Source organism: Dreissena polymorpha, chromosome 9, assembly GCF_020536995.1.
Source record: "Dreissena polymorpha isolate Duluth1 chromosome 9, UMN_Dpol_1.0, whole genome shotgun sequence".
NCBI lineage: Eukaryota > Metazoa > Mollusca > Bivalvia > Myida > Dreissenidae > Dreissena > Dreissena polymorpha.
This window is the reverse complement of record NC_068363.1, coordinates 56,961,839-57,033,927: the sequence shown is the minus strand read 5'-3', so window position 1 is coordinate 57,033,927 and position 72,089 is coordinate 56,961,839. Positions and strand designations below refer to the sequence as shown.

Genomic DNA, 72,089 nt, shown 5'->3' with positions numbered 1-72,089 from the left:
CGTGAAAGTCCCATTTTCAATAAACTCCAATTTTTTATAAACTCCCTGTCTAACTCCCATTTACAAACAACACCCATGGGAGTTTGACGGGGGAGGGGGGGGGGTAGCAGACTTCAATAAACAGTTAATACGGGCAAAAGCCCGTGAAGCAGGCGTTGACCGTTCATACATATGGAAATTTAGACCATAAAATTACATAAGAATACCATATAGGGATGCGTCTCAAAATAATTTGCCACGCGACATATATTTTCGCGATGCTATTTATGACCTTGAACAAATCAAAAACACTTTGACATGTGCTAAATCACATGTAAATACATACCTCAGGAAAAATTATATCAATGACATCATAGTTGTGTAGCGAATTGCACTAAATATTCTCGCATTATTTGTTTTTCTTCGCAACCGTTCCAGAATTAAGTCATTACTCAATTATTTCCCCTGAATGCTCTTCTTCTGTGGGTATAAGCCGAAGACGGGTTCACTACATATAGTGACATTCTTTACCAAACACAATTTAGGTGAACATAACCCGTCTTTAATATATTGCCGAATCTCAGATTTCTGTCGAATTTATTTGCTTTGATCTTTTCGATATCTTATTGTTATTATTATCCTGACAAATCACAAACGCTTGTTAAAAAATTATTTGTTTTAAACATTATAGTTGGCATCTCTATTCTTCCAGTATTCTCGAGGTATTTCAATAACGACACACTAATGTTTATTTGTCAGAATTTGTGACGCATTTTCCATTCGCTCTTAGAAAGAAGTTTAACGTGTGATCATGAGCAATATTCTGGTAAGTTTTCGTTGTTATTCACCAGAAACCCATTTATTCACAAAATTTAAAGATATTCCGATCTAACTTTTTAGTCTTTTAGCTTTAATTTTTAACGTATTTACACCTCGTCTGCTCGCACTTTACCGATATCCCGAAAGGTTACAAATCACTATAATTAGTTTAGGCCTAAAACCACAAAATCCAATACCGTTGGATTTTCGTACCACAATCTTACGTCGTAAAAAATCTTCCAGATTCGAAATAAACAAACGACAAGACATTTATAAATTGTCTGCATTATTGACCAAATTTTAAGATATTTGTTGGTTTTCCGTTTTTAGACGCTGTTCTGCCAAGGCAAGAGCTGGGCATCACACAAGCCATTCTATCCAGCAAAACTGACAGTTTTCGTTTACAGAAATAAACAAAGAAGGGATTCCTGAACTATCAGAATTTCGAAGCTATACACGCAGTTATTATCTGTGGTGATCTTTATTGGTTCTGTTGGTTTACTTGGATGGGACATGTGTGAACTTTTATAGTACTTTGAAAAGTCTATATCTGTCTATTTATAAACAAAATTCAGCTATGGCATAATAAGACCAGATGTGCAAACAATGTCAAAGTGTTGTAAAATTAACAATTTGAAGGCACTTCTGCTGAAAAAATATTAAAGTTCCCATCCATATTTAGTCTGTATATCGACAAGTGTCTGCTAAAAAAATGTCAAACTAGTAATACAAAACTTACCACAAGTATGTAAAAGCACTAAATACCTGCTGTGATCATTTTTAGTAAGATAGTGTAATTTTAAACAGTAGCGTAATTCTAAACAGTAGCAAATAGCTTGTTTAGTATATGCATAATGCATTTAATATGATTTCTATTCTATTGTGTAATTAATAAATTGGTTTGTTACTTGTTAATCCATGATAAATGTTTCATGGCTAGTACAAAACCAGCATTGTTAATTTTGTAAAAGGAAATAAAATAACACCACTTTGTAATTTTATATAGGTAAATATTCTTGTACTGTAGGTTGATGACAGTGTTTTAGTATTACTTATTTTGTAACTATTATTTTATTTGCAAATAAATGATGTGAAGTGGTTTGTATCTCCACACATTACCACATACCTTTTAATATATGTACTGTGTTATGTGTTATTTGAATGTTTAAATAAAACAATATGGATGATATAACATGATGCATTCTAATATTTGCATTCAAATTGTAACTATAGATCTAAGTGTATGCAGTTTAGACTGTGATTTAAGAATTGCTACCAAATGGCTAGTTTTTTAGTGGCGACAAAATTTAGACTATTCAACAATAGTTTGCGAAAGAAAATTTAGAAACCTGCAAGATACCTGTATTTATTAAATATTTTAATTGCGAAACAAGTTTGTTGTTATGCGGTTACACATAATTATACACTGATAATAAATAAGAAGACAATTAGCGGTGTTAACGTTTCCCAACAGTAGAAATCATTCTTCTGATGAAGTCAGTGGTATACAGACGAAAGCTCCAGTTATGGCTTTCAACACGTAGTGTGTGTTATTTGACAGTCTAAAAAATTAAAAAAATCCTGTCAAATTTGTCAATCAAAATTGATTTGACACATCACATGATTTCGATTATGTTTCATCAGTGTGAGTGTATGCTAAATGCAACTGCTTTAGCAAGCTGTCAAGTTGAATTGAGACATTTGGTGAAACAAACTGTTTCCTGGGTAGGATCAGTACTTAGTGTCTATATGACATACCATGACGTCGAAAGTCTACAAGACCTACTAGGTAGAACGAGAAATGTACTTCGACATACAATTTTCACCGACCCTTGAGTGTTAGCCAATCAGAAGACACCTTACATCTGTTGCTTAAAGAGATATTTGACATTGAACATTATTATTATTTATACCAAATTATGCGACTATCGACCGCTTACTCATAGATATTGTGCGTATTTATTAATCATTATCATTATTATAATGTATACCAAATTATGCGACTATCGACCGCTAACTCATAGATATTGTGCGTATTTATTGACCTGACGTACAAATATATACTTCGAAGTGTATTTTATATTTCTATGTCGACGTACAATTATTGAACTTTGACGTACATTTCTCTTTTTACCTTGTAGGTCTTCTTGATTTTCAACCCAAATGGTACGCCAAAGTATGTCTTTAGGGTTATCTAAAGAATGCCCCCACTTAAGGGATCAATACAGAGACCTCCCAGTGACTAAGCCAGTTAGTTGACACCCCATTCACTATACCACAGCCACCGAACCAGCTTAAAATTCCTGTGGCTAGAAAACAGAAAATTATAAGGTGCTAGATCTTTAAGCTAGGAACATGTAACTCGTTTTAAGATTGATTTTTTTGGATGCATTACTTAATTATTGCAACAATTATAATATTTTGAACACAATCATGTCCATATATTTATTAAAAGTACATGGTTATCAAAAACACTTAAAAAGCTTTTGCCCGTAAATTAGGTAGCACCTATAATCATATTACCCATTGCAATATATTCCATTGTATAATGACACCAAACTTTATTAAATAAGTGATGTTTTCTTCTTAAGGTGTCAAAATCAATTTATAATTATTGAATTTTCTTAAATGAGAACCACAATTTGCCTTGAATAAAATGTCTTTTTTGGTAAGAGATTAGAACCACATATTTTTATTTCTTTAAAGATGAATTTAAAACGTTCCATTATTTTGAAAGACTCACTGTATAAATTGACTTGTCTCGAAAATATATCCCAGTCTAACCAAAATTCGACGATGTAACGGTTTCATGAAGCAATATTTAGCAAATAATGAAAGAAATAATGAAATGTTTAATAGCACAAAATAATAATTTTAAACTCGGCTGTATTACTTTGAAATGATTCCAAGACAATAATCATCCATTTAATCAATACAAATAGAACATCGTCGAATTTAGGTGTCGTTGAATTTGGGTTGCGGTAGGATATAACATTTACCTTTTGATAATCCAAGCGTTGCTTTTATCCATTACTGTGATGATAAATACAATCCAGAAATACAATAACATTGGAAACATACTTATTGTAAATCGGAATTGTATTTCTTTTGTTGTTTATTCCCGTGTAACAGTTTTGGAGTTTTTTTCCTAGAAATTTTGCTTGGAACCATTTTCGGTGCAATGTCGTACCTTAGTGTACCGGTTACATTCCACAAGTTTTTACACAAAATGCCTGAATAGGGCAGTGTGTTAGGTTCATTGTTTTGTTACTTTAGTTGTTTGTTTTTCATCTTTAACAACACCGTGCAGTGATTACCTTTCTAAATGTAATTTTGTAATTTCAAGAAAACAGGAAACCAAGAAAAAAGGTGAAACCAATAAAGGCGTAGAATTTGTGAAATATGCAAGCCAGAGTTCTCGTCTTATGATTGTTTTTCGCTGCACTTCTATACACCACAACCACAACCTATTCATATGAATAGGTGTTATAGTTAAAGAGTTATACTCCGGACAAAGTACTGGAAGCTGCTCGACCCCAGGTATGAAATAGGTAATCCCTTAATATGCCCTGTATTTGACAGACATATAAAAAGACAAATGGAAAGGATGAAAAAAAAACACAGCAGTAATTAGTTTTATCAGAGACGTAGATAACAGAGATAGGCAGCTCGCAAAATATTGGCCAACTCTCGCACGCCCAGTGGTTTTGGCGAGATAAGTTTAAGCGCGCAACTGTTTGTCGGTTGCAACGGTAGTTAACACGCTTATCAACATTTCTAAAACACGCGTTCGCATTCCAGTTTTTTGTGATTTGAAACAAATAAACTGTTATGTATTATATAAATGAGAATGTATGCGGTATCATCACTCAATTGTAATGTGTCAATTAAAATAAATCACATGCCGCATTGTAACACTCAACCCTGATAGGCACAGTGATCTCAACTTGACAGTCTCCAACATTAGCTGAGTCTGGTACTGTTGTTGATTGTGACGAACCACACTGAATTGCTTTGTCTTCATACAATGCAGTGTTGAGAGAAGTATCATCCTCAGTTCTCAGTTATGGATTCATCCTCATCGAGCAGGAAACCATCTTCAAGCGCTGTTGGGGATAATCGTCATGTGGAGATGGCTTGTGCTTCTTCTGCACCTCATAACTCAGTCACTCCCTCCTGGGCATGGCCAGACTGATATACAGATGAGCATATCGGATGAACACCAAATCATATGATATGTGTTATATGCTATTCTAAATTAAGATAGAAATTATAAAGGCCTCATGGAATTTATAAAGAAAGCATATAAGCATGCAATTTATAATGTTTCATAGGTGAATTCTTTTTCTTTCTATCAGCATTTTAACCCAACAACATTCAGGCTGTTCTGTTGACTTGTTACTAAATATTGTTATAATGGCAATTTCTCCATATGATATAACAGACTACTGCAGTTGACATCCCCAAAAGCCAGTTACCTTTAAAATAGGATGTATGTGTGTTACATGAATGTTAAATTGTAACTTAAAAACACTTCCATAATACAAAATTCCTTTTCTTGAAATAGAATGAGCTTCATTTTTATAAATTCATTGTCATATTTCAGCAAATGAACACAGAAAGACAAGAAACAACCAATCAACCATTTACACCACACAATACCTGGTAATAAGACAAACTTTTGTCTTATTTCCAGATATTGTGTGGTATTTAATATTACCTGAGCTAAGACACCTAATTAAATTACCTTCCTATATTATAAATTGATCAACAGGCACCTGTTTTAAATTAAATTCTACGATTTAATATTCCTTGATCAATGGATTAAAATTATATTATCAATTAAATTCTTATATTAATTATTAAATGACTCTTGTATCAAAACTAAATTTATAAATTAAATTATCAATTTATTAAAACCTTCCTTAAGCACTTTTTTAATTAAGCACATTCTTCGATGGTTTTAACTAAACAAGTGTGTATATCAGAGTTTATTTACAGGTCCTACCGGCCTCTTCACGAGGTCTTTGAGGTCCGACCTGTTTAACTAAACAAAATAAACAAACCATTATTTATCCTAATTTACACAACGTAAGATTGACAATTAGAATAAAGTCAAATCATAAATGATTTATTTTGGTGGGGCTAATCTGGCACCATACTATGTCTGCTATAATAAATTTAAGATACATCAACTGATAAGGCACATTTCAACACCCAAATAGCCATTAACTAGATGACAAAATCGACAGTTCTGTATGAAATATTACACAACATTACATGTAGTAACTGGTATCAATTTGACATCTTTCTTGGGTGTTTTTTATGGATATGTAGGAAAGTTAAAAAAGGAGGAAATCAATCCTTCTATGTGTGCCCTTAAATTGAATATTGATACTGAGATATGCTCAGTTGTTCATTGTTTAAGAACTCAATACTTATGAACCATTATCATATTATACTTAAAATTACTTTACTGTAATTAACATGCACAGGTTGAGTTTGAGCTTTAATTTAATTGAAATACTAGCTAGCCATAACCCTTGTCAACTGTAATCTCCCATTATCTCCCTCCTTGTATCGCCAGCCTGGGTACATTTTTGTGTAACAAATTTATTTTTCATTCATTTTTGTATAATTTCAATCATCTTGAGATATAATTATTTATAAAAAAATTATCACATTCTTCAAGTTATGATTGCCATTTGCCCTTATTCATGCACCTGCGAATTAGGATAAACAAGCAAATTCGTTGAATTGATATCCCCCGCCAATATACCGTATACTTTCGCTTGAAAGATCGTATCAGTCATCTTAATTGTATTGTTTGACAGGTATTGACAACTAATAGGCAGATATTTTGAAAGCGTTTAGTTTTATTACCTAGATTATGCAAATTTTACGCCCATTGTCTATCAACAATAGGTAACGCCTACTTTCACAAAATTAGCCAATCGCGTGGTAGAGTGATAGACTCCGAAGCGCAGATCGAAATCACGTGTCAAGAAGAAAGCCATATGCGGATAATTGCATGCGGTCGCTCTTTGCCCCCGTCGTTGTTGGCCCCTAATAAATAAGGTGTCATCGGCATAAGGGGGTCGTCTGAATAAACGTGTTTATTTAACAATTGACAGTTGCAAACTGGTAACTTATTTCAGAGGATACCCTTATTGCCAATTATGTCTTAATTGACAATTACCCAGCCAGCAAACCTATATCGGGCCGCCGTAGTTTTATATCGAACCGATATCGTAAACGATGTTAGGCCGCAATCGGCTTGCCCATCGGCATTTGATCGGCCCGATATCGGCAAAATTGTTTATCGGCCCGTCGTCGGCCCGATATCGGCAAAATGGCTTATCGGCCTGCCGTCGGCCCGTCGTCGGTTTTATGTAACACCCTCAATAACACCACAAATACAGCACTTTGCCATGTATATAACAAACAACACTGATTTATCTTATAAACATTTACTTTGAAAAGGCATTATGTCATAATAACATTATATGGCCATGGTTTACCAGAACACATGTTACACAGAAATAAATGATCGGCTAATGTTGCGGCATGTTATGTAATATTATACATCTTGCATGTGACTGGCCATGAATACAACACAAATGTGAACGACATTTTCAGACAAAATGATTTTGACATGGGAAAACATTGGAAAAACAAATCCTACATTTTTTTATATTAAACCAGTTATAAAGCCCTTTTAGAGAAAAATTAGAATGCTAAATTCATAACATGAATTATGTCAGAAAACATGTAAATAAAATTCCTAACTAAAGTAGCACTAATTGTATGTAGAAGTCATATTTTCAGTTAAAAACTTAAATGAATACAAAAAAGAGCAAACGTTCAAAAATGTTAATTAAATCTTTCTTATTTAATCACAGTTTGTTTTTAGATTCTGAATACGTTCCATAGGAGACGACCAAAATAAACAAAATTAAAAAAAGACTTCAATTTTCCTTTGTTCAGCACATGTTTTGCAGTATTCATTACATTACCCCAAAAGGCATACAGGGTGCTGCTAAAAAGGAACAGGCTTAACATTTTGACAAGACATACATGATCTTTTAGATCTTTCCCTTTAAAATGAAATCTATAGATATTTGGTTTTTACATACATTAACAAAAAACAAAACAAAAATTAATCTAACAATTATAGTATTTACATATATTGCATTATTCATTAATTGTAATTTATCAACATTTGGTATTATATACACTAACAATTAACACAAATAGAATAAACACAACAAATATAGTAATCAATTTTCTTTTTTAGTACATATTTTGCATTATTCATTAAATGTTAGTATTGACATTTGGCATTTATATACATTTTCATTAATTTACATATTATTTAAATGCATATTAAACAGTTGTATCATTTTTGTGCAGTTTTTACGTTTGCATATGTGAAATTAAAAGTTTGCCCTCTTACCAATTAAACCTTTATTTACAAAATAATACATTTAGTTATTAATTGCATCCTTATCATGAATAAAGAGGAACTATGACAAAAAATAAATATGATTCAAATTTAAAATACGGAATATATATTGTTAATTATGTTTGCTTTGCAGATTACATCTACAATAGCTGATTTTGGGCCTTATACTTCCACTCGATTTTCTTTCACCTTATGTCTAGGAACATAAATTTGCTTATTGTGAAAATTTAATTTAATTGTATAGTCATAAGTACGGTTATACAGAATATTCACAATAATGATGTCAAAATGTCATTATTAAAATGGTCAAACAAACAAAAATAATTTATAAATTATGAATTGTATCTTAATATGCTTAAATAAATTTAAAAAGTACACTTAATTTACACCTTTATATGTTTATATTTAAGGGTGTATTGATACACCCCCATATCAAAGTTCCATACAGTTATTTCACAAATCTTCTGATTGAGAAAACACATTTTAATTTTCGTATTAGTTCTGCAGTAAAGGGTTAAGTGCTGTAGTTGCTTCAGGCAAATTCAATAACAGTCAATCTTGGTAGTCAGGAGCTGGAGCTGGTAATTTTACCCTTTTTTCTCGCCCGCCATCCCTATCACTGGCATTGCGCAGCCAATCTTTTATAAAGTACTCCGATTCATTATTTGTTGTGCGTGGAAAAAATTCTCACAGCTCCTAAAAAAGTGCAAACATTTGTATGCATATAGTTAATGTTTAAAAATATGTTTAACCTAAAATATTCAAACTTGAAACTTGTATACCGATTTATTTAATAAATTTATTAATTAAGCTATCATACATTACATGTTAAAATAATGCATGCTTACGGTCATAGATTCTTTACAAGCATCAGAATTACAAATTGATCAAACAATACGTTTGAAATCACTTCATGACAACAAATGTAAGACTTTGATCTTAATAGTTCTGAAATTTAAAGTTATTTATAGATGAAACCTTTAAGATTGGTATTATGGAAGTTTAAATTTTACACTTCCATGGTTGCAAATTTGAAGTCCTACGACAACACGTGTTATACAAATATATATGAGTCTTTTATTAACATAATTTGCACAACTGCTTTTTAACTGTGATAGAAAAACTTACTTTGAATGACAGAACACAGTTTCAGGGATTGAAAGGCCATCTTGCCACGCCCTGTCCAATTAAACTCGACAGCCAATTGGTTGTCAAGGACTTCTGCCATAAGACGCTTGATCATTATTTTTAACGATGAGCCTCCCATATTGGCAAGGTAGTCTACCTAAAAGGTCAAAACATACAGAGTTTTCAAATATGTTATATGGAAGAATTTGCATATAGTCTTAATATTAAAGAAAAATACTAAGATGATTTACCAAGGACTAAACACAATACTACTAGAAATAAATACAAATACTAGCGTAAAAAAATATAAGATAGTACACACCATGACTCGCATTGTTGTGTCATCTCGAAGCTTCTCTTCCAATGCATGCGTTGCCTCCACATTCGCAACTGGGAGGGTGACATCGTCTGGCAGATCAGCACTTCCGACAGGTCCACTTTGCCTCTGCATCAGCGTAGCCAACATTGACTTTATCTCCCGCTGCTCCTGCTTTATTTCTTCAAGGGAACGGAGGATAGCAATACCCCTGCCTGTAAAAAGGTTTATAGACATATTATTTTTGAAGATTAACCCTTATAGTCCCCTTCTGGTTTCACCGGAGGGGACTTATGGTTTTAGCTCTGTGTGTCCGTCAGTCCGTGAGTCTATCACACTTTTCTGGATCCTGTGATAACTTTTAAAGTTCTTAATATTTTTTCATGAAACTTGTAACATGGATAGATGGCAATATGGACATTATGCACGTCATTTCATTTTGTTCCTACGCCTATTGCAACCACAATAAAAATTCTGACAATGGTGGAGCCTGTAGCGGACATATATTGCTAGGCAATAGTTTTGTTAATTCATGTTTTATTACAAAAAAATATTTTTACTGCATTTTTCACCAATTAATTTTACAGAAAAGAAATTATATAATAACTTAAAATATAGTTAGAATTAAGAAAACTCACCTGAAACGACAGTCTGTGTTCTGTCAAGGGAAGACAACCGAGAAGAGGAACTGCTTGGAATTTGCATGTTTGGCCTCGGTGAAGACAGCTGTTCACGGCTCTGCCTCGGTGAAGACAGCTGTTCACCGCTAAGTGTGGGTGATGACGGAAGTTCACCGATCACTGTTGGGGAAGCAGACATTGAATAGGAACTGCTTGACATCGGCATGCTTGGCCTCGGTGAAGACAGCTTTTCACGGTTCATCCTCTGTGAAGACAGATGTTCACCGGTCAGCGTGGGTGAGGATGGAAGGCTGTGGTTTAATTGCTGTTCACCTATTTCTGTTGGGGTAGCACACCTTGAAGATGAACTGCTTGACATCGGCATGCTTGGCGTAGGCGAAGACAGCTGTTCACGGTTCATCCTCTGTGAGGACAGCTGTTCACTGGTAAGCGTGTGTGAGGATGGACGGCTGTGTTGGGATTTTTGTTGTTCACCGATCACTGTTGGGGCAGCGCACTTTGGTCTTTCAGGAATCTTTATCTTCTGGGGAGGTTTAGGCAATGATGCAACGGAGTCTTAAGTTGCATCTAACCGCTTCTTGGCGACAAAAGCTGTGCGCAATTCATCTTCAGACTCTGAACCAGAGTCTAAAAAGCGTGGGTTTTGGCCTAAAAATGAAAGAAAAAATGAAGTTCACAAGCATCACTAACTTGTAATTACCTGACTACAGACATTCAATGCATTTAAAAAGGTAAAAACCTACTATCCAATAATACATTTGTAATAAATGGATTTTATCCTATCATTTGTTTATATTTGAAAGTGCTTTTTCTAAAATGTATACACAATTAGTATACACTTTATAACCCTTGGTTGTAAATGGAGTGCATTACCTGTGTTTCCTTTTGTGTGCAACCTAAGAATGCGTTGCAGTCTCTGCGTCCGTTTGCAGATCGGATTCAACTTCTGCCTCCTTGGCCTTTTGCTCAGCCTTTTCATAGGGTTCTGTAGAATACATTGAAATTCAAAATGGCAATTTATCTTGCAAAACTAACTAAATATAAAGAATTAGAAAACGCGCTTACTATCATACTATGAAAGGTTCGGGAAAGACATTGGAAATGTAACAGTACTGAGCACCGAAAGATAAATAAGCATAAAACAGAGTGCAGCTAAATAGGATCAAGGGCTCCCACAGGTAGAAAATGGTCTTTGGGTCAGGTCGTCGGGTCAAAATGTCAAGGTAAGGGTAATTTCGGGTCGGGTATTAAAAGGATAAATTTAAAATATGGTTAACTACAACAAAACCGTTATTTTGTTTAAAGTTGAACATGTCAGATATAAATAAAAATAAGGGATTTGTGACAAGACTTAATAACTGAACAGAAATGAGTTCTTTATGAAGAAACATCACATTCTTGATAGTAATACATGAATTTCTGATAAAATGATCTTATTAAAACATCAGATGCTGGAAATATTAAGTTAAAAAAACAACAACCTTTCAGGCAAATCAAAAGGTTAGGATATGCTTTACATAGTATAATGAGAATCAAAATTACTAAAGAAAATACAGAACATCAGAGATCAATGGAATATAGGTGTATCTTATTTTTTTATGCAACCGAAGTTAACATATTATTTATCTTAGCAATTAACTAGACACCCGAATTAAAGGCTAAAATGCACAAAATAGACATACTGCAAAAACAAAATCGTGTAAGAGTTATTCCGGAAGTAAGATGGCAAGTCAAAGTTACCATGCAGCAATTAATGTTCAGAACAAGACAGCACAGTAGATTTTATGGCGTTCTTTTGAAAAATATTGACCCGATGACCCGACACAGTACCATTTACTACAACTTAAACTCTGAATCGCTGCTATTTTTTTGACCCGCGGATTTGGTTTTTTCGGGTACCCGTGTGAGCCCTATTAGTAGCAGGGTCCAAAATTACATGAAGAAGTTGACTTTTTATAAAACTTGCTATATTTACTCAGAATATTCATTTATAGCTTATTACATGTAATTTATGGTTTTAATCATAGTTTATTGTTATTTTATTGGATATTTGCAAAAATGAAATTTTAAAAGATACGCAACATTTCTGTTTACAACTCCAGATGAAATTTTATTGATTATCTTTACATAGAATTTATTTACAACACATAAAATGATAAATAAACATTCTTATTCTATAAATTTACCTGCGCTATACATCACCCGGCGAATACCACAAGACAGCCAACTATCTTCTGGCTCAAGGTGCTGTCGAACCGCCATATTTATTTTGCTTGTTGATTTATATGGAGGCCAAAGAACATTCTTGCGTTCATCAGCATCAGTGGTCAGCCATTTTTCTGACACAACTGCCACTTCATTGGTTTGAAACGCTACTACTATGTATTTCGACATTTGACCTGGCATTACAAAATCGAAATATTTGGCTTTAAAGTGAAATCAATTTGGATCAGTAAAGCTTGCAGGTACAGTAATATAGTATTTAATGAATGTAAAATTAAATTTACATTTTAAATGACACAATAAATATATGAATAGATAACTTCAATGAACTTCATGTGTGTTGCATATAGATTTATGTCTATCATTTCGGTTTATAAGATATGTCGAAATTGATCAAAAAATGAAATCGCCCAAATCAACAAAGTTTTCAAATATATCATAGACAGAACTTCTTATTATTTTATAAGCCGCCGAGAAGTTCACTCTTAAATGATTACCAAACGAATTAAGTAGTTAAGTACAAAGTCCAAGACTTCCACAAGTATGTTAACATTTTTGTGTTTTTTTTATTTGTTAATGTTTTTTATGTTTACTGCATATACCATAATTTATATTATAAATTATAATATAATTATGATATATGCAGTAAACATAAATTTCTTATAAAAAACATCAAGTGTAAGATCTTATTACAAACTTGTTACTTACCTTTCCAACTGTCTCTGTAACTTGTAAATGACTTTCTTACTTTCTCTTCCTTCTTTTTTTAACTCACTTCTTACTCTTTTGAAACCCTAATACCAATTAAGTCACACCCCGCATCTCACTGACCAATCATCTCTATCTCTCATCCAATGTTCATACATCCTAATAATATCAAGTGGCACCCACACATCTCACTGACCAATCATATCTATCTTTTATCCAACATACAATACCTTACTTCCTTAATTCTATAAGAATATTATTAATTAGCACCTACTTTAAGAATCTTTAGATCTTTGGTCACAGTAATTTTTTATAGCTAGGGCTGATGAGCATACAGTCTGAATCTTCAGTGTGAATTCAACAGGAGAAGACTTCCAAGACTGTAACTAACACAATGTAATCAATATCAAGTTAAATATGTGGTTCCAAGTAAACTTGTACTGCCATTCAGTAGACAAAGAAATCATATTAAAACATATTCACAAAAATCAATTCAATCTCTTTAAAACTGTAACTATGATTTTGTATGAATTTAAAACACACTCAATCAAAATCAAACATTTGTTCTGGACCTCTGAAATTAATTGAAGAAGCAAATGACAATTTGATGAGCCTTAATGATGTCTATGCTCAGTAAGAAAATGAAGGTTGATTTTGATTTTATTAACTGTATCGTTTCCTATTACTTAAGTATCAAATCATGTATGAGTGGTATGCAGACACATCCTTCATCCAAGGGAAGTAGCACACATTTACAATATAAAGAAGTGAAGTAATATCACTAACAAGCGCAACAGACAATGATCCACTCAGTGCAGAAACATGTTTAATTCTTAAATCCGAAGATGGCAAAGGTAAACTGAAAAAATATGTTGCTCTTGTGAATTATTCATATACAACAAATGTGTCCTTAGCTTCATTTGAAATTATATTTCTTACAATGGCAACATTATCATTAATAAGAATGCAATTATTTCCTTTAAAAGTAGAGAAAACAATGCTTGGAAAATGGATTTCTTTATACTGAGTTATCTTAGTATTGGAATACCTTATTGGTATTGGTCCATGGTTATGCATCTTTTTCAAAATTTCCTGCTCAGACTTGGCTTTGAATTTAGGATCAAATAAATTACCCTTATTTTCAGCAATTCTACGAATGATCTGTTGCAATGGCAGTGTAGGTTTTCTAACAAGACCTTTTAATTTCCCTAAAAAGCTTTCAAACGCAAATGCAGAGAAATTTTCAAGAGGTCCAAAGCTCTGTACATCTAAAGGCAAGTGCACTAATCCATGAACATTGAAAACAACCATATCTGTGCCATACAGTTCTCCAAACTGATTTACAACCTTACCAAGAAGCTCTTGGGCATAAACCCTGTAATTTTCCCAAAATAAACGACTGGACAAACAGAACACACTCACAACTAATAGGATAAAATGGTTGTACAAGGAAGAAGGCAGATGTTTCTTGAGGACAACCGGTCCAGTATATAGCAAAAATTGTCGAAATGCAGTTGCTTTCCACCTCACAATATGATCTAGTGTCCGTGATTTCCTATTAAATTCTCTTGGCAAATGTCCAGACAAATCAAATTATTCCTTTGATATCCGTTTGACAGCACTAGCGCAAATACGACATCCTCTATCAAGTGGTCCCTTCATCCAGAGCAATATCATACGTTTAACAACACTTAGATACACCAAATGCATTGCATCAATTGGGAACTGGGAAACCATGCCAAATGGCAAACTATGGAATGGTGATTGTGCAATATGATGCCTTTCATCTTGCATTTCATCAAATGCTACATCAGTTCTAAGAGGACTGTTTGTGTCGGGGAAAGTCATTTTACCCTGCCACACACCACGTTGAACACACGTATCACAGCCATGATAGCCACTGTGGCCTTTAATTTGTTTTATGAAAGCTTTAGCTGGAGCATCACAGTTCACACAGGACAGAGAGAAAACAGCTCTGACTTCAGAATCATTTGACAACTTAACACCGTTTTGAAATAGGCTTTCTAATTCCTTAACAAGATGTTCTTGGTATTCCGACACATTTGTAGGTTTTTTATCACCAGAAAACAAGCCAATGACAAACGGCTTGGTGGCAGCAGGTTTAATTAGTCGGCCTTAAATTGGCCATAACTGAGCACCAGAACTCTTAAACAATGGCAAACCGTCTATATTTACTTGCAGTGATACCTCACAAACATCTTCAACACACTGGTTTTCAAATATAGACTTTATCCAACTTTCTACACCAACGTGGTAAAAGCAACCGCAAGCAATATTTAAAACTTCATAAGTGCGGGGTGTTTTCAGTAAAGTTCGTGCATCTTTTGGCAAGTATGTATTTTACTGACGCAAAATTGCAAGCAAATCAGAAAGAGCAGTATGACTTATGTTATGATTTAAAACCCACGTTATTAACAGCGTGGATAAATCAGCAAAATCTTCACCAGAATCTTCATCTGAATAGTCTGATGGCTGATATTCAGACTGAATTTCATCATGATACAATATGTCTGCAGTATCTGATGAAGAGCCTTCAGATAACGAATCAATTGAAACATGCACATCATCATCATCATCATCATCAACAAGCACAGGAATTTGAAAACCTTGAGTTTCCTTCTCAATTATTGGTGCACTGGAATCGATTGGATGAGAGTCATTATTCAGATTAATTATTTTGTTTGAACTGTTACATAGTGTATTTACCTGTAAATTAACTGATGAAACAATTTTTTTCTACGTTTTGACCAATAAGAGCTCATTATTTTACTGTTTTGATAAAAACCAGCGAAAAATATACCTATTTATTTTGTTTGTATACTATATTATAGTTATAATATATATTATATTATATATATATATATATATATATATATATATATATATATATATATATATATATATATATATATATATATATATATATATATATTATAGTTATGCAAATTAGTTATGCGAGAAACAAAGAAACGCGCGTTCCCGTAAAATATTACTCGCGAATATATATTATGTAAATATAACCAAGATAATTTTAACTGTACCTGCAAGTTACTTATGCATATATATATACATGTATACGTAATCAATCAAAATTAATTAGCTATCGTAAAAATATACAAATACTAACTTTGATTTCCAAGGAAATCGAATAAATGCAATTTTATTTTATTTTTGTTTCAAATCCTCGATCCTCGATTCACGGACTCTTCGTCACAAGTGTCTCATGGTATATATTACTCTCTTGGTAAATATTCCACACAGGTAATTTTCCCTCATGTACTTTTATTAATTTAGTTGTGGATGTCGGATCGGGGTTTATCGCTGACAGGCTGCTTTTTCATGAATCTGCCTGTGGCTTTGATATACTTGGACAGTTCAGATGTAATAGTCTCTCTCCAGCCTGGTATGTATGGGTGATCGTCTGTGTTGAGTAGTGTCTTGATATCAAGGACCGTGACTCCACATAGTTTGTGTAGTGCTTTCAAGAGTTCGCCCCGGTGTGCTTCGTGGATGCAGCATTCCAGGAGGTAATGCTCTGTACTCTCCAGGGCTCCGCACTCGCACAGTGGTGAGGCATTGATGCCAACCCTGATGCGATGTGCATTAAGGATTGAATACCCCGTCTGTAGCTGCAGGATCACGCCATATGTTGCCTTATCTGGGTCGTCAAGATGTCGCTTTTGCTCGACTGATGGAAAGAACTCATAGAAAGTCCTACCGGTAGATGAGTTCTCCCAACGTTTTTGCCACTTAATCATGCAGGACTTATGGCTTGCTCCTTTCACTTCTTGGATTGTGGTCGTCCTGGAGTCTTCGGGCATTGCATCGGCCTCTTCTGCTCCTTCTTTTGAAAGGCCGTCTGCAGCTTCATTGCCCTGCAGACCTGCGTTGCCGGGTGTCCGTAGGATATGCACTGTTGTGGTCACAGATAGTATCCTAAGTGCCTTCTTGATTTCCTCAATCACACTCTTATGGTCGTTGTTTTTTCAGCCCATGGTTAAGATGCCTACCACTGTCTGTCTGTCACTGAAGATTTGGATTGTGTTAACGGGTGTTAGGTGGGGATGTTGTAGAATTTCCTCTAGAACCATTATTACCGCGACTAGCTTAGCTAACAGGATTGTACCATGTTTTGTGACCGCTCTTTTCAGCCTGATTGTGTCACCTCTTGGGGGATACAGGACTGCTCCTGCACCGGTCGGGCCTGGGTTAGTCAAGCAGGATCCATCCGTGAAGGCAAATGTGCAGTCTTGTGGGGCCTCCATCATGATATCCATGATGGTCTCTTTTCCAAGGCTCTCCTGTTCATGGGTTCTGTTCTTCGATAAACCTAAACGGCTTCAGTACTCTGGTTTAGTTCTGGACATGCGAATACATCCCACCTCATAATCCATTTCTGGTTCTATTGTGTTGACTGTTACTCCTGTGTTTTTTCCCATGTCATTAGCCTGTCTAAGTGCTTGTTCTAGTGGGCTAATATGGACTGAAGGTGTGTCGTTTTGGAGCAATTCTTCACGCTTTTGTTTCATAGGGTGTGTTATCCTTTTTGCGTGAATCTTTGCCACTTCCCGAATAGCTATCTCTTCTAATCTAAGGTCAATTGGTAGGATTCCCGTGGCTACCTCCATTGCCTCTCTTCCTGCATTTTGCGGTAAGTTGAGGCATAGAGATAGACCTTTTCGTTGTATTGATTCTAGTGCAGTCTTGTTTTTTGCTCCCTGCCAGATAATTGCCCAATATTCCACAATGGATCTCACCATAGACTGGTAGATGTTTATTAACTTCTTGGTTGAGACCAGAGAGGCTATACCCTTTACTTCTCTTATTATCTTGAGTGCTCCGCTAGCTTTCCGTTCTACTAGCTGAATGTGTCTATCAAATTTCACTCTTTCATCTAGTGTAATGCCCAGGATCTTTGGGAAGCCGTTGTAGGGTAGAATACTGTTTCCGGCCATGAATGCGTCTGTTTTTGAAAATCGCCTTTGTTTCGACTTTGCCGCCAGCGGTTATCTCTAGTTCCAGAATCCCAGAATGGCTTGGAAGCGTAAGAATTTATCGCGCTTAAACGAAAATATTTACCACCGTTATCGGGCCGTTGTCGGTCCGCTATCGGTAAATCAAATTGGAGTTACTTGTTTGTTTTCAACAATATGTATGTGTTATGGTACGAACTTTGATAAATTAAATATGTTTTATCAAAAGTGGGTTGATATATGATGCCTTAATTGCAAATTACAATAATCGGGCGGATAACGGATTTCCATCGGATAGACATCGCGCCGATCTGCCAATATACCGTTTCAATACAAAGATCTATCCGATATCGTTGTGCTGGCTGGGTAACGACGTCAAACAAAGACGATCAGGTGATACAAACTTGTCAAGCAGCACACATAATCGGTAGCGTGTTTATTTAATAATTGACAGTTTCAAACTGAGAATTGATTTTGCTGTTGTTTTAAACATGTTGGCATCGTGTTGCCGCTTACACACGTAAACTATAATGGCCAATTCATATGACATTTAACGACGTCGCGCGCAGACAATCAGGTGATACAAACTTTTCAAGAATAATCACGGACAATATAACGTCTTACGCCCAAAAATAACATAATTCAAATTAAAAATAATAGATAACAAAATCAATAACGATACATTTTATTACAAGTTAATCGTTAACTGAACGTAGCGTTACGATAAACGGTACGGGCCAATACAGACTTTAGAGAAAATGCGATGATTCAAAACAACTGACAAGTGTCCAACTTGGCTAGCATAAGCCCGGTAAACTCGATATTTTGAAAAATTTCGTTTATTTTCACCAGTATCTCGCTTATAAGACGCGACCCCAACTGTAACTTATTAATTTGAGTCTAAAAAATGCGTCTTACAAGCGAAAGTATACGGTACTTCTGGAAACAAACGTTTTCTGGACTGATGAAATCCGTCAAATCACTTCCAAGATATGGCTCTGGACACACAAAAAAAGCATTTTTTCAAGATAAAAAGAGCCATAACTCTGTTATTATCCAATGGTGTACAGTACCATTTGGCGTGCATCATCCTCTTATCCATATATATACTCATACCAAGTTTCAATGAAATCCGCCAAAGCATTTCCAAGATATGGCTCCGGACACAAAAAAAGCATTTGTTCAAGATACAAAGGGCCATAACTCTATAAACAAATGGTGTACTAACTCTATTAACAAATGGTGTACAATGCCATTTGGCGTGCATCATCCTCTTATCCATATACGTACTCATACCAAGTTTCAATGAAATCCGCCAAAGCACTTCCAAGATATGGGTACGGACACAAAAGTGCCGGACGGACGGACAACGCCAAAACAATATCCCTCCGCCTATGGCAGGGGATAACAAGCAAATTTGTTGAATTGATATCACCTGCCAATTTGCTTCTGGACACTCATACCAAGTTTCAATGAAATCCGTCAAAGCACTTCCAAGATATGGCTCCGGACACACAAAAAACATTTTTTAAAGATACAAAGGGCCATAACTCTGTTATTAACAAATTGTGTGCAATGCCATTTGGTGTGCATCATTCTCTTATCCATATATATACTCATACCAAGTTTCAATGAAATCTGCCAAAGCACTTCCAAGATATGGCTTGGGACGGACGGAAAGACAGACGGAAAGACGGACTGAAGAAAGGAAGGACGGACAACGCAAAAAAATATCCATCCGCCTTTGGCGGGGGATAAAAAGTCTGTAGTACATTTTTTATGTTATATAAGAATTTCACTAAGCAAATGTGAGCAAAATAAAATTAAATTCGCACTTTAGAGAAAAAAGTTATAATGATTCAAGCACCATTTGTATAGCTTTAATCACTCAAAATATGGAAGGTTTTTTCGAAAGTAAAAATGGCTGATAGCAAGTTTGTAAAAAAATTGGGTAAATTAAATCTTGTATAACCCTTTCCCACTTAGAAGCAAAGTGAAAATGGCTATGTGCAAACAGCATAAAACCAGAACAGCCTGCAAGTAACTCGCAGTCTGTTCAGGTTTTATGCTGTTTGCTGCTCATCAGTAATTAAGGGTTGGAAATGACACCTTTAAAACTTGAATTTAGTAATAAAGATTTTTAATTAAATTTAATTTTCCATGTGACTACTAATGCGTCAATATACATATCTAAGTGGTTAAAGGTTAATTTGATTGTTTTAAGGAACATCATTATGAAAATATGGGAAACCATAAAACTCAATCAGCACATAAAATAATACTATTTATGATATCATCCATGGTATATGTTTTCATTTTTAGTCGCTATAACAATGAGGAGTTTGATGGAAAACAAAATTAGCTTAAAACATGCACTTACAAAATGGGGATACTTAAATCTGGCATAATTTTCTTATGCAAAAGAATATCACTATGAAAATTGGACTTAATGAAGTACAATCAGCACTTTAAAAAAATTCAGTTATCACATGATGCAATGCAACCTTTTTTACCTTTAGTTACTCAAAAAGTGCATTTTTTTGCAGAAAATCAAAATGGCTGAATGGCAATATCAGAAAAATAGGATAAGTTAAAACTTGCATAATTTTATAATGCACTTTGAAATAACATACATTTATTAAATTGATTGTTAGTTGTAATGGTCCTTTTCTTGTTTCAAGTATACTTTAATGTTTTTTGGTTTACATTTTGACATCACTACTTTGAATGTTCAATATCACTTTACTTCAGTCATCTGATGCCTAACAAGCAATATAGCTGGTAAAGCCGCTGTCTGGGGTCATTTCATCTGAGTAACCTTAGACATTGGAATGCTGTGCTGCTGGGGCAGCTGAAGTTTCACCTTTGTATACTAACTGTTTTTTTCCTAACATTTTTATAATTTGTTTTTATCAAATGTCTTGTTTGTCTTTTATCAAATGAGGTTTATTTTAAAGTTTGTATGATCCTAGCGCATGTATACATTGTATAATTTAAAATACTTGCTATAAAAATAGATAATGATTCGTCGATTTTAATTTATTTTCAACGTTCTTTTTAACATTTTTAAAGAATGACGAATACACATGCGGTGTTACGGATGGTCTGATTGATAAAATTTTGCATTGTACTTACAAGAAATTGCACATAGACAGACAATAAAAAATAACAAGCTAGCTAGGGCACAAGGGGCTGTGCCCTCTATTTCCTTTATCTTACGGTCTCAGACTCTCTGCTTAATTTTCCGGATTTCGAATTTGGGACAATTGACACCCCTGATATATTTTATGTCCGTACCAGTGCGTGTGTTTTCTTCGTATTGACTTCACAATGCTCACAATGTATGTTTACATTGTGCCTTTTATTGACTGGAATATAAGAAATAAATGTTAAGATATTTGTTACTATGTTGCTTTTTATATATTATATCTCAGTAATTTGCTTCAAGTACAAAAGATCATTGACTCTCTTGCGTTATTATTATGACTCATACGAATTTGATTTTGACTCTTGATAATATGTTCCCAAGAGTCATTGACTCTTGAGATTTGAGGTCTAAGGAAAGCCCTGGATAAACTTTGCCATAGTCACTTCAATGTTGCAGAAAATAATTATGTTAGGCAAATGATCTTCAACACAATGAAGATAACATTGTCTTCTCATCTTCTTATGACATTAAACAAGAAATATCTTTAAAAAAGATACATGGCGTTTATTTTGGTTGGAGTTGGTGAAAGGTAAAGAGTTCAATGAATGAGATCAAAGATAGCGAATGTCTTTTTTGTTGCAGTTCTTAGCTACATCACACGCAGCACAGGATGTTGCGCGGAGTTTTTTGCAGCTTATTTAACATTATTACATTATTACTGGAACTGGTATTACTTGCAACTAGGCAGACATGTGGTCAATTACTCAAAAAAGAAATCAATTAAATTAATGATTTAAACTTATTTTTCAAACATTATTATAAAATGGTTTTTGTTTATTTATCAATAATTAATTGGTAATCTCAACCAAAGTGATCGAATTGATTATTAATGGATTAATTCATGCATTTAATAATATTTGGGCTTCTAGACCCTTTATCAACCACTGTTTATCTAAAAAAATAATATCCTATTCAGTGCTCCAGATAAGGTTTTGTGAAATTCTTTACGTTACTACCAGATTTTCAAAAATAATTCTTAACTCTGAAATGTTATTCTTAACGTAACTACTTAGTTTTGGAAAATAATTCTTAACTTTTCTAAATGACGTAAAAATTAATAATAATGGTTATTTTCATGCAAAAAATCAAAATAAACATACTAGCAACTTAATTTAAACGAGTTCAATAGTGTATATTCAGTATTATACAATTTTATTTTTCAAATACCTTCATATGCCCAAACTGTACTTAGATTGCATGCCTTCGATGAATTTTTACATATTTTACAATTAAAACGGGTCTCCCCTTCAATCTTTTCAACGATTGGCCACGGGAATTGTCCCTTCCACTCGTTCAATGTTTTTTTGTTTAAGTTTGGACCCGTCATGTCGCGTTTTTTTAGCTTTTCCGACTGCTTCGGCAACTGAACATACAACATCGTATAAGATCTTAAGAGGATAGCATGGTATTCTAAGACAGGTTCAAACTTTATTTACATTATAATAATGCCAAGACATTTATACAATAATGTCAAAAAAACACATACGTGTATCATAAATAAGTTGATTAAAACAAAATACATAAGTCGAGGTAGCATGATATATATGTACATGTACATTAATAAATGCATTTATAAAACATACAACTGTTGTGAAATGATAACACGAGTAGTCGTACACATGTTTACCTAAAAAGTACACTTCTATGAACATTAATAGCGTACGTATGGTAAGAGAACAAAACCAGTTCATTTTCGGCAGCTTTTGCAGATTCAATCCTCATGTACAAATCCAATGCAACGTCTGTTAAACCAGAGAACGGGACATTTTTTATTGCCACACTTAACAACATCATCTAAAAACGCTGGGTGCTTACAAAAAAAATACAAAGGTATTTAAGTAGTTTTTGTTTTCTCTGTAGGCATCTTTGGCATTTTGGCAATTTTGGGAAAGGGCTGAAAAGTACCATTTTCAATACATTCAACCAAATGTTTTCTCATTTCGGGAACTTTAAACCTTAAATTTAAGTCAATGTTATATTTGTTAAAGCATAATTCTACTACAAAAGCAATAGCAAACACGCCGCAATCGGAAGAATTATTTTGTTGTTGAATATGGGGTACATATTTAGGTACGCATTTAGCGCCGCAGAGGCCGCAGAATAGTGATGTCCTATTTGGATGCCTTTAGTAATGCTAAGTTTTTCTTTTATTAATTGTACAAATTCAAAAGAAGAGTTTATTTTCAGATTGCAAGACTCGCAGAGACCAGACCTTTTATCAATATAACCAGGGACCTATACAAACAAAGGGATGCGAAACTCAAATGAAGCGAAGAACAATCTAACGCGTTGTTACGCAAAACGTAAACGAGACTTGCAACCCAACGAGACTTCGCGCGACGCGGCAAATTTTCACAGCCGCCATTTTGACAGAGAGACCTTGACAAAGCGATCAAGTCAGATTAAGATTACAAATTAGCCAAGTGTTGCCAACAAAGAAGTATTCTTTGCAAAGGTTTGTTGAATTTGAGACATCTTATTGTTTTATTTGTTTTCGACTATGCTTTGTATTTACTCATAAAAACAACGGTGGGTAGTTTCACCAAATCATGCGTATCATTGATTACACTTCCATAATCCGATAAACATATGTCGTGGCTTTTTTCAAATGGCTTGGTCAAATACAACTCTATACTATTCATGTTGGTATTCTTAGAAACGTTACATGTCAATGCATTGTGTGTTGAAAACTTAATGTACATTATTTGCAAAATCAATATTTTATAATCGCTCAAAGATTATAGAATTTAAGTCATTTTTTTTTTATTTTGTAATCATTTCAGTGTTATCAACGTATGTCGCAGCTTTTATCGAAAGGCTCAGTCAATACTATCCCTATATTAATCTTGTAGGTATCTTTACAAACGGTACGTTTCAATGCATTGTGTGGTGCAAATTTTATTTACAAATTCATGATTTTGAATGAGCACAAAAACAATACAATTTTAGTGTTTTTTTAATTTTGTAATCACTATCAATTTGATCAACATATGTCGTGGCTCTTTTCGAAAGGCTCAGTCAATACTAGTCCTATATTTATCATGGTGGTATCTTTACAAACATTACATTTCAATGCATTGTGTGGTGCAAATTTGATTTGCATTATTTGCAAAGGCATAATTTTGTATTAGCTCAAATATTATACAATTTTAGTCATTTTTTTATTTTGTAATCACTATCAATTTGATCAACATATGTCGTGGCTCTTTTCGAAAGGCTCAGTCAATACTAACTCTATATTTATCATGTTGGTATCTTTACAAACATTACATAACAATGCATTGTGTGGTGCACATTTCATTTGCATTATTTGCAAAATCATAATTTAGTATTAGCTCAAAAACAATACAATTTAAGTACTTTTTTTTTGTTACCACTATCAGTTTGATCAACATATGTCGTGGCTCTTTTCGAAAGGCTCAGTCAATACTAGCCCTATATTTATCATGGTGGTATCTGTACAAACATTACATGTCAATGCATTGTGTGGTGCAAATTTGATATGCATTATTTGCAAAGGCATAATTTGTATCAGCTCAAAGATTATACAATTTTAGTCATTTTTTATTTTGTAATCACTATCAATTTGATCAACATATGTCGGGGCTCTTTTCGAAAGGCTCAGTCAATACTAGCCCTATATTAATCATGTTGGTATCTTTTCAAACGTTACATTTCAAGTCATTGTGTGGTGCAAATTTAATTTGCTTTTTTATACAAATTTCTAATTTGTATTAGCTCAAAAACAATAAAATTGTTGTCATTTTTTAATTTTGTAACCACTATTAATTTGATCAACATATGTCGCAGCTTTTTTCGAAAGGATCAGTCAATACTAGCCCTTCATTAATCATGTTGTTGTTTTTTTTCCTGTGTATAATTGTGTACGGTTCAACGAGCATATTTCCATACTTATGTTTTAAATTAATATTTTTTTATATTTTCAGTGCGCTGAAAAGAAGCATAAGACGGTCTCTTGCTCTTTAGACGAAAAGTTTGAACCCGCAAAGGACAATGTCATGACGCCAGCGAAACTTGGGCGTACAAACCCAGGTCATTTCCACATTAAGAACTGTTTATGGTTGAAAAACATAAATAATAATATAATACCAAGATTACCTATCATGCATGTACTCATGTGTATGTTTCAGTGGTTACTGATTTATACTGAGAAATAAAACATAAACGACTTTTATGAATTGCCTTGCCTTCAAATTCTGCTGATTTTTATTCAATACTTGAACACGAAATCACGAAAAGACTTTCAGTACTACTATGGATATCATGTTCAAAAGGAGTCCAACAGAATAATATTATGGCATGCGAACCTTCATTGTCTCGGATGATAAAGAACAAATATACATTTTAAATTGTACGCAATTGACAGGCGTTGATAATGTTGATATTTTTCACACAGCAGTGTAACATTTTTAATTAATTAAAAGACAGGTCTTTGCTATAAGCACTTATGTGCGATATACAATGGCAATTGAAACCCTGAGAAACAAATGGTATTGTTACTCGTCAACGCATCCGGTAATTGGGCTCCGTGTAGCATACTGCGTGTTAATATTACTATTTTTTATTTACAAGACACACAATGCGAAATTAAACAAATATGTATTTGTTTATTAAACAACAAAAGTCGAATATTGCGTAACAACTATCACCATACATGAGCGAGATCGCTCGCAATCGAATGAATCGATCTGCTTTCCTTCAACTACATGAAGGTCAGTTTAGCTGCACAGGTTCTGAGCGACTCTGTTGATGAATATTAAAATGACATGCGAAACTTTCGGAGGTTAAAAGAACAATTATACATTTTGAATTGTTTGCACTTAACATGTCTTGATAATGTTGCTATTTTAAACAAAACATGGTAACATTTTAATTATATTAAAAGACCGGTCTTTTGTACATGCACAAACGAGCGATAAACAACGGCAATTTTACCCTGGCGAAACAACCGGCAATTAATATTCATCAAAGGGTCCGATAATTGGGTCCCCGTTCGACATACTGCGTAATAATTAGACTAATTAATGATTGATTTTGAGATATACAACGCAACACTTGAACGAATAGGTACTTGTTCATTTAACATAATATAATTTGAATCCGAAAAAACGTAACCCGCTCAATAAGGAAATCCCTCGCGATCGATATCGTGTAGCCGCATTATCGCTACACAGAGACCAATCGATCGAGATTATCAAATCTCGCGCACCGGTTTATTTCGCGTGCTGTAACGGGGTATCGCAAGGTTGCTAATCCCTTTGTTTGTATAGGTCCCTGATAAAACGTTGAAAATCGACTTGTACCAAACATGTAATTTTACTAATTTATGAAGATGAATGATTTCCACTGTATAAATTAAAATGCTGGGTTTTGCTATACAATAAACAAGGATGTTTCACAATGTTCGCCTGCGTCTCCGCCATTTTTGTTATTATTGTCCTGTTGTTGTTGTATGTAAATCACGTGATATTTGTGGTGGCAGTGGTTAATGACCGGGCGAATGCCCAAGTAACTGCTGTGAGGAGTTTGGTGGCATTGGTTAATGACCGATCACGAGCATTCCTGGCCGCTTTTAAGTCAGGAATGGTTTCGCGGACTTTTAAGCTGACAGCTCAGCTCTTGATGCGAATGCATATGGCTTACGACCCATTCTCGCATGACGCGGATGATTTGAGGTACATTCGAGCAAATAAAGTGATCGAAATCGAAGCAGGTCATTTTGCGATCGGGATTCTATTAATGGTTATACAAAGGCGGTTATAATTTTAGCTAACAATTTGTTCTTTTGCGAATATTAAGCTTGTTAATATTGATAACATTCGCGTTTAACGACCCATGTATTTTTCTGGATAGAAGGTATAGAGAGTATAAAATCTAAATAATTATACTAGTTTCAGTGAATGCGCTTACGTCGATACGATTTAAAACTTCTTTAACGTCTCACCTCTCTACTAGTATATCAGAACATTATTTCGATCTGTTAGCATTTTCCCCGCGCCCATATTTAACACTTGCACGTGACTAATGAAATGGTAATCAGCTTTTTTATCACACGCAATGTTCATGCATGTGACAATAAAAAAGCTCATGCTATTCTAATATTCATCTATTGTCTTCGACCAATATTCCGGTACTACGATCTATCGATTACTCATTATGAACTTTGATGTATATACACGGGAAACGTATTAATTGTGACACAGTGGTTCGTAATATCGGAAGTTTATAGTAAACTTGGAGAATTTTCTAACGCAACACTTTCCAAACTTTTCAATGGATCGGAACGAAACTCGAATTTGATATGTCAGTCATGTAGGTAGGCTCACACACCGAAAATAAGGTACGTATCTTAAAGAGTTTCAGAAACAAATCCGGAAAAGGGTTATTTTAGAGCACACAATGAACTTGATATATGAAACGATTGTTTATTGTCGCCATAACCAAAAGCTTACTTCCACAGAAGGCGTATACAAGTCAAAGACCAAAAAGTTGATTTTCAAAAAACACAACCACAAGAATGCTGCTAAGAAAAATTGAGCCGCGACTGCGGCTTTTGTGGCAACTACACCTTCGTGGCGGTGCAAGTACCGTTGGATAAAAAAAACGATCATCGCATATTATTGTCTCACAACATAATTGTCGCTATGTAATTTATATATTGTGTGGCAAGCGTGATAACTTGAAAAGCATCAAACTCGTTAAACATTCAATTATGTCCCATCGCAACATTCAACATTCTGTCACATCGCAAAATTCAGAATTCTGATATGTCACATAGCAAAATTCAACATTTTGTTTTATCGTGTCCCGTCGCAATATTCAACATTTCGTTATATCACGTCGCAACATTCCATTATGTCGCGTGGCATCATTAAACATGTTTTTGTTTTTTTAATGTTTCATCGCAACATTCTGTTGTGTCCCGTCGAACAATTTACTATTCTGTTATGTCCCGTCGCAACATTAAACATTAAGTTATGTCCCGGTGCAAATTCAAAATTTTTTATTACTTTTTCTTCCATATATACGCATATGAGCGTGTGGACCGCCAGGGACCAAACCAGCCGTGCTTATGTCCCGTTGAAGATAAAATATGAATCTGGTATTGCCTAGTAAACAAGCAAATTCATTGAATTGATATCCCCCGCCATTATGCTTCTGGACGAAAAAGTTTTCTTGAGGGATGGACAACGCCGTTTGACCTCAATGTGTGACCTTGACCTTAGCCCCTATGATTATGGGTGTTGAATGTGAAGCAACCCCAGATGCTTGAGAACAACTATGGCAAGTTTCATGGCTCTGGCTCATGTCTTAATTGAGATTAAGCTCTAAGCTTATATTAAAAAGCATTTTTTCCAAGATACAAAGGGCCATAACTCCGTTGTTAACAGATGGTGTACAATGCCATTTGGCGTGCATCATCCTCTTATCCATATATATACTCATACCAAGTTTCAATGAAATCCGCCAAAGCACTTCCACGATATGGCTCCGGACGGACGAGCAACGCCAAAACAATATCCTATGGCGGGGGGGGGGGATAAAAAAGCGTAGTCCTGCGACTCAAATCTCATGTCTAATTAAATACAACTTTTACAAATATTTCCTTTGTTAAAACGTTGTCATAAAAAAGCACCGTGCCAGAAGTTCTCTCGTTACTGTTATGGAGCAGCACAAAAGCGTCATCGCGGGCGATTTGGTGATATTCTCAAAACGCACGTGTGATTGTGATGTTAGTTCTCCGTGAATACTTCCTGTTGACATTAAGCTTTGCACTTGTCCTTCTGTCCATACAGAGGTAAAAAATATTGTATTTTTAACGCCTTTTAACTACAGTGTTCATTTAGAGCAAGTCTTAACAAAAATCCAATCACGCGGAAAGTGTCGTCCCGCATTAGAGTTGCATACTGCACATGCTAATTTGGGATGACAATTTACGCACATACTTTTAGCCCCATTTTCCCTGAGCGCGGCTACATTTCTTACATTGCATCCTTTATGCTGTGAAACAGGGACTAAGCATGATTAAAAGTATTGCATCCATTTAACCAAATACCACTGGGGAAATTAAGTATTAACAATAACCATACTTTAATATATACATGCATACAGATTAGTGCCAGGTTAATCTTGTAGCCCTATTTGTCCGGTTTGAATAAACAATAGTCAATGAAATTAAAATTTTGACGTTGCTGCGAAGCAGCTCGTCTAAGTTATCATATCATAAAACAAGAAATATCTTTAAAAAAAAGATATAAAGGGTTGATAGTTAAATGAATGAGATCAATGATAGCGAATGTCTTTCTGTGCAGTTCTTAGCTGCATCACACGCAGTACGCACGGATGTTACGCGGAGTTTTCGCGGCTTATTTTACATTATTACATATTGCTGGTCATACACCTATACACCTATAGATACAAAACAGAAAACCAAACGAAGAATGGAAGTCAAATTAAAACATATGAGTCAACCGGCCACACGCGAAGTATCCGTATTTATAGGCGCTTTCATCGAACAAATGTTTTAGTGGTTTGTCGGACATTGCTATTTGATTCGATTATTAACAGTACCGAGAATCATCGCGCTCATGCTTAATACATTAGTCAATATGGTTGAATAATTATTGTTAAATTAATCAAAATAATATTGTATTGTTGAAAACACATTAAGAATCAATTATTGACATACCATGATTATATTGCTGAATATCTTCATTTAACATGTTTCTGGTCTAAAGAAAATTCCAGGGCACCTAGTTCACGGATAGCGTCTTTATTACACGATTATTTTACTGGCCGCGATCTCCGGTGATGACCTGTATATAAACTCTGACATTCACACACTAACCGCGAATTGACCCGATACCTCGCGGGTTGAAATGCAATGCATCAAAGTGAGGCCTCGCTTCCACTGCTCTTTATACTTTTACATGTCAACATGTTGACAGGAATATGGTAGTAAGTACTATGAGAACTTAATAACCTTTTAAGTATAAACGCTTTGCGCAAGCAATCCTCTGAAAATAAAAGGTGCACGCACAAACTGTATTGATGTCGAGAATTTAGTGTAAAACTGTTCAATCTATTAAGCCTTTTAATTAGAGATAAAATTGTTTCATACAGTAAAACAGTGTTACAAAGACGCGGATATGTTTCCAATGTTCTGGTGGTATACTCAAATCAGCCAATGGAATAAATGAAGCGTATTCATTCGTACCTAGCCGCGGGAAATTTTATTTGAATTTTATTGGACACTTACAAAGGTCAGGTAAGGTGAAAAGCTGGCTTTATACAGCTATGCCGAAAAATTCTTCACAATGGCGACCTATGTAAAAGACTGATCGAGCCAGTCCGATTGAGATAGCTCGATTTTTCTAATCGGCATACCTCGCTGATTACCATTGATAAAGGTAAAGGAAGCTCAGCATATTCTGGGAAAAAGATTTAATAATAGTTTAAAAGCTATTATTTTAAATCAGTTATATTCAATCCATTATTTGTTTATAGATCAATGAAACAACTATGCATTTTTTGTATTGTATTTGACATTTGTCGTGATTTTGTAAATAAATTGCGAATGAAAACGTGTATAATTAACGTTTAACGCGATCAGGAGTGTAAAGAAAACGAATTATTTCGAACCTGCCATTTGTAAACGCTATAGCGAATAAGGTATATAAACAACATAATAGCCATACGATACCTATGAAACTCGCTTTTATGCGTGCTTTCTCATTTTGCATATTTAATAAACTTTTCAAACAGAAATTACAGAGCCACATCAGTGGACATACTATGTTTGATAATTCATTCGTTTGTTGGATATTGTTTGCTGTTTTAAACACATATTAGGTCATATCGCGGAGATTTAGTTAACCTTACCATGTGTTCATGGGCGAACTCACGTATTCAAGTGCTCCAACGACTTTTTGCTCATACCTACTTTCGGGAATCATCATAAAAGTATTGTCGTAATTAACGAACAAACATTCCTAAGCTTATTGACTTAGAGAAAAAACAATAATCAAGAGAGAAAAAATATATGTTCATACTCATGGGCATGTGAAATCACATTCGTACACAATTATCATTAAATTAGGAAAGGAAACAACGAAATATAAAGTTTGGTATGATATACTTATGAAATTAAAGAACATGGTGTAATTAAAGAGCATGTCAAGTTTTGAATATATCTGCTGAAACGTAATGTTATTACCCACAAATGTTTGTCTGTAACAGAACTTTTTTAAGATAAGTGGTACAGAAAATACACGTGGAATATTAAAAAAAAAGTTTCTTGTTATATTTGATCAAGAATGTAACCCGCCTCCCAGATTCGCTGAATGGGTCAAGTTCCCCACGGGTACTACTTTCCCGTACCCCCAAATTTATTTTCCTACCCAATTTTTGTCTTACCCATTTTTTTTGTAACCAAATTTGTGTTCGTACCCATTTTTTTTTGCATAAAGCATCGTCACACCAGTACTGTCAGTTCTTTGATTTATTACACACTACCTAGATTGAATTCAAATCATCTATTGATTCAAAGATATGGATTTATAATCAACTATAGCATGGTGTTTCTTTAAATTTATTTAAAGCATATTCCAACAGAAATATTTAATGTATAGCTTATGTATGCATTACACTCATTAAGAGTCTGCTCATTATGAATATTCACACTTGCAAAGAAATGAAAAATATTATATCACAGTTAATAATTTATTAATTTACACATTTCACTATTCCATTGAAAAATTATTAAAATAAATAAGGAGTGAAAGAACCTTTCAACAGCATTTCAATAAATATATAAAAGAACATTTATTTGAATTTTTTACAATTGTAACATACATGATTTTATGTTCATTATTTTTCACTTTTGATTTACATAAAAGAATCATAAATTCAAAACAAAAAATTACAGTTTATTTGTATCTATTTTGTTTTCAGAAAAATATGTCCTTCAACAATTTTCATGAAATATATTTAAAAAAAAGATAATATTTCAAGAAATTATTATCTAAAGATAGAAAATGATTTTTTGGTTTCCAAAAGTCTTCATTTAAAACACTGACAATAGAAAGTTCCAGGTCAAGGTGAAGGTGATCATGAGGGGGCAGACACGAGACCCGCAGGTCCCTGACCTAGGGACTGTCCCCCGACAGTGCTCTCTAGGGGCTTGAACCCAAGCTCTTCTGTAGGTATTCCAAATTGGTTTAGCTTAGCCTCATATGTCCTCAGCAAGTCGTTGTGGGCCTGAAAAGTAGAGAAAAAATATTATGAGCCTCATTGTGGGAAAACGGGACTTATCAAGGATCACACTTCAGGCATTGACTGGATTTTTGTTTAGAAGAGACTTCCTATGAATGAAAAAAGCAATTAAAGCGGAAAGTGCCTATCTGATTGGATAACACTCTAGGCACAGGAATTAAGCCCAGTTTTTCCAGAGGGGGCTTTCATGACTTCTGTGTGAAAATTTCAACTGAAAAAAATAAATGGGTTTTCAAAATGCTTTTGAATGCCAAGACTGTGCTATTTAATACCTTAAATGACATTAACGGGCTAATGCAAATGCGTCCAATTCTCCAAAAACATAATGTTCAAAGTACTTTACTGTCAACCTCAATGCATAGCCCTAAATGTTCTATATCAAATTATGGTAGATGGATCCTTTTGGCAAACCTTGCCGTAAACTAATGGCTATTTCAATTAAAATTATTAATGTTCCAACACAAGATTTTTATGAATGTTTCCATTTTTTAGTTTGAAGGACGATTTTAAAATGCCATATTTTGTAGATAAGGCACGGACCTATCAAATCCATTTCAATAACTAGAAGTATATGATCCACCCTCTGGAAAAATGGGGCTTAATGCACGTGAATGAAGTGTCATCCTATGTAAACATGTTTAAAATTAAATACATACGAGTATGCTGCATTGAATCCATATTAAAAAACAGTGCCACAAAGAATCCAAACCATGATCAATGATATTTAAAGTGAGAATTCTTCATCTTAAACCCCAATGTTTAAGTTTAAGTGCTCATACTGAGAAGCTTCTCAAAACTAGAAGTGCGGCAGAGCCATGCTCTGAGAAAACAGGGCTAAATGCATCTGCGTAGTGTTGTCACAGATTAGCCAGTGAAGTCCGCACAGGCTAATCAAGGATAACACTTTCTGCCTAAAATGGATTTTTACAAAGAAGAGACTTCTTATTAGTGAAAAATATAAAAGCAGAAAGGTGTAATTCCTGATATGCCTGTGTGGACTGGACATGCTAATCTGGGGCAACACTTTACACACGATCATTAAGACCCCTTTTACTCAAGGTGAAAGTATTCTTGTGCAATGCTTACCTTGCATACACGTGCCAGCTCATATTGTAGATCTTTGATAGCGCTGTTCTTTGAGTCAAGTACATCCTGAAACAGGTCAAAATACAGAATAATGAAATGAATTAAAGTGACAATAAGGTACTTAATAGATTACACATATAAACAAGAGATGTGTTTGTCAGAAACATAATGCCCCCTATTGCGCCGCTTTGAAGCCATATATTTGACCTTTGATCTTGAAGGATGACCTTGACCTTTCACCACTCAAAATGTGCAGCTCTATGAAATACATATGCATGCCAAATATCAAGTTGCTATCTTCAATATTGCAAAAGTTATGACCAAGGTTAAAGTTTTGGGACACACACAATAAATTAATGAATGAATGAATGACAGGCAGGCCAAAAACAATATACCCCCGATGATTCAATCCGGCGACATAAAAATATAATATATTGAGAAGTAAGAAGTAAACAATAAAGAAATAATTGACATGTTCAGAATTTTAAAGTGAGCAAATTCACTTTAACTTGACCTATTATAGTTATTATATTAATGCCTTATCCTAAAACTGATTTAAAACTAACAATAGCTAGAGCTCGTGCCTTACAATAGTGAGTAGGCACTATGTTCTTTGACATTAAATTCTAACCTCACTATATCTCAAGGCCTACATTGAGGGAAAAAATAGAAGTCCTGATTTTGAATTTTGGGGGATTTAATTAAATATCAGGGGAATAGAAATTCTAGAGTAAGATCAGTTTTATAATAACAAAATGCGAGATTGTTTGATAAAAAAATCCAAAAACACCTTTAAACAGTCCCTAAAATACAAGGTAAATCAGTCCCGGGCCAATATTCACCAACCAGCACAGTGTGCTTATGACATATACACCATTAACAGCCTGCATCTATTCAAACTCTACAGTGAGATTTCTTGATTCTAAGTCTTTTTTTTTATACTTAATTCCACAAACATGTGAATACAGGGCCTGGATCCATTATATTCTTCACATTCTCATCAACCAATAATCCCCATACTTCAAGCACAAACTAATACTCAAAGTAAAATTAGTTTGGTACCAAATTGCATGATTTTAAATTTAATAGTAAAAGAATTGTGATAATACATGTATAACACCTTTTAACAGTCCCAAAAATAGAAGACATAATAGCTCTAGGCATTTAATATTCTTTACATTCAAATTCCCGTACCTCGAGTTTACGCGTGACCACTGTGAGTGCCGTGGGGTCAAGGTTCGAGGCTGAGAGGACCTCGTTGAGCTGAGCCTCCTTCTTCTCTAGGGTGTCGGCCAGCGCGCCCAGTTTCTTCTCCAGGAGCAGGTTCTTGAAGTTGCTCTTCTGTTGCACCTCGTGCACGGCTTTCACGAACTTCCTGTACAGCTCGTCACGCTCCTCTTGTGTCTAAAAATGATGCATAGGCGTCATGACCACATACAAGTTTTGTTGCTGTGCAAGAAATCTAAACTGCAATGGTTTGAAGGCTTTATGTCTATGGCTCTCCAAACTGGGCTAGCAAGCCAAATATCTGGGGTCAGCAATGCCAAAATTTATTTATTTTTAACATACATACTTGACCATGTGCATATAGATATATTTGTATTGTTCAATTTTTAATAATAAATGTAAAATAATGTTCAAATAATCTTAGCACTCAAATATTTTAGCTACTGGAATACATACTGAGTATATGTGTGTTCCATCATTTTGTTAGTTTAAAATTATTTTAATGACACATTTTTTTTTGTTCAGTTTGTACCCACCTTTTCAAACCTTTGTTCCAATACTTCATGTTCCCATTTCAGTGATCTGTTATCATCCTCTGAGATCTTTAATCTTGCTTTCGTCATCTGAAATGCAAAAACGGGTAGGCACCTGACATGAAAAGTATATAATTAACCTAACCAGTTTCTATTACTTGTGACAGATAACAAAATTTAAGTATTTAGATATCTTATGCCAATGAAACAAAAAAGCACATTAAAAAGACAACACAAACATTTTAATATCATTACCACAAACGGTTATTTTATTGAATAACCTGAAGATAATACCGGTATCTAGGATTATTATGATGGGCCCCCAGTAAATAACCCAAGCAGGATGCCAGAACTATTCTGAAAACTATATGAGTCTCATATCTGGAAAAGCGGGTTTAATGCTGGTGCAAAAAGTGTTAGCCCTGATTAGCCAGCGCAGTCTGCACAGGGTAATGAAGGACAACACTTTCCGCCTAAACTGGATTTCTTGTTCACAAAATCTTCCCCTCAAAAAACACTTTATAAACGCAGCAGACTGCACAAATAAATCTGGGACAACACTTTTTGCACATGCATTTAGGTCTAATTTCCAAGAGCTAAGCTCAAATAAACAAGAGGGCCAACATTAAGCCTCTTTTTACCAAGCCTCTCCATACATGCACCCTCATGTGCTGACGTACAAGCTAATCTGTGACGACACTTTACGCACATGCATTAACCCCCCTCTACTACCCACCCTGAGTGTCTCCTTGTCCTTCTCATAGTTAGACAGCTCCTTTTTCAGCTCTTCAACCTCCTCCTGAGCCTTCTGTAGTGGCTCCGTCAGCAGCTTGTTCTTTGCCGTGATTTCCGCCATCTGCTTCTCCATACGCTCTTCTTTCTTCTTCATTTCCTCTACTTGCTCCTACAACAACGCAAACAGAGGTATAATAGATAATTTGTTAGTTGATAGCTTTCTTATATTAATTTATTATGATTTCTCCCATGATAATGGGAACAGTGGAATAATGGATCCTGTTTAAATAAATTCTTATATAATTAATAGTTTACATATTTGTCTTGTTCTGGGAAAACAGGGGCTTAATGCATGTGCATGAAGTGTCATCCCTAGGCTAATCAGGTCAACACTTTCTGTCTGAACTGATTTTTCCCTAAGAAGAGACTTCCTTTCAATGAAAAACAGCAAACAATACACATGTTATCAGCCCAGTTTTCCCAGACAGAGGCTCAAATAGTTGACTTATACTTCTTTAATATAATGCACATTTCTGCATTTGTTTCTACTTTCAACAACGTTTAATTAACGTTTATAAAATAATTAATACAAAATTGACATTTGTATATTTTGATGGTTTTTACATAAATTAATTAAATATATGTAAAGCCGAAATCCGTAGAAACTGTGCGTTAATTTTACTATTTCCACAGTTGAATCTTAATTATTTACCCTTTATATGTATTCTTAAATTATAAACAATTTTCTGGCGTTTTGATAGTATATTAATAATTACTTAGCAAAAAAACATAGAGAATATTCTTTAAGACAGATAGAAATAAAGTTTAACAAAAAAACATTGTCAAAGGTTCCTCAAAAAACAAAAAGAAAAAACAAGAATTATATGTAAACAAACAAACCTTCAGTGTATTGATTAAAGCCAGATTGTTCAAAGTGATATCGTTATAATAGTTCTTAATGTCACTGAAAGCCTTTTCATGATTCTTCATAAGAGTGTTAATCTGGCCGTTCTTCCGCTCTTCAATCTCGTGAATTTCAGTTTTCCTTCGAAGATCCAGCTCGTCCCTTAGTGTTCGCATTTTCTTCTCATATTTAGCCTCTATTTCACGTGCTTGTCTCTCGAAATCTGCCCTCAACTCTGTGATTTCCTCATCATGTTTCTAAAAATATAGATTATTATTTTACTAAATTTGAACCTATTTATCTTAGGTTGATTGTATCAAAAGCTAAAGGCTTACAATGGTACCCTAGAGTGTAGTATGAAGTCTGCTGCATGGCAACAACCAGTACTTGGTGTTGCTGGAAAGATCATATTTACCCATTGCTGAGATTTCTTTTTTACAGATTATTTTGGGAAACCAACAAGAGCTGTCAGAGGACAGCGCGCTCGACTATTCGAGTGCTTGACAGTATAACGTAAGACATCATGGGGAAATTGTTCAAATTATTCAATAAGGTCAAGGTAATAGTTCAGGTATATTTTCCACAATCTATTAAACATTTGTAAAGACATAAAACAAACTAATAAGATTTTAATTCAAGTTTGATAGCAATAGCATGGGTGGGAAGTTTGGACGGTCCTTCAAAAATAAAGTAAATAAATATTTAATTTTTTTTAAACATGTTTCAAAGAATTAAAAAAAAAATGGGTTGGAAAGAGGGGGGGGGTGAGAGGGGGGGTATAATGTGGGGTGTGGTCATTTATTAGACGATCTTTCAAAAATAAAAAAAGGAAAAAAAATATTGTTTTATTTTTTTGGGGGAAGAGGGGGAGCAGGGATTCTGGGTTGGGGCATGGGGTATTGTTCGGGTGGAATCCATTGTGGTATTCAGGTAAGTGTTGTTTTGTCAAAGTATTAACAAAATCTGATCATAAATAAAGAAGTTATGGCAATTAAACTAAAATTTATTCTTTTGACCTTGAGAGTCAAGGAAATTCAAAGGTCAAGGTCTAATTGAACTTGCCAGGTACAGTACCCTCATGATAGTAAGAAAATATTTGAAGTTTGAAAGCAATAGCTTTGATACTTTAGAAGTCAAGTGGATCTAAACACAAAAATTAACAAAATATTCAGTTACTAAGACAAAAAAGGGCCATAATTCTTACAAAATGCTTGATACAGTTGTCTGCTCTTATTTATAGATTGGGGTCATGTTGGTAAAGAAGTTTGCAAAATATGAAAGCAATATGTCAAGGGACATTGAAAATATTTGAGGTGGTAAGCAAACTTTAACATATATTTATCAATAATATGCATATTCTAAATGGAAAAAGGGCCATTTTTCTTACAAAATGCTTGATACAGTTGTCTGTTCTTGTTTATAGATTGGGGTCATGTTGGTTGAGAAGTTTGCAAAATTTGATAGCAATATGTCAAGGGACATTGAAAATATTTGAGGTGGTATGCAAACTTTAACATATATTTATCAATAATATGCATATTCTAAATGGAAAAAGGGCCATTATTCTTACAAAATGCTTGATACAGTTGTCTGTTCTTGTTGATAGATTGGGGTCATGTTGGTAAAGAAGTTTGCAAAATATGATTGCAATATGTCAAGGGACATTGAAAATATTTGAGGTGGTACGCAAACTTCAACATAGATTTTTCAATAATATGCATATTCTAAATGGAAAAAGGGCCATAATTCTTACAAAATGCTTGATACAGTTGTCTGCTCTTGTTTATAGATTGGGGTCATGTTGGTAAAGAAGTTTGCAAAATATAAAAGCAATATGTCTAGGGACATTGAAAGGGCCATAATTCTTACAAAATGCTTGATACAGTTGTCTGTTCTTGTTTATAGATTGGGGTCATGTTGATAAAGAAGTTTGAAAAATAAGAAAGCAATATGTCAAGGGACATTGACAATATTTGAGGTGGAGCGCAAACTTTAACATAGATTTATCAATAATATGCATATTCTAAATGGAAAAAGGGCCATAATTCTTACAAAATGCTTGATACAGTTGTCTGCTCTTGTTTATAGATTGGGGTCATGTTGGTAAAGAAGTTTGCAAAATATAAAAGCAATATGTCAAGGGACATTGAAAGGGCCATAATTCTTACAAAATGCTTGATACAGTTGTCTGTTCTTGTTTATAGATTGGGGTCATGTTGGTAAAGAAGTTTGCAAAATATGAAAGCAATATGTCAAGGGACATTGACAATATTTGAGGTGGTACGCAAACTTTAACAGATTCAATAAAATGCATATTCTAAATGAAAAAGGGCCATTATTCTTACAAAATGCTTGATACAGTTGTCTGTTCTTGTTGATAGATTGGGGTCATGTTGGTAAAGAAGTTTGCAAAATATGATTGCAATATGTCAAGGGACATTGAAAATATTTGAGGTGGTACGCAAACTTCAACATAGATTTTTCAATAATATGCATATTCTAAATGGAAAAAGGGCCATAATTCTTACAAAATGCTTGATACAGTTGTCTGCTCTTGTTTATAGATTGGGGTCATGTTGGTAAAGAAGTTTGCAAAATATAAAAGCAATATGTCTAGGGACATTGAAAGGGCCATAATTCTTACAAAATGCTTGATACAGTTGTCTGTTCTTGTTTATAGATTGGGGTCATGTTGATAAAGAAGTTTGAAAAATAAGAAAGCAATATGTCAAGGGACATTGACAATATTTGAGGTGGAGCGCAAACTTTAACATAGATTTATCAATAATATGCATATTCTAAATGGAAAAAGGGCCATAATTCTTACAAAATGCTTGATACAGTTGTCTGCTCTTGTTTATAGATTGGGGTCATGTTGGTAAAGAAGTTTGCAAAATATAAAAGCAATATGTCAAGGGACATTGAAAGGGCCATAATTCTTACAAAATGCTTGATACAGTTGTCTGTTCTTGTTTATAGATTGGGGTCATGTTGGTAAAGAAGTTTGCAAAATATGAAAGCAATATGTCAAGGGACATTGACAATATTTGAGGTGGTACGCAAACTTTAACAGATTCAATAAAATGCATATTCTAAATGAAAAAGGGCCATTATTCTTACAAAATGCTTGATACAGTTGTCTGCTCTTGTTTATAGATTGGGGTCATGTTGGTAAAGAAGTTTGCAAAATTTGATAGCAATATGTCAAGGGACATTGAAAATATTTGAGGTGATACACAAACTTTAACATAGATTCATCAATAACATGCATATTCTAAACGGAAAAAGGGCCATTATTTTTACAAAATGCTTGATACAGTTGTCTGTTCTTGTTTATAGATTGGGGTCATGTTGGTAAAGAAGTTTGCAAAATATGATAGCAATATGTCAAGGGACATTGAAAATATTTGAGATGGTACGCAAACTTTAACATAGATTTATCAATAATATGCATATTCTAAATGGAAAAAGGGCCATAATTCTTTCAAAATGCTTGATACAGTTGTCTGTTCTTGTTTATAGATTGGGGTCATGTTGGTAAGGAAGTTTGCAAAATATGAAAGCAATATGTCAAGGGACATTGACAATATTTGAGGTGGAACGCAAACTTTAACATATATTTATCAATAATATGCATATTCTAAATTGGAACAAGATGTGTTTGTGAAACACAATGTCCCCCTATATGATGTTTGACCTTGACGGATGACCCTGACCTTGACCCTTCACCACTCAAAATGTGCAGCTCCATGAGATACACATGCATGCCAAATATCAAGTTGCTATCTTCAATATTGCAAAAGTATTCATAAAATAAGCGATTTGGGCCACATATATTTTACCTCTGACCTTGAAGGATGACATTGACCTTTCACCACTCAAAATGTGCAGCTCCATGAGATACACATGCATGCCAAATATCAAGTTGCTATCTTCAATATTGCAAAAGTACTCATAAAATGAGCGATTTTGGCCACATATATTTGACCTCTGACCTTGAAGGATGACCTTGACCTTGACCTTTCACCACTCAAAATGTGCAGCTCCATGAGATACACATGCATGCCAAATATCAAGTTGCTATCTTGAATATTGAAATACTGCAAAAGTGTACATTAGGATGACCTTGACATATCACCACTCAAAATGTGCAGCTCCATGAGATACATATGCATGCCAAATATCAAGTTGCTATCTTCAATATTGCAAAAGTTATTGCAAATGTTAAAGTTGGCGCAAACCAACCAACCAACAGACCAACCAACAGACAGGGCAAAAACAATATGTCCCCCACTACTATAATGGGGGACATAAAAAGGGCAATTATTCTTACAAAATGCTTGATACAGTTGTTTGTTCTTGTTTATAGATTGGGGTCATGTTGGTAAAGAAGTTTGCAAAATTTGATAGCAATATGTAAAGGGACATTGAAAATATTTGAGGTGATACGCAAACTTTAACATATATTTATCAATAATATGCATATTCTAAATGGAAAAAGGGCCATAATTCTTACAAAATGCTTGATACATTTGTCTGTTCTTGTTTATAGATTGGGGTCATGTTGGTAAAGAAGTTTGCAAATATGAAAGCAATATGTCAAGGGACATTGAAAATATTTGAAGTGGTACGCAAACTTTTACATAGATTTATTAATAATATGCATATTTTAAATGGAAAAAGGGCCATAATTCTTACAAAATGCTTGCTACAGTTGTCTGCTCTTGTTTATAGATTGGGGTCATGTTGGTAAAGAAGTTTGCAAAATATAAAAGCAATATGTCAAGGGACATTGAAAGGGCCATAATTCTTACAAAATGCTTGATACAGTTGTCTGTTTTTGTTTATAGATTGGTGTCATGCTGGTAAAGAAGTTTTCAAAATATGAAAGCAATATGTCAAGGGACATTGACAATATTTGAGGTGGTACGCAAACTTTAACATAGATTTATCAATAATATGCATATTCTAAATGGAAAAAGGGCCATAATTCTTACAAAATACTTTATACAGTTGTCTGCTCTTGTTTATAGATTGGGGTCATGTTGGTAAAGAAGTTTGCAAAATATAAAAGCAATATGTCAAGGGACATTGAAAGGGCCATAATTCTTACAAAATGCTTGATACATTTGTCTGTTCTTGTTTATAGATTGGGGTCATGTTGGTAAAGAAGTTTGCAAAATATGAAAGCAATATGTCAAGGGACATTGACAATATTTGAGGTGATACACAAACTTTAACATAGATTTATCAATAATATGCATATTCTAAATGGAAAAAGGACCATAATTCTTACAAAATGCTTGATACAGTTGTCTGCTCGTGTTTATAGATTGGGGTCACGTTGGTAAAGAAGTTATCAAAATATGAAAGCAATATGTCAAGGGACATTGAAAATATTTTAGGTGGTACGCAAACTTTAACATAGATTTATCAATAATATGCATATTCTAAGTGAAAAAAGGGCCATAATTCTTACAAAATGCTTGATACAGTTGTCTGCTCTTGTTTATAGGTTGGGGTCATGTTGGTAAAGAAGTACGCAAAATATTAAAGCAATATGTCAAGGGACATAGGAAATATTTGGGGTGGTATGCAAACTTTAACATTTGCATGCTCACGCTAAAGCCGACGCCGGGGTGAGTAGGATAGCTCCACTATATATATTTAATATATAATAGTCGAGCTTAAAATGAACTTGATACTAATTGGTATTTTAAGAGCCATATGCCTATACTATTCTAAGCAATCCAGACTTACCCTCTTAAGATTTTTGATAATATCTTCATTGGAGAGCTCCTGTTCTTTAAGAGTAACTTTCAGCGCTCGCTTGTCTTTCCTCAAGTCCATTTCCTCTCCCCTGTGCTCGTCCTGGGCGAGTTTGATCGACGCAACGCCTTCCGCTTTCAACTCAGAAATGTTGTTCTGATGCTCATATAACAAGTGCTTCACTTTCTGTTTGTAGACCTGTATAACGAGAGATTGGATCCTTGTATAACTTTGAGCTCTGGTAAAACCGGGCATAATGCATGTGCGTAAAGTATTCTCCTAGTCAGCACAGTGCACAGGCTATTCTGGGATGATTTTTAAGCAAATGAATAAATCCTGGTTTTCCAGTTCCAATACATACGGAATATTACACTAGTCAATTGTTCCAAGAGTTTGTATTACTTTTGAATTTGTTCGATGTTTTTAACAAATAGTTTACTGTTACAAACACCACGTCCGACAGGTCCTTAAATTCCATAGAGTTTAGATAAAACTATTGAGTTTCGTCACAGAAATGACGTAACACGATGTACTCCGTAGTATAACTTTCGTAATATAAAATACTTATATTTTCGGTGCGCGTAATGTGACTTCATTAAATGGGTCGAAGTAGTCTGGCTAGTATGGTAATAAGAATTAGAAACAGCGAGTAGCGTAATACGGGATTTTTTATTTCAATTATTGATACAACCTTTATTTTGTTAAAAGCATTAAACAGGTATTTAATACATATGGAATATTACGCTAGTCAATTGTTCCAAGAGTTTGTATCACTTGAGTGGCTTGTGTGATGACGTATCACATGAGAGGCGGAGCCTCGAGTGCGATGTGAAATAGCACAAGCCACGAGAGTGATACAAATTCTTGGAACAATTGACTTGCGTAATATTCCTTTAATTATATACAACAACTAACGAAAACAGTTAACAATTGTATTTTTTACTTTAACAAAACTGACAAAACAATTACTAAAACGGTACGCCATAATTTATTTAAGACGCGTATGAATACAGTTTATGTAAATTAACGTGTAAACATTCGAACCAGGAAAACACAGGTTTCCGACACGCTTACCTTAATGCCATCATAAATCCAATGTTTATAACAATTAAGTTGACAACTTTAATCCCATGTTTATAACAAAACCGTTGAAACAATATGCACTTCCACTTCTATCTTCCACGTCTTTATTGAAACTTAGTTTAAACCACACTATTTTATTGTATTCCTATCGAAATATACATTCATGCATGATAAACACACACACTTCAAAATACGTTTTGAATTTGTTTGATGTTTTTAACAAATAGTTTACTGTTAAAAACACCACATCCGACAGGTCCTTAAATTCCATAGAGTTTAGATAAAACTATTGTGTTTCGTTACAGAAATGACGTCACACGATGTACTACGTAATATAACTTTCGTAATATAAAATATTTATATTTTCGGTGCGCGTAATGTGACGTCATTAAATGGGTCAAAGCAGTCCGGCTAGTATGTTAATACGGTATTATAAACAGCGAGTAGCGTACATTGTAATACGGGATTTTTTATTTCAACGATTGATACAACCTGTATTTTGTTAAAAGCATTAAACAGGTATATTATAAATAAATGGACTTATTGTGTTTCTCATGTATATGTCACACACAATATCCACAACATTTTACATACAACAATTACAACTTTTTAATTTTCATATAAATGTTCTAAAATGTTTCACTTTTTCTAAAGCAGCTATTTAGGCATGGCAGGGAAAATGCTTAAGGCAAGACTTATTTTCCTTGATTTTGAGAAACGCCATAATCTACCATTTTGGGTAATGATATTATAGACAAAACTGTGAAAAGGAAAAAAATGGTCAAAGATTAACATTAAATTTGAGGAAAAGTACATAATTAATTATATTTTTTAAAGGAACGGACCTATATTAGGCCCAATCTTAAGATCTATGCAAAAAGAAAAAAAGCAACCTTATTCTGGGAAAACTGGGCTTAAATGCAAGTGTTTAAAGTGTCATCCCAGATGATCCTGTACAGTCCGCACAGACTAATCTGGGACAACACTTTCAGCCTAAACTGGATTTTTACTTGTTAGACTTCCTTTACATGAAAAATTCCATAAAAGCTGAAGAAGTCATCCCTGATAAGCATAAGCAGACGGCACAGGAAAATCTGGGAGGACACTTAAAGCACAAGCAATAAACCCAGTTTGCCTAGAACAAGGCTCATATATAGACAAAAGTGATACAGAAGCAAAAAGATTCCTACAATGTCACACATCCTGGTTACCTTGATCTCAATCTGATGTCTCTCCTCGGCGTCCTCCATCTCTCGGTCCTTGTTACGCAGCTCAGCCTTCTTCTCCTCAAGCTGGCGCTTCGTGATCTCCCAGAATGTGTTCACCTTGTCACGCTCCAGCTGGAAGTAGTTCCGCTCCTCTCGTTCACGCTCCAACTCCTCGCGCAGACGCAGAATGTGCTCCTCCAACTGTGGGTGAAAGGTGAAATGTCATTAAGTGCAACTTAAAAAGGTTCTACTCAAAATGTTTGTGAAATGTACTTAAGTGCCACTTCAAAAGGGTCTCCACGAACTGTATGCGAAAATGTGAAATTTTATAAAGTGCCAGGTGAAAAGGTTCATGAGAAGTCTACTTTTTTTATAATAGTTATAGGAAACCAGTTTGGTTTACCTTCTGAATATGTGAACAACTTTATGATTTAATAGTTTGCATGGGAATGGGTCTTATATACTGACATGTGAGAATCACAGAAAACTGTCCAAATGCTACCGTTCATCATTTAATTAAAGAGTGAAGTAAAAGCCTGGCTCTGAGGATATGAGAAGATCGTAAAACCAAAATCCAAGTTTCTGTTAAACAATGTTTGCCATCCGCCAGTGCACTGTCTTTTTGCATATCGTCACACATGTTTACATTTCTGAAATATTTTTTAAGATGCAGAAAATTATGAGAAATAAAGAATTTCATTAATTTGCTTAGGATTTGTCCAATCATGAATGTCCATTGTTTCAGGAACAATATGACCTAAGTGCTCCAGCCTTGCCTAAATGAACAACCCAGAACTTTGAGCCCCTCTTTTCAACTTTGCACACTTAGAGTCCCGACTCCCCTGTTGTGAACGAATTACAAATTTTTTCAGTAAATTTAAAAAAAAAGTTTCAATTAATTATCTGCATTCACTCATTTAAACATGCTAAATAAAATAAATAAATAATGTTAAAATGAAAAAAGATGTAATTAGTAATATATAACCCATGCTATATTGAAATATTCCACAGGGATAATAACATGGTGAGTGTTATATTTCCCTTTTCAAAAAAGAGCTCAATTCATTTTCGAATATTTACTGAAGCACTGGACCATAATTGATAATTATCTCAAATTACAAAAAGTAACCAGTAACTAACAAGAGCACTACATAACGTGAGCCAACGCTTGGCTGTGGGTGCAGTTTTGAATAAATGAAAGCTTGTCAGAATTTTTTATTTTTATGTTAGAGGTCACAGTGACCTTAACCTTTAACCTAGTGACACAAAAATGGATGTGGCATGTAGAACTCATCAAGGTGCATCTACATATGAAGTTTCAAAGTTGTAGGTGGAAGTACTTTGATTTTAGAGCCAGTTTAGGTTTTAGCACGGCAGACGCCGGACGGCGGAAAGACCCAACATTACACCACGAGCTGACATTACTTGGGTTTCTCCGAAAGCAGCCAAGCTAAAAATTGCCATTAAGATGTTTGATAAAACTGTTGTCTGTTTTGTACCTGCTCCTTGGACATTTCCTCCATAGAGATCCCATCAATGACAGTCGGGGTCTTGGCCTTCCCCGACTTCTTGCCCTTCTTTCCCTTCTTGCCGCTCTTCTTCTTTTTAGCCGGCTGAAAAAGACAGAAGAAATCCAAATAAGAAGTCCAGTGACTAGATATTGCTAATGCATTTGTATAAAGTGTAATCATTGCAGAGTGGCGTGTGTTGTCAACAAAAGATAATCAGACACAACAATTTTTTCTATGATACATTTTTACATTTAAAGGAAGTCTCTTATTTAAAAATCTTATTAGCTTGTTCAAACTGCATAGGTTTATCTGAGACAACAATTTAAGCTTAATAATTCTTTAAGACCAGGTTTTTCAAAGCAAGACTTAAATAAACAGGCCTTTACCTAGCGTATCTAGGGGACTATTAAACGGACCAATGCCCAAAAGGAAATTGTAAAAAAAATCCAATTTGAACAAAACATTTGTATAAATCAATTAACTTAACAAACTTAAAAAAAGATTATTATATCTCAATTTTATTTCAATTACATCTAACAAAGTATATAACTATAATTTATATGATTTTATTCTTATAATTTGAATTATTACAAACAGTTATACTGCATGAGTTTTTCCCCACAATTGCAGATGTCTAAAAATAGCATAGAAAAGGCCTAATATACAAGAATTAGGGACGATACGGACCATGGACCATACGGCCCAGATTAGCGGACCATGCTCAGATTACCGGACCAAATGGCCCAGATTTATGGACCATACGGCCCAGATTTGCGGAATATATGGCCCTGATTTGCGGACCATACAAAACATGTGTGAATTAATATTTATTAAGTGTTCCACTTCCTTATAATGTATTAATACATTTAATAAAATATTAAAGTTGATGTAATGACATTAATGACTACATTCTTGTTTAAATATTAAACATTTGCGAACCATACGGCTCAGAGTTTTGGACCCTACGGAACATGTCAGAATTAATATTCGTTTCGTGTCCCACGCCTTCAATATTGTGTCGATTAATTTAATAAAATATTAAAAGTTGCTGAAATTATATTAATGACAACATTGTTGTTTAAATTTGAACATTTGCGGACCATACGGCCCCGAGTTGCGGACCGTACGGACCATGTCTATATTAATATTTATTTCCTGTTCCACTTCCTTCAATTTTGTATCAATAAATTTAATAAATATTAAAAGTTACTGTTACAACACTAATGATAATATAATTGTTGAAATTTTAACATTAATTTTGCGGACTATACGGCCCAGACTATACGCCCAAGATTAGCGGACTATACAGCCCAGATTAGTGGGCTATACGGCCCAGATTAGCGACCATACGGAACATGCCTGATTTAATAATCATTACATGTTCCACTTCTTTCAATATTTTATCAATAAATAAATTAAAATATTAAAGTATCTGTAATGACATTGATGACAAAATACTTTTTTATTATATTAATATTCATTTCGTGTTCCATTTCTTTCAATATTTTATCAATAAATAAATTAAAATATTAAAGTATCTGTAATGACTTTGATTACAAAATAATTTTTTCTTATATTAATATTCATTTCGTGTTCCACTTTTTTCAATATTTTATCAATAAATAAATTAAATTATTAAAGTATCAGTAATGACATTGATGACAAAATACTTTTTTATTATATTAATATTTATTTCGTGTTCCACTTCTTTCAATATTTTATCAATAAATTAATTAAAATATTAAGTATCTATAATGCCATTGATGACAAAATACTTGTTTAAATTTGAAAATTGAAATATCTTTGCCACAATTGGCTCGGGCGCTTATTTGCCTTTGCTGCATTTTATGAAATCCGTCTTCAATGTATATTTTTTCTTAACTATTTTGTGTTATTGTAACATATTTTTATCAATATATTACAATTTAACACACATAAAAATTCTGAGTCTTTAATGACACATCAATTATCAATTAGTGAAATTATTAACATCAAACAATATGTGTCATAAATGGCCATACTCCAGATGCAAACATAAGTTGATGTTGTCAACAATAATAATGATTGTCGCACTTTACCTTTAATTTGTAATTACAGACGTGTTAATCAATTATGGTTTATTCTCAAAAACTGAAATAGATAACACCAATCAGTAAATGTCATAAATAGGGAGTATTCGAGATGCAAATATACGAGTCAATAATGTGAGTGTTATACCCGCATTGACATTTTAAAATATAGTTTGACTGCTTAACTTATATAACATGTATTAAATATACATTGATAAAACATGTGTTGTTTGCATTTATTTTTTAAGATGGATACACATGTGTATTTTTTTGTGAAATATTTTAGTGATGTAAGAAATGTTAATTAACGTTGTAACCAAGCTACATCTATTAATTTAATAAGTATTAATGTCAAATTTTATAAAAATAGATTTTATCCATGAATACACTCTGTTTAAATGAAGAATTGATGACACAATTAAAATGAGTAAAACATCTGAGAATATGAATAACTTGAATGAAATAATCATAAACACAAACGTTTCATTTCCTGTTTTTTTAGTTTTAACACATGTATAGTATCACAGCATACTAAGCTGTGAAGTATTTAGTGTATTAAAATAATCTAAATGGCGTAAAGACATATGGTCCGTATGGTTCGCAAATCTGGGCCGTATAGTCCCCTAATCTGGGCCGTTTGGTCTGCTAATCTGGGCTGTATGGTAAGGGCCGTATGGTCCGTATACCATATACAAGAGGGCAAACACATGCCATTTAGAACATTGATTTGATCTAGATTCATCTTGTTTTTGCAAATAAGGACGTTTATAAAGGAGTGCATAAATATGTACTCCCAGAGCCACCATAGCAAAAATTATCAAAGGCTCTTAGAATAAGTTTATAAAAAGTATTATAAGTGCTGAGTATCATGGTTGGAGTAATGATTTGTATGAACTTAACTAGCCCACATTGGGATCAATCCTACATCTAAAGTTTAAAGTTGATACATCTTATAGCTTCAAAATATGCTTCTTAAGAAATGTAAGACTAAAAGATAATAAAGGTTATACTTAAAATATAAAACAAAGATTTCAGGCTTTTGTGAAATTCAAAACATTTGCTAAATGTGTTATTTCCAAGGGGCTGCGAAAGGACAAACTACCAATCACTCAGTTTTTTTTGGTGATTGGAAAATGCTCTACACAGACTTTGCTATCAAAGTGCATCATAACTTTAAGTCTCACAAAGTGACAAAAAAACAAGAGTAACATGGTAAGTAATGTGACCGAAAACTACGTCAAATCTGAATAACTTACACACATGTATGATCAAGATTTGCAACAAACATTTGACATTTTTAAGTTGACAAGTCATCCACAAATTAATCTTATTTTCCCCATCTAAATATGACTTTTAATTGATTGTACTCTCAAAGAATTGAAATCGCATAAAGCGTTGCTTTACTTACCATATTTTTTAACTAATTGGTTTAAATAGAAAGAAAATAATAAATTTCGAAGTTAGTTTTGTTTCCCCTAACAGCCGGAAGTTATTCAGATTGTTTCGTAGCAACATCGGAAAGCTACCGTAGTATGTCGGTTACACACAATCTGTAGGCCAAATATCATTATTAATTTACTATATTTTGTTACGAATATCAAAAGTTTAAACTGTTATGAACGGAGGAACAGTAATGTTTAGTTCAATATCTACTACTGCTTATATAAAATAAAGAGCAATACTTTACAGAAAACGCGTGATATCTTCAATACAGACTACAGTATCACTAATAACAAAAAATATCGTTGAAAAGGCGCTTATACATATAAAACATTTCAGTGTGCCTTTTCTTAGCTAGACAGAATAAAACTTGATAACTACATTGTTAGAATGTTCATTAACTATGTGTTATGATGTTCTTTTAGTATATGCATATATTTATTTAGATTTCTACGAATTTTCAATAGATATGTGAGAGAACCCATGCACAAGTTTGGTTACAAAGTTCAACGTAATTTGATCAATTGCCTATTTAACAAAATCCAGTGTAAACACACATAATGCTTAAGTCAATCATACAGATGTCAATATCATGTGTTAACACCATTTACCCATTCCACATATCTGCCGCGCGTCGAGTACATTTGCTGGCTATTTCTCCTTATTGAATGTTTTTACCACGCCTTTGCAGCTAAACCAAGTTCTCACAATGTCGAAATGGGTTAGGGTAACTCGCCCTTTAGTCGATTTTGAACTTGAGTCGGACATTTTTATCTTTGTAGTTTGCAAAGATTAGTTTGGGTTAAGCATTATTTGTGACGTTATAACGAACACTTTAGCCATCATACTCCAAATTAAAAAAAAATCGAAATAAAATGTTATCAAATATTATCTCATGATGACTTTGGATTCGTTACAGTATTAATAACTTTTGATGACGGACAATTCAGACTTTTAATTTATCGATCATCTTTTTACCATCGGCATTTTTGTAAGATACGTTTCACATCGTTAACATCGTATTCATTTTACAGTAAACATGTTTTACAACTCAATTAGCCCTTGTGGCGAACACAAGTCGCCCTTATGGCGAACATTAGTTAATCTATTGGCAGAGGCATACGCTTAAGAAATAACCACATATAAATTCCAATAAACATGACTCAATCTATAAAGAATCCCATAGCTCACAAACAACAAGAATCACATAATCATGTATCTTTATATGTTTGTACTTTTCTTTGTCATCCCTCAGTGCTACAAATTGTTACGTTGTTGCAAAGTTCGGATGGACACTAAAAGTCTACATGTAATTCGTTCTCTTTTTATATCTTATTTTATGTTTATACATGTTGACAAAATAATAAAATTATAACTTCAACACAGGCCTGTTACGGTGAAATTTGAATTTTTATAAATATAGGGAATGTATAAGCAAATAAATGCTTAATACAAATATGTGTTCGTGCTAAGGGCGAATGTGTCCGACTCATGGATGAATTCATTGGGTTTTGTTAATCAACTGTTTTCCAATGAACAGAAGCTGGTAATCAAATAAATATTTGCAAAATAGACTAATATGATATGATTCTTATAGCCTGTCCAAGCTTAGTCCCGACTTTGATCACAAAGCTTGTTATTATAGACTTATACCGTTAACCCGTCCGACTCAAGGGCAAGTTTCCATAAAAATTAAACGATTCGCTTTTAAAATGTTCCCACATTCGGGGAATGGCTGAAGAAAGTGCTGCCTATAGAAGCACATTCATATGGTTGTTGGATGTTGGTTGGTGGTGGTTTGAAGGAAACCGAAGCCAATAGTTATATATCGGCTAGAATTAGCATACCAGGCCTCAAAACAAAATTAAAGACGTAAAGACGGCGTTTGCAACCACATTGCTCTCGAACATGACGCGTTTTAATGGCCACATAGTACTCTTAAAGTATTGTAATCAGCAGTGAATTTGTTAGAGCCTGCTTAAAGAAATATTGATAAATGGGCAAAAAAAAATTCAACATGTTAAATGAACATCGATAACTTTACTGCCTTTTACATATTTCTTTCAAATGAAAAATAGAAATCTGTGCGTTTCTAAACGTTTGAACTCTACATCCACGGCTTTACCCCCAATGCTTTGCATTGACCGTTCCAAGGCAGTGATCCTAGCTTTATTAATATTTTGTGTTTATGTTGGTTTGTATTGTGCTGTATTGTGCTGTTTTGTACTGTTTGGGCAATCGGTCACTTGCCTTAAATAAAGGACCTACTAATTGTTTTTAATGAGAATTGAATACTGCTCCAGCAGCTGGAGTTTCACTTCTTTATATTGTTAAGCAAAAACTAAACTATTTGGGCTAAAATCACACAACAGAAACGTAACGTTCGAGTTCACATCCTCCATAAAAATTGTGTACTATGAAAAGAATATAATATCGACGATTCTCCATATTTTCGTGAACTGCAGCGTTGAAGCGGAGCTGAGGTTACATAAGGAAGTTGTATCGGGAAAAATGCAAAACAAACAAAATCGTATTAATGAAATAAAGGCAACACGATGCATATTTTGCATATGCATGTCAGAATATTATCTGCTGAATACATTCAATCGTGTTTTCAAAGCGCGTTTGACTGCAAATTAATTAATCTATGGTTGCAGTATACTTTGCAAAGGCATGCTTTTAAAAAAAAAATCTTATCGGTTGTATACAGTGTATTCATAGTTTGAAAAGCAAGGCAATTGTGACACTTCTTCATTACTGAATATTGTGCGAGAAGTTCTTAGCAACTCAATTTAAATCATGTTCCGAATATCGGTGTATATTTTTCATAGGTTCAAAACATGTCAGCAAGTTATTGTTAATGTGAACATATAGTTTTAACTCGCAACGAATGCGAAAATCGTGGACGCTAATCGTATGGTTACGTTTGATAGAGGTTCATTAAACATAGCTCCAGTGTTTTAAATTTAAAAGTAAACTCAATAATTTGTTGGAAATGAAAGTAATATTTTATTGAAATTTCTCATAGTGATAGGAGAATTACTCACCTGCATTTCATATGGTTACATAAGACTGATGAAGTTGTGCTATTTAAAGTGAGATAAGAACTATTTTTGTACTCGAATGTACGTGGATAAACTGCGGATAAGGATCGTTCAGAAAAACAACCGCGACAGAAGTAACAACTCTTTGAACTTTTTGTCGATTATTCAGGTCAATAAACACTTTGACCTCCCCCCCCCCAAAAAAAAAAATTGCTACAAAAGGTAGTTTCACTGATCCTGAACGGGTAGCACCTACTCTATAATATAGCAAAAGTTTACCGAAAAGTTTACCGAAATCGGACATCCGGAAAATGTTGTTTTTTTTCAAGATGGCCAACGAAACATATTTATGATAATAACTATGTAACAATCAACTCAAATTTGATGATTGTGGTGTATATACCCAGGTGTCGGATACCAGAGAACATTTTTTTAAAGATAATCAGTCATGGTGTAATTTTACTATGTACACATAAATCCAATATGGCCTCCAAAAATAGCCACCGCCATGAGAAGGATCCATAACGTTTTACTTAAAAGTGATGCTTTTTATGTAAAACGCCATAGTTTTGGAGACAAAGAACACTTGAATTGTTGATATCACAAAGCAATTGACTCATCATGAGATCTCATCTATGACATTCAGCTGTCCACTATCACCTGATACACAATCTGATTCCTCAACAATTAACGTTGTGGGGCTATGACGGGTATTTCGAATGTTGCTTTTGCAATATCAATGTCTGCATCCCCTGGTGACACAATGACATTCCATCCCCTTTTAGTCAGAGTTGTGCTGATCACAGCAATCATGCCTGCCTTGTTTTTGTCACGAGAAAAAAGTCATCATTTTTGAATGATGATTCTGTTCTTTGTTGAAACTCATACTCTGGTTCACATTTTTGTCCACGTCTCTGGTGTGTGATATATTTGATAGAAGGATCGTCTTTGTAACTATCGAACACCACTGTTGCTTGTCCGTGAAATCCGCATAAGAATCGGCTATTGCGTTGTTTGTGTCGGCCTTTTGTCAATGGTAAACGATGAAGCAAAAAGCCACCATCAGGCACGCAACAATCTGTTTCAGGAATACAGTTCATGCTGCTAATTCAGCCATTATTGGCTGGTCTTTGTGGTTTGGGCAAGGTTATGTTTTTTCTTCTCTGTATCCGTATCGCGTCTGATCAAATTCTTTAAACATGAAGTATCTGCGTCGTCTCGCCCCTAAGAATGGAAGAGTACAACTCCTCTGCCTGATCCAGCAGTATCTGACTCTCGGGATCTTCTTGAAATAAGCTGGCTGTGCAGGCACTTGTCAACACGAAAATGGCCCCGCAAAGCCCTATGTGCAGCTTTCCCTGGCATAATGTGCACAATGAAATTTTCCCCATAGACAGTCTCAAGTATGTTTGTAAGACCGGTTCCTTCCATGAGGGATCTTAAGGCCCCCAGCAAATTCATGATTGTATGAAAACACCCCCAACATGATAACAATAATTTTGATGCAACAACTTTTTGGCAATTCAATGATGATTTCGGCAGCCTTCCAATACAATTGTCGGTCAAATGTTACAATGTTGGGAAGGTTGTTCTTCATAGCAAGTTTGCAAACAGGGTCTAATGTTGACATAAAACACAACTTATCCCAAGAGTACAAATGATCATAGGCAAGAATTTGACTGGCGGCTGCTCAGGGTGCTGGCTTTCCTGATGGAAATATGCATCTTTCCCTGCAAACTCGGTGTTGCCTGCATGAAGATGAAGGAGACTTCTCACAAAATATCGACCCTCTTGTCATAATCCAGAAGTCGCATCAGATCATCGAAATCTACGTACCTCATTACAAGCATGCCTTGCCAAACGGTACTCCAAGATAGGAATTTTGTCTTATTTCTAGTGTTCAGCTCTGTGGCCTGTTTTAGAGGATTCAGAAAATTCGTCCGTGATGCGGAGGTAACAGATGCATCGACATCCATCCCATGAAAAGTACATTTGCCGTCAATGAAGATAATATTGTGATCAACAATATCAGCGGCAAAGAGAAAAGACATCTTCAACAAATCTATATCACTGCCCAGGACATCAGGTTTCAAAAATCCGCTGCATTCAACAATAACATTGGAACGATGTAGATGATTGATTTGAACAACAAGACCTTCTTGTAGTGGTGGAATGACAGCTTGTGAACATACTGCTTCAATAATAGCATGACGAACTGTCGCAACTTTGCGTCTTGTGTCTTTTCCATAGAATAACCATGTGAGATCTAAACAGGAATCACATGCCTTTAAAACAAATTTGTCAGTACGTTCCCAGCCAAAATACCCTTGGCCAATTCAACCTTACAACCACAAAGTATGCAGTCTTTATGACTTTCAAAATAACCTCCACTTGACTGCCTTATGGTTCTCATTTGTACAGAACTACAACTTTGCTTTGCAGCATAACTTGTGATGTTTTATCATTTGTGCACCGCTGACGATATTTGTATGTACTTTAGTGCTAGCCTCAATTACAAGATAATATTTCGGCTTCACACAAGCTTTATTTATTCCCTTCACTCCCTTCCACTGAATAGCATGTACCAAGTTATTATTGGGAATCTTAATCGCCCCCTTGCATATTGGACACAAATCTTGTCTGGATGTTTTTGCACTGTTTATTTGATCATTTATTAGAAAAAGAGACAATAATAACTTGTTTAATGCTCTGATAAGAAATGCTGCAATTTACACAGAAAGGGTCTAATACAATGTCGCTGTTGACGCAACCCTTAAAAGTTTTTATAATTATGCCATCTTTAGTAAAAACCAAACAAGTATGAGGCAGTGTTAAGCACACGCAGGTCTGATATGTTTCTATAATGGTGGAATGTTTTTATATTTTGTTGTTTATGTCGCTTGAGCTTCAATAACGGAATACAATGCTATAATAGGGATAAATATTTAAAACAAAACATGAAAAACTATTTATTATAAGATTGCGAAAGATAATAACACGTTTGAGCCATAAGTTATGCACTTGCGATCATTGTATTCGCGGTCATTTTCGGACTAAATTGATTTTGTATTATCTTAAGGTGTTCTTTGCCCCCCCCCCCCCCCCGCAAGTATAAACACCAAAACAATGCATTTGAGTGGATACTCACCAAGTTATCTTCATTAATAGGTTTTGGCGGCCATCTTTGACACCATCTTGAAAAATCTTTTCAGTGGTCCGATTTTGGTAAACTTTTGCTATCCTATCAGGATCAGTTAAAATACCTTTTGTAGCAATTGTTTGAGATTGGGTGGTATTATATATATATAAGATATAAAAAAGACCTAATAACATCAACGAAGTTTACCATAAAAAATATATTTTTTGTATTGAACTATTCACGTTTAAATGTACATATATGTACTTCTTTCTACGTATGGGCACTAATTCTTGATATTCTGGTGAGATACAAAGTGGTATGTTCTCTCCCTTACATTAAAGGGGCCTTTTCACGTTTTGGTAAATTGACAAAATTAAAAAAATGTTTCAGATTCGCAAATTGTCGTTTTAGTTATGATATTTGTGAGGAAACAGTAATACTGAATATTTACCATGCTCTAAAATAGGCATGATTTAAAAACCTGAAAATTATTAAGCGTTACGACGCGAAACGATTGAATAATTTGGAGAGTTCTGTTGTTGTCGTTATATTTTGTGAAAATACGAGGATTAAATATACATAGTATAAAATACATTTGTCATGGTATGAGCACGGATGGCCGAGTGGTCTAAGTAGTAGACATTTTGCTCCAGGACTCAAGGGGTCAGTGGTTCGAGTCCTGTTGAGTGTTACTTTTTTCTTTAAAAAAAATTATTCTTGAATTTTTACTGGAGCTTTTTAGTTCCAATGTTCACATTTATCAATATAAAGCACTTAATGACAAACGTCAATACATGCCAAAATCTGTAAAAAGGCCCCTTTAACAGAATATTAAATGGCTGTTTGTACAAATTATTATTTCAAAGATCTATTAGCTAATTATTTTACTTGTGTTGTTTGGCTTGCGTTTAATATATCAAGGGAGCGGAGGACAGAAAAATAGACAAGTTAACCGTTTTGATAAAATTCTTGCCTGTGAGTCCACTGCCTCGGTTTAGCAAGATTAGCGAACGACGACTCTTTCATTAAAACTGGTGTCAATTTAGAATACATCGAGATTTTTTCGGTGGGTAGAGCTTTTAAACATTTTTTTAAATAATTGATATACATGATTCTTCGAACTCGGCATGTATTACATTGTATCTCCCTTTGGGCAAGGGGTTAACTATCTGACTGAAGATAAATACATGCAATTGCTTCAGTATTCGGTATTGGTTACTCGCGTGTGTTCATGGAACTACAATGAGTTCTGCAACTTTGCAATTGTGGTTTCGGCGTATTCTGAGCTTTATTACGTTCAGCGAAAAAGAAATTACATGTATATACGCAACTACGTGTATATGCGCTCAAAACTATTAACGTCCAGTATACGATAATGTTTTTGGCAAACAAGAACAAAACTACAAACAAGTTTGCTGTCTACAATATAAGTCAATGCACACAACGCATCGCTAAACTTAAAACGTAAAAAGCATCGGAACAAAAACCATGTGAACCGCATACGAAAGTGGAATAAATGTGAGCCACATCATGTGATAATGCTTCTTAAGTCATATGCAACCAGCGCAGATCGAGACCAGCTCGCGCATTTGCTATAAAGTCACGCTCAGTGCCGTGTTCTCATAAGCGTACAGAGAAGCTCCTGACCAGACTTCTGGAATGCGCAGGCTGGTCGGGAGCTACGCTGGTCTTAAATAAACCATAATCGCAATGCTCGACTCATATGGCAGCATGCACATATTAACAATTAAATCATACCATTTCAAGTTAAATTAAACAGCGCAACAAGAAAATCTTAATTCGTTTGAATTAAAAATGTATGTCTCAATGGTTCGATATTAACACAAGCAACACAAATGTAAATGTTCAGGCACTATTAAAATGCCTATGTGGATATGGATGCTATATCATTAAAGTGTTAAAGTTTAAAGTAGTGTACATTTATTATGTTTTTGTTATGATACTTTTTTATAAGGAGAACACTTAAAGCTTGTCTGGATAGTACCGGTATACATTTTCAGCTGAGAAAATTGTTGAGCACGGTAATTGCAGACCTTTGTTTTGGCGAAGCCATTTTATGATCAGCCATTTTCCTGCAATACAGCTACAAGACATGTGGTTTCGAACAAACTTTACTTCTATGGAAATAAGTTTTCCTATAAAACTTTGAAGCTCCAAATCATTACACTGGGTAGAATCTGATAAGTTTTATGCTGTGTTGTATGAATTATCATGTATTTTATTAACACTCAAATAAGCGAGTGACCCGGCCGTTGCCTTAAACACTTGAAGGTGTTTGCAAGCATTAATTGTCTTATAATGCTCGTTTTATTATCATTATTCACATGATCTAATTCATTATTGTTATTTAGCTTAAAAGCATACAGCGGTTGCCGGCGGCTAAAATCTGATAGAAGAAAATTTTTATTTCGCGGTAATACTGTACAGTAGTGAGCGATCATATTTGGTTCTCAGACAATAGTCATATATGCGAACGCGATTACTTTCATGTAAACATGTTGTTTATATGTGTTTACTTGAATACTTGTTTAAGTTTACATAATGTTCGACAAATTTGCATTTCTTGTCATGTATACTTTGATAGGCTCGATATTTTATGGTAAATCTCATCGCATTTTCGCAAGCCAACGTTGGTTGAGTGTAACCAACATATTGGGTTAGTAACGGGGAATCCCCTAAAATTTTCTGACCTGTGTTCTAAAATAGTGTTTGAATGATCTAGATTATCATTTGTTCAGATAAAACAGTTCTACGTATTTTAGTTCAGCGTGTATTGCGTTTTATAAATCAAACTGAACATTTAAACATGAATTGTATCGTTAAAGGCTACAGTACCAGGATGAACTTAATTTCGGACAAACAAGATCAAGATGCTCGTTTAAACGTTCGGGTAAAAATAAAATAGTTACGAGCATTTTATGAGTTGTGATCTTAATTTGGATCTTACACAAGGATGGCTAAATGAAAAATAATGACTTTAAACATAATCAAATTAAATCGAGGACAAATGGATTACTATGTTGAAATTTATGAGACGTGCATTTCGGATACATAAAAAACTTGTGTAAAATTCGTTGAATACATTTTATTTAAATGTTTATAATTACACATGTTATAATTATTATTAAGAGCTAATGTTAAGTTTTATTTAGAAGGTTGTGGTTGATGGGCGTGTTGTACAAAGTTCTGAATTTATTTCGTTCCATTTTGTGAACTTGACAGAGCCTGCTGGGCGCTGATTCATTCAGGAATTTGAATAAAATAGTTCTAGAAAAGGAGTGCACTATAACTTCAATGTGTTGAAAAGCATGATAATTTAAAACAAACAAAGTTAGGTGATAACATTCATTGATATGTGCTTTTAATATTTTTGTTATACCATACAGAGTAAAATTAGTGTATGATATAATTTTACATGACTAACATGTCATAGGAAATTTATAGTGTTTGTATGAATAATAACTTAGGTAAGAATTCTGTAATCATTGTATTCAATATAGGAATGATACAGAATTATCTGAGTCTTGAAATGGATATAACAGTGATACATAGCCACTGGTATGATTGTGACTGAATTATATGGAGTCATTTTCAGTGATTTATCTAAATTTGTGAGGTAATGGCTATAATTGTTCTTTGTTCACCAGGCTTAGTTATTCTGATTATTCTCTTCGAACCAAACCTAAAAATATTTGTGGTCCAGTGTAATGTCTGACTGTATAGGTAAACAAGTGTAGAAAGATTAAGCCTGTTGAGTGTGGTTTGTGGGTTTTCTGTTCCCGAAGAAGAATACAAATAAAGAAAATTTCTTTTAACGTTATTAAGGTTCTAACTTCTTACATAACAATACAATTCAATATGACATGGGATTTAACAGCTCGAACAACACAATTCTATTCTTCTTTGAGGACAATTGTAATTATGACATAAGAAATATTTCTAGCCTGTATATATTAAAAAATTTAACACATTTTCCTCGGTTCAATGTCTGTTTCTAATTCTTAACTCTGAAAATGGGTTTGATGAATTTTTAAGTGGTTCGGTCATGATATGTGACAGTATAATATGCATATTGTGTATTCATAAGTTCAAATCTGTAGATAATTGTTGAAAGGGTTTCATTTTTGATATTGTAAATTGAAAAGAATCAGATAATACAATTGTAAGGGTGCTTTAATTTATTTGATTTTTTTTTCAAATCGTTTCATCAACTTAGGTATAACACATTATTTTAAATTCTTGTCTAGTTAACACAAAAAAGCACATGGTAAAGCTTATGATACACTTATCCAGATAGAACAAAATTATCAAGTGGAAAGGTAAATAGTATGTAACCAAGTACTTTTACTTCAGTTGTCTACATAAAAAAATACTAGTATGGTTTTGGTCAACAATTATGTATTACTTTTAATTTGTGCAAAATTTTCCAACAATTTTAGCCTCATATTATATGTGGTATTAAATTTGTTATGCATCTGAAATGAATGATTCAAGTTGAACTATAGAGTATTAATGGACAACAATTGAAAAATGTGTAATGTATTCATTGCAGCGGGAAATGTTGGTCAAATTTTGCATCATTCCCAATCTCTAAAATTATATATTTTTCCCATATGACTCCTTAAAATTCCTATTTGGAGTATTACAAAAAAAATCTTTTAAGTTGCAACATTTCATTCATCTCCCTATCCAGTGTCAGGCGCGTGGCCAATTCACAGATTGTTTTTTGTCAAAGTGATGAAAAATGTTGTTTTTGACATATTGATAGTGTTTCAGTGAATTGGCCATGGGCCCAACACCTTTGATCCAGCTCAATGAATTGAAATAAAAACAAAACAAATATATTTCCCAATTCTAGTTGCAATGACACATTTCTTTTCAATCTAAAGAGCCCTGCAGGCTCCATTCCAAAAATGGTGGAAACACATTGTATGGGGGTTTATTTATGATCAGGTTCATTAAACTATCACCACAGTCATATGAATGGAGAAATGTATGATTGAGTTGTTACTCAACTTACTGTTTATTTCTTGAGTGCTGTTTTCATTCCTTAAAGTTTACAGATTTTTGCACAATAATCAGTTATGGTATAATTTAAAAATATTGTTAGACAAACACATATAAAACAACTGTAACATATTCTGTTTCATGCTGATATTGCGTATAGAAGTTTTCACAATAACATTAGTTTTGTATATAATTTATGGATTTGATTGCATCTAAGTTACCAGTAACCATTTTCTAAAAATAAGAAGTGACATTATTTTTAAAAATTGTCATGTTCTCGAAAAATCTGTCCTCGTATGCATAGCCAGTCTCAGGTATTTGATGAAAACAAATGAACACATACAAAATGCCTCCAATTCCTGTGGTAACCATAAAAGAACAATGGTACTACCAAATGATTACAGTTTACTTAACTTTGCAATCTTATACAGTTAACTTATTACTTCGTTTGTAATAGTATCATCGAGTATGTAACAACAAACTGCTTTGTTTAAAAACAGTCCACACTTGCCATGTAATAATTACGATATCATATGCAACATATTGGCATAATGTTGGTTCAATAAGGTATTACGTTTGGTATATTGATGATGATTGGGGGAAATACCCTTTATTTCCCTATATTGTATGTTTACAACATGTACATGACATACAGGAAGAATTTGTCGGTTTTGCTTATTTAGTAGTTATTATACAAACAAAAAGCAACTTAAGTGTTTGAAATAAAATTTAAACTTATGTAATGCCTGAGTGTAAATGCAAAAACTAAAACAAGAACTTGTTATGGTGACACGGACTTGTTTGCAGAAAGATCTCGATTAATGCAATGTTGCATTTGTTTAGGGTTATATAGACTGATTCATAATTTCCAATGTTATTAGAATGTAAGCTTCCTGGTTAGAATCCTTTTCAGATAAACATGTACCTTACTTTATGGTATTTTTGCTGCCTGATTGATAAGTATAAATGAACATGCAAAATGGTTATTGTTGTTGATGCTTATACTGCTGCTTATTTAATATAAAAAAAGTACTGAAACTTTTGATTCCTTTTTGCAGGACATGGATTTGGACTAATTTTGTCACCTATTGCTAGCAAGGAAAGAATGAGTGATGTTAAAAGCCAAGCAGTTGAAGTGTACAAGAAACATCTACTTAGTAAAGAAAGCCATGAATGGGATACTGACCAGAACACAGAGGAGAGACTAGTTCAGGTCAAAGCTTTTGTGCTGGCATTTCTGTGTACCTGCGCCCCTGAAAATAAGTTTCAGTATATCGAAATTCAGGATATCATATTAAAGAGTGCATCAATGCCCAATTTTGTTGCAGCAAAGTGTGGTGAAGCGTTTCGTCATGTGGAGGGTTATATTATTCTTCTGTGTCTTATGCCATGGAAACAGGAGTTTTGTAAATTAAAGGTAATGTTCAGTTGCAAGTTTTTTTCTTTTTAGTAACGGCCTTAAAAAGGTTCCTTTTTTTACCCTACCGGTGAAACCGTAGGGGACTTATGGTTTGCGCTCTGTGTGTCCATGAGTCTGTAACTTTTTTGGATCCTGTGATAACTTTAAAAGTTCTTAATATTTTTTTATGAAACTTGAAACATGGACAGATGGCAATATGGATATTATGCACATCATTTAATTTTGTTCCTACATCAAGAATTCTGTTTGCCATGGCAACATATAGACTAGAAATATTGCTGAAAATGGTGGATCCTGTGATACCTTTAAAAGTTCTTTATATTTTTTCATGAAACTTGAAACATAAATAGATGGCAATATGGAGATTATGCACGTCATTAACTTTTGTTCCTACGCCAAGAATTCTGGTTGCTTTGGCAACAAATTGACAAGAAATATTGCTGAAAATTGTGGAGTTTCACCGTTAGGGGACCATACTGCTTGACAATAGTCTTGTTGCAATTTCTTTCTTTAGCAGGGCCTAATACAGGCTCCTTTTTGCAATTTTCCCAAAGTACTCCTGGGAAAAATTACAATTTACACTTAATTTGTATTGCTGTTAAATTATTCACTAAAATGGGAGGCAGGGGATTGTTGTTTAATTATTCACTAAAATGGGAGGCAGGGGATTCCTAGTGGCTCTTTTCTGATGTACATGTATGGAAGCATACAAAAATTTTAAATTGGAAATAAAAAAAAACACTGATGACTTTTAAAAAAGGTTTAATCAGACAATTTTCCTGATAAAGGTCCTGGCATTCTATGGAAAAACCCCTTGGACAAATTATTCCCTAAGTCAGCTTTCCTTAAAAACTGATACAATTTCAGAATATTTCTCTTTGCTCTGAAAATTTTGCCCCATGACACATGTGTAGCCCTATTTTCCACCTGAAATGAAAAAAGGCCCAATACCCAGAAACTAATCTGTAAAATTAAGAAAAAAATGAAATAATGTAATGTTAAAATGTGTACAATACACTTTAAAATAGTCTTTTAATTTTTGCACACAACAGGCCTTTTCTTAGGGTATGATTGCGTCTTACAAAGTATATTACTATAATTTATAATATTTTGTTCTTATTATTCAAATCATTGTTACTTATGTAAAGAGTGTTATAAAATTAGTTTTTCTAATAAAAATCAGTTGACTTTTCACTCTAATGTCCTTCACAATTGCTTTGTACATGACATACGCTACCCGGTAATTTAATATTTAAAAAAAGATTGAAAGCTGTGAACCTTTTATATATTTTTGATTTTCAACACAGATGCAGCTAATATCCAATAAATGTTGACTGGGATATACATGTATGATAACATTGATTTAAGGTACTTTACTACAGATTTATCAAAAACATCATAGACATGTATATTTTTCATGTGCCTTAGTGTTTGGCAATAAAAAAAAATCAGCTGGTCTCAGCCATTGTCTGGGAAAAACCTTACATAATGCATTTGTGTAAAGCTTTGTCCACAAAGTGACAATAGACCTATAGAGCATTAAATCCAGTGTCAGCTTACATGTATTCATTTTTTATCTAAGTTATTATAAAATCTGTATACTCATACTGAAACATTGAATTTTAGTGAGGCATTGTTTACATCTTGGCATGTTTACAACATTTTTTTTTTTTTGGCAATAGCATTGACATCAAGTATAAGCACTAATAAAAGTATGCAATATAGTTTTCCAATTGCAGGGCTTTTTGAACTTTTTAAAGAATGGTTATTTTTTACAATTGTAACTCAAGTTTTCTCAATTTTACATAGTTTCTAACTCAAGTTTTTAGCAATTTTGAAAAGTTTGCAAATCATCTTTTCACAATTTAGTAGAGATTGTGACTCACTTTTCCCCACAAATTTGAGGGGCTAAAAGCACGTTCACAAAGGCAGTATAAAACTTTTAATGGTTAATATGCTGTCAATCATATGCCTTATGTCATGAGAAATATGGTTTAAGGGAAAAAGTTATGATAATGAAAGTATGTACCATATAAAACATGTTGCTAAACTGAAATGTGGTTGTCATGCAGTTGACCATATACAAAGAATGAATACAAGTAAGCTTAAATATATAAAACCTGATAAACATTAATTAAAAGCACTATAAGTAGTTATACCACACATTAATATTTCAAAGATAATACTGTATTTTAATGCCCCCCACTTTGAAGAAGATGTCGGTTTGTCGGTTTGTAAGTAGACCAGTTTGTTTCTGATCAATAACTTGTCAATGGATAAACCCATTGAATTGAACCTTCACACGTGCATTGGCCTTGGATAATAGATAACCCCTATTGAAAATGGGGTCACTAGGTCAAAGGTCAAGGTCACTGTCACAATAAGAGTGAAAATCATTTCCGATCTTTAACTCGTCAATTAATGGACCGATTGGATCGATTCTTCACATGTGTCTTGGCCTTGGACAGTAGACGACTCCTATTGGAATAGGTGTCACTAGGTCAAAGGTCAAGGTCACTGTCACAATAAGTGTGAAAATCGTTTCTGATCAAAAACTTTTCAAAGAATTGACTGATTGGCTTGGTACTTCACATGTGCATTGGCCTTGGACAGTAGATGACCCCTATTGAAATTTGGGTCACTAGGTCAAAGGTCAAGGTCGCTGTCTTAATAAGCGTGAAAATCGTTTCTGATCAATGACTCGTCAACAGATTAACCGATTGGCTGGATACTTCACATTTGCATTGACCTGGGACAGTTAATGACACCTATTGAAATTTGGGCCACTAGCTCAAAGGTCAAGGTCACTGTCACAATAAGAGTCCAATCATTTCCGATCAATAATTTGTCAACGAATTGACTGATTGGCTTGATACTCCACATGTGCATTGGCCTGGGACAGTAGATGACCTCGACAGAAATTGGGTCACTAGGTCAAAGGTCAAGGTCACTGTCTGAATAAGTGTCAAAATCGTTTCTGTTCAATAACTCGTCAACCAATTGACTGATTGGCTCGATACTTCCCATGCCCGTTGGCATTGGGCAGAAGATGACCCCTTTTAAATTGAGGTCACTAGGTCAAGGTCACTTTCATAATAAGAGTGGAAATCGTTTCCGATCAATAAATAGTCAACACCTTTCTCGATTGGCATGATACTTCACATGTGCATTCGCCTTGGACAGTATATGACCCCTATTGAAATTGGGGTCACTAGGTCAAAGCCCTGTGGGGGAGGCATATGTCTCCGACCGCGGAACTCTTGTTTGCTTTATCTTTCCAATATTTCAAAAGTGCAAACATGGTTAGTAAATTATATTCTTTGTATTTATACAAAACTAGTTAACTTTAGTGTTTTTCTGTGGTCATATTTTTGCAGATCACAATATCAAAAAATATATATTTTCCTGAATGGCTACCTTTAAATACCCATACCCATATTTCCAAAAATATGAATTTAAAATAATAAATCTCAACCTTTAGTTCGTCTCTCAATTCAGCTTTATCATTTGAACCTGTTAATAGTAATTATAATAGATAAAAAGCGTGTATCTCAATGTTTAAGTATCTGTTAGCAAGAAAGACAAAACAACAATACACATTTATTTTAAACCATCACAATCATTTTTTTCCCAATCCAAAAAGCCCCGACACCATTTCCAAATTGGTTAAAAACACTCTGGTAACGAATTTAAGTCATAGTCACACTGTTAGTTCTATCTTTTTGTTTTCAGAAATATGGAGGATTTTTTCGTACAAAAGTAGAATCACATCTTAAAAATGTGGAGTCCTTGTTTCGAAAGATTGGATACAGAGAGTCTTCTAGTCAGCTACTTAAGTTAGACGTTGTACCTCCTCCTGATATTCTCTTGTATATCGCTTTTGAATGCTTAATGGCGTCAGTGGAGTGTGAAATAATAGGCGAAATATGGAAGTTAGTCGAGCATACTGGAATAAAGGTTTTTGAAGTGGTAAAATTTCGATTACAAACACAGGGGTCCGCGGCATCCACTGCAGAAATAATTTGCTCAAAGTATGGAATGAAAGTTCCACAAAAGGTGAAACAAGCCGAAGGTATCGGAACCGATCAACATTTAAGTCGAGGTTCAAGCAGCAATGATTTAAGTAAAGGTAGTCGTCTTTCTAAGGGAGTTAATTTGGATAGTAAAACAGGTGTTAAAGGTAAATCAACTGAAGATTTTAGAAATCGGTTGCAACAACATTTGCAATTGATTGATATTCCTTATATGGACGAAGAAACAAAAGAACTTGACGCTGAATGTGGTGATATTGACGAACATGTATTGGCAAGTATAAAACATCTTGACGACAAATACGTGACTCCAGATGAAAAGCAGGAAGAAGTTGTTAATCCGCTTAAACCATCGCAGGAATGGTCTTTTGTGAATGAAGGTTTAATGCAAAAATATGGTGAAAAGTATTTCGAAGGTCCCAGAAAAGATTTTCTGAAGGAAACACCTCTAGTGGAGGATGTGAGTGGTAAACCGACTTATGTTCGTATTGGAGCTTCTCATGTGTATGCCAATGAAGCAGCCGAACGGTTTGCAAAGCTTCCTTACAGCTCCCAAATTAATGATGTTAAAAGTCATCAAATCTTGAGTAAAGACTCGGGATACGTTACTAACTCGACGAGGGAGCCTTTTACTGAAGCAAATTTTTCTCACAGTACTAACATACCGAATGTCACTCATCCTCGTATTAACCCACATAATTATCAAGGCAACCGTTTTTCTGAGCCATCCCCTAGCAACAATAACCTATCATATGAAGGCCAAGTTCGAAGGCAAAAACTGCCATCGGCGTCAGAAGTTATCCAAAGGTCAACACAGTCTGGATCACACACGATACCGTTTGCATACCCCGCAAAAAACACTGTACCTACAGGAAGCTTTACGGCTCCAGTGAATATTCGATCTGTCAGTGACGGCTCCAACCCTTTGAATGTTAAATATCCGCCCCAGATTTTGAGTACAGGCAGCACTCGGGCCGTTGGTTGGTCCTGCAAATACTGCACTTACAAAAATTCATTAGATTGGACCGTGTGTGAAATATGTGGGAAGAGCAGGGGCAGCCTCGAGTTGGATGGTCCGCCCTTAGTCGGGTACACGTCACGGATATGCGTGCACTGTACGCTGGAAAATGACGTCAATACCACGATCTGTCATGCCTGCGGTGCGGCATTGAGTGGGTCGCAAACAGTAGTCTAGGTGTATAACTTTAATTTATTTATTTAAATTATGAACCTATAACTAATCAGGCTTAACATGTTTTTCATCTGTGTGACCTCCAATCCATATTTTATAGTAGTTAATGTTTGTTTTTATAATTAAGGGTTGGAATGAATCCTGAATTTTATCTATTGACCCTATTATCCATATACAGTAACCTATCTTTTGAAAACGTCGGAAAATAGTTATGTTCGTTATTTTCGAACACACTTTTAAATACATGATCATGCTTACATTGATTGGCTAAATATGTCACATGTTGTTTGAAGCTAATTGTTTCACAAATACTTGAATTATATTTAAGTTGTAATTATTGTAATAACTTAAGTAAGTGTAATATTATACATGGTGAAAATTTGACAAACACGCGTTCATGATTACATTATATGCTGGCAGTAGTGATTGTTTAATGTATTAACCGAATGTTTAAATATGCCATTGAAAACAATATCCTGGCAATATTTGAATACATATCTGTAATTGTGAAAATAAAAAACTCGAGGGACATTGGTTGTCAACTTTGTGCATCCTTTGTTGTTGTGATTGTAACCTTTATTGACACATGCTTCTGTTATGCTGCATTTTATAAACGTATCGAGAAAAGATAATCATTTATCAAAAGAATTTCGACTCCATATATACGTTTGTACTCATCAAAATTTCGAGTCATTTAACATTTAACTCTTGGTATTTACTGGTAATGAAATATTAATATTAAAAATTATTTCATTAAAAAACCACTTAATTTTTTTGGCTAAGAAAAGTAATAACATAAAGATACTTTGGGGCTAATAGTAGTATGTCCTTTTGTTATTCAAGAATTTTACGTCTCGCTCACGTGCACGTAATGCAACACTTCTTATTAAACTTTGACTTTGTTGCTATAATCTACATAAAGTTGATGTGTTCTCTAATTTGTTTTTAACAAGGGATTGGTGAGTATGTACATGTACTATGCTTTGCCAGGTTTTTTCAATTGATATTTATTTATCGTTTATTATTTTTAAATAAAAGGGATCTAAACTATGCTGTGTTTAAAACTTTAAACAATACATAATAATAATTAGTATTAATATTTATCAATAATTATCGAGTATTTATCAACTAAAAATATGTGAATGCCTGTTTGCTTTAAATCAATTCATCTTTTAATTATTTCTTTGATTTAGTTTTTTGTTACATTTCATAAAATAAATCCTTTCATAAATATGGTATGACTACTTTTCCTCCAAAGACCATATGAATAATGGGACTTCAAATGTAAGTTGCTGATTTTTAGAGGTTATCCTTATATGTATTATAACAAACGAAGCGTTTTGTCTTGATCTGTGACCAAAATGAGTAGTAATGTTTAATATTAGCTGGATATGCAGACGAGTTCTGTTGCGTTTTATATATGGAGATGTATATTTGGTTCAAGATTCATCCAGATACTACAAAAAGGAAATACATTACAACTTGTACTTTGCTAGTAGTTGATTAAATATGGCATATGTAAAAAAAGGAAGCACACTCATATTGAATATATTGAAAATACTGACATTTTTGTTGAATGGATTATAAAATATCACAATATAGCATCAAACTCTTATTCCTAGTCTGATGTGTATCAAAGTGTAGCGCATTTTGGTAAACAGCTAATACAGCTAATAGTTTCGTTTTGCCAAGGCTTAATGATTTGTCCTGGGAAAATTTAATGTGAAACAGATCGTTAGAAGTTATTATTTCCCATTATCTCGGTCGAGAGCCAGTTGAAATGATAATTAATCTAGTTTGTAAACAGGATCCATAGTCAGGATGCATCGACTTCGATAAATGCAATCCGATCTCAAAATAAAAGTGTCACCATGATATTTATGAACGATAGAATGGACTTGAGTACACACACACTAAATCATAATCATGTTCACTGTCTCCCCACAGAGGATTTGGGAGAAAATGACTATAACGATCTGTTTGACATTGCATATCCCCATTACAAGTCATCTGGCCTTGGCGAAACTAAAGGGTATCGATTAATTACTTACATAGGATTTACCTTGATCTGAACCGTGCGTTAATATTTAATGGTCGTCACATCAGCTCTTAATAGCCGGGAAATATTTATCTTTTGACTTATAAAACAATTTATTTTAAGAAACAACGCACGCTATACACGTTTAAAGTGTCATGATTTGCATAAGTATGTTTTGCTGCATAAGTATGTTTTGCTGCATAAGTATGTGTTGCTGTATAAGTATGTTTAACTGCATACCGGTAAGTATGTTTTCAATGTTGATTGTATTTATCACACTGACATAAAACTGTATGCCCCAATGTTTATGCGCCCGGTAGGGTTGCATATAGCAGTTGAACTGTCAGTCCGTTTGTCAGTCTGTGCGTCTGTCCGAAAACTTTAACATTGGCCATAACTTTTGCAATATTGAAGATATCAACTTGATATTTGGCATGCGTGTGTATCTCACGCAGCTGCACATTTTTAGTGGTGAAAGGTCAAGGTCATCCTGCAAGGTCAAAGGTCAAAAACAAAATCCAAAGAAAGTAACAAGCTTTAAAGGGTGATAATTTCTATTGTATGTCATTTAGCAGGTACAGATCATTTTCACGAGGGAAGTAATATTGTTTAAAGGGATATAATACAAAAATTGATTCAAAGCGGCGCAGTAGGGGGCATTGTGTTTCTGACAAACACACCTCTTGTTTAATGTACATATCTTCATGTATGAAATGTATGTACATACACTCGCAGTTTGGTAAATGTTTGTAACAAACTTTCGGAAAATATGCATTTGGATTCTGTTTCGGTTTCGATCTGTGACTTGTAAATTGAACGTCAGTGGAATTAAAAGGTAAGCGATGTGGTTTTGTTTTCATATGCAACGTTTAAAACAGTGTATTCGATAGAACATTGAATAGATAGGTATTGTTAAATGATTTCTCTGTTTGAAATATGCAAAGAATGCATTTTCAATTCAAATACTTAGTTTGAATAGGCAATACTTTTATCTTCGGATTTAAAACATTAAAACTGAATGGACAAGTTCGGTGCGTTTTCGTTCTTCCACGTTGCTCAATGCAGGTATTCAACTCGTTAGTGTTTCACATGATTGACTTCTTTTAAGTTACCATATTATTTGCCAACAAATCATTATGATGTCATCACTACTTACGAATTCAACCATGGTATGTGACATTGTAAAGTGGGATTTGGGACTTAATTACTTGTAAGTTTCGAAACATATTTGTGGAGTCAACCATCGGATACTAAATTACAAAATGCAGAAATTCATTTAGTTAAATGCCTCTTTTTTATTTCTTGAAGTATATTTGTGTATATTTATTTTCCTTTTCAATCGGTAGAAGTTTTGTAAAGCCTGAATATTTCCGTTTGATATATTGTATGCATCATCTGCAATATTTAAGTGTATTCATCAGTTAGTCGATGTTCCCCTGAAAGAATAAAGACAATGATTTGAAACGATATTTAACAAATAGTCTCGCTCTGTGAAAACCTGAATTAATACGTGTACGTAAAGTGACGTTCGAGATTACCCTATACAGTCCGCACAGGCTAATAAGGGATGACTCGTTCCCTCAAAACTGGATTTTCGCTAAGAAGATACTTCTTTTAAATAAAAACATCTATTAAATCGAATAGTGTAGTCCCTGATATGCTTGCGCGGTCTGCACAAGCTAATCTGGGACGACACTTTACGCACATAAATTTAAGCAAAGTTTTCTCAGAACGAAGCTCAAATTTACACGTGCATCCATAAGGTAATTGAAACGGCAATGCAATGACTAGTTTGCAAACTTGTATGACGTGTAATGTTCATTTTTGGCCATTGTTGTCCAGATATTATATAACTT

General features: G+C 34.1%; 2 protein-coding genes across 5 annotated transcripts; one reads left to right on the top strand and one right to left on the bottom strand.

Annotated features, from left to right (window-relative positions):
* Positions 1-32,311: 32,311 nt before the first annotated feature.
* LOC127845791 (dynein regulatory complex subunit 4-like) lies at positions 32,312-50,446 on the bottom strand. Its single transcript, XM_052376943.1, has 10 exons — positions 50,310-50,446; positions 46,821-46,934; positions 45,325-45,522; positions 43,022-43,228; positions 37,258-37,518; positions 36,359-36,526; positions 35,626-35,712; positions 35,057-35,266; positions 33,863-33,928; positions 32,312-32,761 (listed from the first exon to the last, which is right to left on the bottom strand). The coding sequence occupies exons 1-10, from the start codon at positions 50,310-50,312 to the stop codon at positions 32,612-32,614; spliced, it is 1,464 nt and encodes a 487-aa protein (XP_052232903.1). The 5' UTR covers positions 50,313-50,446; the 3' UTR covers positions 32,312-32,611.
* An 8,761-nt stretch (positions 50,447-59,207) lies between these two features.
* On the top strand, positions 59,208-68,726 carry LOC127845788 (uncharacterized). 4 transcript variants are annotated; one of them, XM_052376934.1, is made up of 3 exons: positions 59,208-59,435; positions 62,611-62,969; positions 66,705-68,726. In XM_052376934.1, exons 2-3 carry the CDS (start codon positions 62,658-62,660, stop codon positions 68,196-68,198), a joined length of 1,806 nt encoding a protein of 601 aa, XP_052232894.1. In that variant the 5' UTR covers positions 59,208-59,435; positions 62,611-62,657; the 3' UTR covers positions 68,199-68,726. The 4 variants fall into 4 exon arrangements, with proteins under 4 accessions (XP_052232894.1, XP_052232896.1, XP_052232893.1 ...); XM_052376936.1 differs by lacking the exon at positions 59,208-59,435 and adding an exon at positions 59,469-59,609; XM_052376933.1 differs by lacking the exon at positions 59,208-59,435 and adding an exon at positions 59,682-60,012.
* Positions 68,727-72,089: the final 3,363 nt, after the last annotated feature.

Coding starts and splice junctions, on each gene's coding strand:
- LOC127845791 (XM_052376943.1), bottom strand. Junction 45,523..46,820: donor AGGAAATGTCCAAGGAGCAG/GTACAAAACAGA, acceptor TTTCACCCACAG/TTGGAGGAGCACATTCTGCG. Junction 37,519..43,021: donor TTATCAAAAATCTTAAGAGG/GTAAGTCTGGAT, acceptor CTATATTTTTAG/AAACATGATGAGGAAATCAC.
- LOC127845788 (XM_052376933.1), top strand. Junction 62,970..66,704: donor AGGAGTTTTGTAAATTAAAG/GTAATGTTCAGT, acceptor TTTTGTTTTCAG/AAATATGGAGGATTTTTTCG.